Source organism: Pelobates fuscus, chromosome 9 (assembly GCF_036172605.1).
Source record: "Pelobates fuscus isolate aPelFus1 chromosome 9, aPelFus1.pri, whole genome shotgun sequence".
Classification (NCBI taxonomy): Eukaryota; Metazoa; Chordata; class Amphibia; order Anura; family Pelobatidae; genus Pelobates; species Pelobates fuscus.
This window is the reverse complement of record NC_086325.1, coordinates 150,366,215-150,438,303: the sequence shown is the minus strand read 5'-3', so window position 1 is coordinate 150,438,303 and position 72,089 is coordinate 150,366,215. Positions and strand designations below refer to the sequence as shown.

Sequence of the window (72,089 nt, the reverse complement as noted above, 5' to 3'; positions counted from 1 at the left end):
CCATATACAGCGTTTCTCTGATACTGGCATTAAAGAGATTATATTGACTGACTTATTTAAGATAATATTTTTTACTCCCTTCATAGTAAATAAGAATTAGTGGTGGTAGGGAGAGGAGATGGAGTATGCTCATTAAGTGTAATTTATTTTGCCAGATGAAGGGGTGACCATTGATCTGAAGAATTTCCGTAAGCCAGGCGAGAAAACTTATACTCAGAGGAGTCGTCTGTTTGTTGGTAACCTTCCATCTGATGTGACCGAGGAGGAACTACGCAAAATGTTTGAGAAGTATGGCAAGGCTGGTGAGATCTACATACACAAGGACAAAGGATTTGGCTTCATCAGACTGGTGAGTTCCAAGTGTTGCCTGGTCTAACAGGTTCTTCTGCTATCTGCAGAAATGATTTCTCTATATTTACAAATAAAGGGTAGTGCAGTGCGCAGGTTGACAAAAGCTAGCTGATTATTGGTTAGTGAGGCCCTTGTTTGCAGTCTTTGAAAGGTTATGCCCTCCATTTATGTCAGAGTGGGATACTATTTGTGTAAAAAATGTGTCTGTAATGCAGACTCTAACTTTAACAAATGCATGCACAGAGGATGGTACTCACGGGTCTCTTTCAAAATAATCTCCACGTCTTTATTTCAAGTAAGACAAAAAAAATAAATGTATGGGTAAACGTTTCAGACCAACCTTATTGATATTGTATAAATCATTTTAAGTGTTCCCAGTTTCCCTTGGAATTGTCACTTTTCAAAAAGACTGGGAAATGCCGTTAGCCCCTGAATTGCTTGAGATGCATGAAGTCTCTTTTTAAAGGACCACCCCGTGCTGTGGTCCTGTAGGTTTAACCCTGCAATATAAAACATTTGCAGGGTTAAACAGAACATTAAACCTCGGTCATGTAAATGCAGTCCCCCTCTGAAAGCACTATGTGAAGTATTGGATCTGATATTGGAGTAGGCAATGCTCTTCCGTGATGACAAAGTGCTAGATAATTTTTTTTTTTAATAAAAAACGGCCACGACTGTCAAAATGTAACTAAAAAGGATGCTGTGACCTTCTATAAATGACATTAAATTGATATATTAGTGTGGCCAAGTTGCTAGCAAATCTTAATTTTTTTTAACATATAACCTAATGATAAAAGATCTAGTATCTCCCATTGCCCAATATATAAAGTACAGTAGCTGTAGTGGGTGTTTGTGTTTCTAATAATGGTATGTGCTTGACCATTTATTCATTGTTTTTGTTTTGCATTCAAGCACACTGGGATTTGTATACAAAGGAGTCTTCTGCATGTTTCAGTTTGCTGTAAATACTTTATCCTTTTGGTCACTGTTTAATTGTATCTCTCTTTTAGGGGTTCAGACCTAATTTAATTGTTACACTATTAGGATATCCACAGGAAAACTCCAAAAAGTCTGACATTTTTAAAGGGACAGATCTCAATAAAAAGTGTGTAGTTTTTTTTTTTTCTTAAATGTGGCCTGATTCTTCTGTGCAGTCCGTGCTGCTCCTTGAGAAGCATTGGGTACACCTGACGAATGCGCAGCAGCAGTCTACCAGTCCAGTGCTTCTCTATGAGAAGCATTGAATGCAGTGTCCAGTCCAAGAAATGTTAAAGGCTATAGATAATGCTCTTCCTTGTTTATACCTGTAATGAGCACTGTTCTATTACAAAAGGTCAGCTGACACGCTCAGCAAATTACTCCTGTCCATGGCTGTGCACACTAATGCTTCCTCATCCGCCTGAGCAGCACAGAGGGGACGGCATGCTGGGGCTCTTGTTTAGTCATATAAATGGTTTAGCACAGAACAGAAGAAGGGTGCCAGGGGACTCCAGACAATATAACTAATTCAATGACATGATGCCTATAGTGACCCTCAATCAGTCTGGAATTGATCGTGCCTCTTAATACAGCATTGAAAATATTGTTTTACTGCTTTTATATAGTGGTTGTGTGTTTATGATTATTTTGGGTTATTGTTCAGACATGACAGAACATGTATCTTATTCACAGGAAACCCGTACTCTAGCTGAAATTGCTAAGGCAGAGCTTGATAACTTACCACTGCGTGGGAAGCAGTTGCGTGTTCGTTTTGCCTGCCACAGTGCTGCTCTTTCTGTGAAAAACCTTCCTCAGTTTGTGTCCAATGAGCTTCTGGAGGAGGCCTTCTCCATTTTTGGCCAGGTAGAAAGGGCCGTGGTAATTGTGGATGATCGTGGAAGACCAACTGGCAAAGGCATTGTCGAGTTTGCATCAAAGCCATCTGCACGAAAAGCTCTTGACCGCTGTGCCGATGGCTCATATCTCCTAACAGCGTAAGTAGTTTGAATGAGGTGAAGATACGTTCTTGTTTTGAGGGAGATCAAGTGATGCCTTTCCCTTTTTTATAAGGTGGATTTTGGACAAGTCTACTTGTATAAGTGGTAGCTCAGAAAAGTGGTGTACACAATCCTCTTGTAATGTCATACAATCCAAATCCACCCATATAGCTGTATAACAGATTCTTTCTTGCCTGTATTTTACTGGCTAATTTAACTGCCTGCTGACTTTAGTAAGGATCTGTAACCTCTGGATTACTGGTTATTTATTTTTATTGTCACAGCACATTAAAGTGCCTCTAGTGTGGTTAATCATCTTTCCATCCTAGTTCATATAACGGTGGTTTGCATTGTATCCCTGGCTCTCCTGTCACAAAATGACTAATTTAAAAAAACAAAACAAATGGCTCTGTTTTAGTTGTATACCAGGTTTGTGTGAAATTAAAGGTGCTTATATGGTTGAGCTGCAATAAGAGCAGTTTGTGAGAGAACAAGATGTAGTAAAATGTTTGTTTGCAGGTTCCCCCGTCCCATTACTGTGGAGCCTATGGATCAACATGATGAAGAAGAAGGCCTTCCAGAGAAACTAATTAATAAGAATCAGATGTTCCACAAGTATGTTCCCTGTGATCTTTAGGAGTTATCACTGTAACGTTATGTGACTTTTCAGAGGGGTCCTTCAAATGTGAAACTTGACAGAAGTGAAAAGAATACTTGAAGTCATGAGTATAGGAATTGCCATTGCACAAACCATACCTAATGGGCAGGAAAACTGTGGGGATATATACAAAGCAACATAATCCAGTATGAAGAGGCATAGGTCTGCCTAGCAAGAAAAAAAAAAAAAAAAACTGCTTTTAATCTAATGCTGGGTTTAGCTAAATAAAAACAGTTGTCAAGTGTTTCTTCTTTTTACTGCCTGTCTTTACATTTGCATCAAAGCAATAACTAGATTCACAAGTTGAGTAATTGTAGTATATTGCAGAAGCATTTTTGCGGAGGTTAGTCTACATCATTAGCAAGTGGAAATCCATGTAGCAAGCAAAGTGTATGTATATTTTTCTGTACATATGTATAGATTTTTGTTACAACATGCTTTGTAATATATCTCATTCACTCTTATGGTTACAATAACACAGGCTTGTACGAGACCCAATTAAGCAAATTCTATGATTATTCAATTTCGAATTCCAACTGCATCCACAGTTCTCCATATTGGAAAATCTAGTATCTTATTGTATGTTCTGATGGTTCTAGGGAACGTGAGCAGCCTGCTCGGTTTGCCCAGCCTGGAAGCTTTGAGTATGAGTATGCCATGCGTTGGAAAGCTCTGATTGAAATGGAGAAGCAGCAGCAGGATCAAGTTGACCGCAACATCAAGGAAGCACAAGAAAAGATGGAGGTTGAGATGGAGGCAGCACGGCACGAGCACCAGGTCATGCTGATGCGTCAAGGTGAGCATGGAGTTTGATGTTGACATTAGAACACTTCAGTCTATTCAAAGCACTGTATAAAAACATTTTGGTAATTTCGAAAAAAATTATTTTTCTTTTGATCCTCATAGCTAAACTACACTTTGCAGAGGGTAGACAGCCGCTAGAGGTGGAGTTAATCATGCAATGTAACTATTCTAGTTAATCAAAAATTACAATTACATGGTAATTGGGCCTGGGACACTGCACCCAGAACACTTCAACGAGCTGAAGTCTTCTGGGTGCCTATAGTGTCCCTTTATGGTTTACAAACGCTTAAAGTATCTTCCTCACCTTCTGGGGTCTTGCAAATACTCCTGATGGTGACTTCATTGTTTGGAGTGCGATGGTAGGGGCAGTTATGGTGAATTGTATTTGGACGCCGCCATCTTTTGGCACTTCATCTACCAGGTGCCCATTTCAGTGCTGTACAGCACTAATGTCAAAGATCCCACAAGACCGTGGGAGCCTGGTAAAATATTTGATAAGCAAGATAATGCCTTATTCAGGTGAGTGAAAAAACATGATTGCTCTAGCTGCGCTTTTTACCATAATACAAAGTAGTATCTACTTTGTCTAAAAAGATTTTGACTGCAGTCTTGAGGTGCATTTTATGAAGGTTGTATTTTTATGAAATGCTTGTTTGCTTTTTGTGCCATAGCCCATTATTTTCCTGGTGATCGAGTGGCTTTAAATACATATTATAACACACTATTAATGTGGACTTTCTGCTTGTATCCTTTTGTTAGATCTAATGAGACGTCAGGAAGAGCTGAGGAGGATGGAAGAGTTGCATAATCAAGAGATGCAGAAACGCAAGCAGATGGAGCTAAGGTGTGCAGTTTTTTTAATTCTCCTTTTGGTCCCACATGCGTTGTAGTATTTTTGTTTTGTTTTTTAAAATTTTGTTATGTCCCTGCTTTCACAGACATGAAGAGGAGCGTCGAAGACGTGAGGAAGAAACAAGAAGGCAGCAAGAGGAGATGCTGAGGCGTCAGGAAAGCTACAAGGGCAACTACCCTGATTCAGTAAGTCTTTGGTGGTCAAAAATACTGCACATCGTGTGTGTGTGTGTGTGTCAGTCAGTGTGTGTGTGTGTCATTCTCCTGGAGTAATTGAATGCTGATAGTTTCAACCATTTTACCAAATGATTGAATCAAACAACTTTTTTCTATTGTGGATAACACCTCTAGCTCTAACACTTAAGCAGCACAGGTACTCAATGGAACCAATATAAGTGTCAAATAGTTAAGCAGGCTTTTTTAAAAAAAAAATTTTTATCATGGTGCTTAACCCCTTCAGAACGGATAGTACACGTTCTGATCAAAATAAAATGTAAACAAAAACTGGAATTTGCGCTATATGTCTGTTCAACCGTAATTCACCTCTTTCATAGTAAGTGAGCCCACACTTTTATATCATTTTGTTCAGGAGAAACAGTGCTTCAATTTCTCATGAACTATTAATATATGAAACATAACTTATGGGGGCGAGGCCGAACCGCAGAGCTGAAAAGCAGCAATCCTTGTCAGCTCCTGCGACCAGCGCCTAAAAATGTGTGAAAACACTACTGAAACTGCACCAGGCTAGGGCCACCAAGCGTGAGGGGAAATCGGGACACACAATATACCTTACAAGCGACGACCAACCTGACATACGCCCCATGAGCCGGTGAGGCCTACTGGCATGGCAGGCGCAGGAGAGGCAGCTGCCCTCTTGCTGCCGAGAACAAAGGGAACACCGACTCGGAGCCCCCGTTCACCCCCTCTGGACCGGCGGGGGATATCCCGGTCCTGCCACATGAGACTAATCGGCCACACAAGGCCCAACTGACAAAACCACGAAGTCCAGAGACGGCAGGCGGAGCCCACAAAATGGCAGGCAGCCAGTGCTACAATGCTGTGCTCACGATCCAAAGGGAAACAGAGCTCAGGTACGACCGCATATTCCAGGCAATCTGGGAGAAGCTAGAGGCTCTACTGATGCCCCTACAAGCGGGATCTTCACCCGGCGGTGTGCTGCAAGGTCGGAAGCGTAAGAGCAAGGCGACAAGCGGGACAAACCCCACTATTACTATGGACACTCACAAGAAAGGGTGCAACCCAACAACGCCCAAACGTTGCAATGCTGCCACTGGACACAGCCTGCACAAAGCTCAAAAACCCAAGAGGATCCCTGTGGCGCAGCGCCGCAGGCAGCCCCGCCGTTGAGCAGCAACCCAACGCAGACTCAAGCAGGGTAAAGCTCAGCCAGACAGAAGGAGAAGATGGCGGACTGCTGAGCCTGAACTGGCAGATGCCACTTTCCCACTACAGGACAGTACCACAGACGCTCTATACCTGCACTTAATCGTCCGCACGTGCCTCCCGTATGCTGCATCCTCGGGTGCAACTACCAACACTGGGGGCATCCATCCAGCCCCAACAAGGCATCGGCTGACCCCAACGGGACTTGGACTCAATGTCAGGCAGAATGCCAATTGTCACTCAGTTTCCTATGCCCCAACTGAACTTCCGCGTATGTCGGCTGGCATCCATATTCTAGGTTTGACTTTGTTTTTTGGACTGCTCGCACGGGGGATCACAGGGGGGTATTATCCGCAGTCCATCAATTAAACGCGGAGTATACCCATGCTTAGACTAGCCCAGTTTCAAGCGAGTATTATACTTTTTTTATTTTCTTTACTTTAGTGCAATCTTAACAATATGCTGTTTAGCAGTTCGGTTTCATGAGTTATATTTAATCTTTTCCCCCACTGCTAGAGCACTATAAGACCTGCTATATTAATGCCATGCACTTTGAAACCCTTATTTTCTCTCACGTCTGACCATACTTAATATTTATCTAAATATAGAACTGCGCACATATACACATAGCGCACCCAGTAACCACAGTGCATGGGAGTCTCCCCTGCTGTCAGCTACACGGGTAACTCGGGTGTCTGGCTAATCTCTAAAGTGTTATCTTTGTTTAACCTTAAAATTGTGCAATGCAGCCTGTTTATAATTTTTATGTTTATGTTGCCTTCATCGTTAACAAATTGGTCCGCTGCTTTGTCATGTCGACAGATTACCGAGATGATGCCGTATCTACTTAAGCTGCAGTGACATGAACCGTTGTCTTGAACCAGTTAGGCAGTGTTTATTAGTTTTTTATCATTAGTACACACGTTAGAACCATTGTAAGTGTACTGTAATACGCTTAAAGACCCCATTGTCACCCCCCACGGTAGACATGCTAGCTAGCCTGCACTAAGCTTATTCAATGTTTGATGATTGACTTGTTGCATATTCTAATTATTGCGCAAAAAATGTGCTATGTCTTTCGATGCCATACCAACGTTATAATACTATGTTTACGTATTTGCTTGCACTAGCTGTTGTGGCAGTGCAAACATGTTTGTTCTCACTATGCACAAATAAAATAAAGAATAAAAAAAAAAAACATAACTTATGACTAAAATTTAAAAAACGGCGTGAAATTAAGATTTAAAAAAAATATATATTGTAGTTCCGTCTGACAATTTAGCTGTAAATGTCATGATAATGTTTGCTTTTACTGCAATAAAATGCACAAATTTGTATTTAGCAAAGTCTCTCTAGTACAACAGTACCCCCATTAACACATTTTACTGTGTTTTTGAAAGTTACAGGGTCAAATATTCCACACATTCCATTTTTTGTTATTTTTTCACATTGAAATTTGCCAGATTAGCAATGTTACCTTTTGAGACAGTGTGGTAGCCGCGTGGTAGCAGCTTGGGCTTGGTATTCACAAACACTGGCCAAAGTTGGCCGTAATATTTGTTATTGTGTGAAAAAAGCAAAAAACAAATATTTTAATTAATTTTAATTAAATCACATAATTATGATATATATATATATATTTTTTTTTTTTTTCACGTGTCCCGCACTCACTGCTCATGGTCTTGGAGTGCAAACTCCAACTATAAGTATACATAGGTTCTTGTTGAAGTGCACTCACAGGACTCAATAATATTTCTAATCGTGCTGTTTATTCAAGCATCAAGTAATACAAAGGTGTCGCAAAGAGATGTATAACTATATATATCGCTCTCAAAATACAGTTAGAATGAAATTGCGTATAATTTAAAAAATATATATTTTTATTTATTGTCATTTTTGTGTGTGTATAAATAATTGCATGTTGAAGTGTGAAATCCTTGTAAAAGAAAAGTACTTTTTATTTTTTTTATGCTATAGAGTAAATTATTCTTATTTTTCAGAGGGAAGCTGACTTGAGGATGGCGCAGATGGCTATGCCAGGTACAGAATTTTTGCTCTTATAATAATCTTTTCATGTTAATCCTCTATGAACTGTGGATGGTCTTATATCTGGAACAATTTTATTCCTTAAACAGGTTCATTAGGTATTAATAACCGCCCTCCCCTCAACGCTACTAATGTTCCTGCCGGCACCACAGCTTCTGCTGGAGCTGGTGCAATGATGCCCGAAGGAGCTGCAATTGGATTGGTAAGAGGAATAAGCTTGCCTTTTAGTAAACATCCAACACGTAAATGAATCAATGGTCTAATAATGTACTTGTCTTTCTAGGCAACCCCACCAACTGAGCGTTTTGGACAAGCTCCCAACATTGAAAGCCTTGGTGGAAACAACCAAACTGCATTTCCCCGTGGAACCCCTGGTGGAGGGGATTTTGGCCCTAACAAACGTCGGCGATATTGATTGTATTAAGCAGGGTGGCCTGTTCCACAGGCTTGTGAGACTGGTTTTGTATTGGTAGTGTTCATGTCATATAGGGCATTCTCCAGAGCAAGTGGAGACTGATCCTAGATTTTTATCAACAATTTTTGTTGGGGGGTGTTAAAACCTACGTATGGGCAGGTAAATTTATATAATGTGAAAAGCGCCGAGGAGTAGATAACCCATTTCACACTGGTCTCCAAAAGAGCACAGGTTAATTTCAGTCCAGTGCCATGGTGCCTCCCTTTCCTACCACCTTAGACCATCATGCAGTTTAAATTTTTGTTGTACATTAGTAAGTCTCTTGCTGCCCTAACCTCCAGCTGAAAAGCTGTTTTTTATATTTTATTTTCCACTTTGGACCATGAATTTATTTTGTAGACTATTTTGTGTGGTTGTTGCCTGCTGGCTTAGGTTATCTAATTCAGCACGTCTATTACGATCCCTTGGCCCCAATTCCTGTATTCTGTTTGTTACATTTTCCTCATCTTCTGCCTGATGTATGTTTTCTCCATAAAGCTTGTTAGGAGGAACTTACTGGTTATAAAGAAGTGTGACATGTGATAACCATTCATTAATAAATGGGATTTTAAGTCTTTTTTTTTTCCAAAATGTGTTTGCTTCCCCCCCCCCCCCCCCCTGCAATGCCACATTTTTCTGAATCGTGAATATGCCCACAGATCTCATGAATCGGCAGCATGTAAACATGGACCAAGAATCTTTGCCGTGCAGTTAGCCTATTCCTTCATGGGTACAGAACAGTCCCAGCTGATAACATTAGTATATCTTAAATATGATCATGAAACTGACTGACTCTTGGCATCCTAATCTTATTGAGATAATAAACAAACTGCAGTACTTACATTTCCAGTTTAGCTTTCCTTTCAAAGTACTGGTTAAGACACTCCATCAAACTTCAAAATGATGTCCATCCCTCAAGGTTTCCCTCCTTTCTAGCTGTACAAGGTCATCAGCCCAAATATTCCTATTCTTTCCTATATCTAACACAGACTGCAGAGAACACACAAGTTGCGATTCATGGTTCCTCGCTGTATGTCTGAGCTCAGGTTGGTGTGTGCCCGAATTGTTGGTATTCTGCTTTAATTCACTTTCAGAAGACTGGATACACACCAGGGTGGTTTATTCCATCCTGAGGCTGGAAGCCTGCCTTGTGCACCTGAAAGCTGGCAATGCCAAAGGGACTCCAGCTACTATAACGAATTCAGTTCTTTTCAGATGTAAAGAAAACAAACGAGTATACTGTGTATAAGGCACTTAACAATAATGTAGGTCAATTTACAAAAGAGGCTACCACACTAGTGAGTTTCTCCCTCACTAAAACACATTTGCAAATAAAAAGAGGAAGTTATGAGAATAAACACAAATCTATCACTAACTTTTAAAAGCAAAATATTAAATAATAGAAACATAGAATGTGACGGCAGATAAGAACCATTCGGCCCATCTAGTCTGCCATATTTTCTAAATACTTTCATTAGTCCCTGGCCTTATCTTATAGTTAGGATAGCCTTATGACTATCCCACGCATGCTTAAACTCCTTTACTGTGTTAACCTCTACCACTTCAGCTGGAAGGCTATGCCATGCATCCACTACCCTCTCAGTAAAGTAATACTTCCTGATATTATTTTTAAACCTTTGTCCCTCTAATTTAAGACTGTCCTCTTGTGGTGGTGTTTTTTTTTCTTCTTTTAAATATAGTCCCCTCCTTTACTGTGTTGATTCCCTTTTATGTATTTAAATGTTTTTATCATATTCCCCCCTGTCTCGTCCTTCCTCCAAGCTATACATGTTAAGATCCTTTAACCTTTCCTGGTAAGTTTTATCCTGCAACCCATGAATCAGTTTAGTAGCCCTTCTCTGAACTCTCTAAGGTATCCATATCCTTCTGAAGATACGGTCTTCAGTACTGCGTACAATACTCAAAGTGAGGTCTCACCAATGTTCTGTACAATGGCATGAGCACTTCTCTCTTTCTGCTGCTAATACCTCTCCCTATACAACCAAGCATTCTGCTAGCATTTCCTGCTGCTCTATTACATTGTCTGCCTACCTTTAAGTCATCTGAAATAATTATCCCTAAATCCCTTTCCTCAGATGTTGAGGTTAAGACTCAAATATTTTGTACTCTGCCCTTGGGTTTTTACATCTAAGATGCATTATCTTGCTCTTATCCACATTAAATGTCAGTTGCCAGAACTCTGACCATTTTTCTAGTTTACCTAAATCATTAGCCATTTGGCTTATCCCTCCTAGAACATCAACCCTGTTACATATCTTAGTATCATCAGCAAAAAGACATACCTTACCATCAAGACCTTCTGCAATATCACTAATAAAAAATATTAAAGAGAATGGGTCCAAGTACAGATCCCTGAGGTACCCCACTGGTGACAAGCCCAAGCTTCGAATATACTCAATTGACTACAACCCTCTGTTGCTTGTCACTCAACCACTGCCATACCCTTTCAACAATATTGGAATCCAAACTTAAAGATTGCAGTTTATTGATAAGCCTTCTATGTGCAACAGTGTCAAAAGCCTTACTGAAATCTAGGTAAGCAATGTCTACTGCACCACCCTGATCTATCATTTTGGGTCTCCCAATCAAAAAAATCCATAAGATTAGTTTGGCATGATCTCCCTGAAGTAAACCCATGTTGTCTCTGATCTTGAAATCCATGTGTTTCTAGATGTTCAACAATCCTATCCTTTAACATGTTTCCATCACTTTCCCCACTACTGAAGTAAGGCTTACTGGCCTATAGTTGCCCGACTCCTCCCTATTACCTTTCTTGTGAATGGGCACAACATTCGCCAACTTCCAATCTTCTGGGACTACTCCTGTTATCAATGATTGGTTAAATAAATCTGTTAATGGTTTTGCTAGTACACCACTAAGCTCTTTTAATAGCTTTGAGTGTATTCCATCAGGTCCCATTGACTTATTTGTCTTTACTTTTGACAGTTGAAATAGAACCTCTTCCTCTGTAAACTCACGTGTAATAAATTAGTCATTTATCCTTTTTCTTAACTGAGGTCCCTTTCCTTCATTTTCATCTGTAATAAAAATAGGTGTATACACTCTCCCCCAAATTTAATATGTATTAAGATTATGAATAAACAAACCATAAAGCGTAACTCTGTTAACGAATATGGTATCTATTTACATGGATAAGAACCTCATAGCGGGACAAGCTCAAGTCAACACAGCAGTAGTGTTGTATGATGATACTTAACATATTCATGTCCAAGAATCTTATACTCCAGGAAAAAGAGAAATCGAAAGGAAGCAAAAGCTTCTGGTATAATACGTCTACACTTTTAAATTTATATAATTTGGTGCAATAAGCTGCACACCTTATACAGAGCCACTGCGACCTCGCTCTGGTAATGTTCACTTGATTGCTTGTAAAGGGGGCTACCATATTTTAGAAGCAGGTAGAAGATAAAGCAAAATAGGACTTAAAATGTTACCTTTACAATAAAAAAACAAATCTGTCAAGTATTTGTAAAAATGTGTCCTAGATGGCTTCTCAAATCAAACGTATTTCACCCAGTCTAGTGGGCTTTCTCAATCATCATCATGTCCACTGCTTCGTCAAGGTCTTTCAAGTCTCCTGGTCTCTACTCATATTGGTCTGTTTCGCGGTTCTCTCTGCCAGTCATGAATGAGTAGGTAAGGGGAGGTCTGCTATTCCACCTGTTGTAGATTATTTCATTGGGTGGCAGTGATGTGACGTCAAAATCACGTCACTTTGGATTCGCAATCCTTCTTATAAGGCAGAAAGTTCCTTGTACCTATTAGGAAGTGACGCGACGGAACACTCAGTCGCATCACTTCCTCCCGAATTCGTATTGTACTCAAGGATAAAAATAGAAAAATAAATCTAAAGAAAGGAGAATATATATTAGTACATTGAACAATACCTTTGTACAATATATTTAGTGAACAATTGACAATGTCTCTAAACTAATAAGTAAATGGAAAATTTAAAAAAAGTGAAAATAAATTAAAATTAAAAAGTATATTGGTAAAAAATAATAATTGAGTATTGTCTTTGTGAGTTAGTGTTAAAACTAAATCTACAAATTAGTGTTGTGTCTCTCTAAGAGAGGGGTGACACCTACTGTCTCCTCCCCAGCCCCCACGCGTGAGTGGGTGCCCTAAAATGACAAAAAGGGGGGACACGGACTTACTCACACTCCTTGGCCCCCACCCATTGATGGTGGGTGAGGGCCCTAAGTTACAAGGGGGATCTATTGTCCCATTGGCAATGGGTGGGGGCTAAATGTAAAAATTACCCAACCCAGGTAACTATGGATCCTTGAGCCCCTAGTCACCTCCCCTTCCAAATGTCTAGGGGTCCCTAAGCCCCTAGTCACCCACCCCCAATACAATAAAATGATTAAAATCCTACCTTCCCCCTTACAATAAAAATCGTGAAGGTGAGAGTTATAATCTCAAAATCTGTAAATAAAAAAAACATACTTACCATTCGACATCTTTCTTTTCAGAGACAAGGCAGTGTTTACATTGCCCCTAGGGACACCTCCAAGTGGCCATTCCTTAGTAAGCAGCCCTGCCGTTCAGCGTTCCCACGCTCTGCATGGAGATGCTGAATTTTCCTCATAGAGATGCATTAATTCAATGCATCTCTATGAGGAGGTCCTGATTGGCCAAAACGGCACTTGGCCCCGGGCCTGTGCTGATTTTTAGCCAATCCAATGCTTTCCCAGGGGTTAGGGAATTCCCAAATTTCGTGCTGAACCGAATTATAACCGAATCTGCCCATGCACATCCCTAATATCCATTGTCATATTTCAGGTGCACTAATCGCAGTGTATTTTGCATTTTAAAGTTGTGTGCAGTATATTAACAAGTCCCAACAGAGTATATAGAAACATTGTGTAGAAAATGATAAATGGCTGGAGCTAAAATATGCCTCAATAGTAAATTACCTAAAATTAATCATTTGGGAGGAGGGGCTCTACTTTTTGGAACAAGCAGGATATTAACAGGAGACTAAGTATCCTTTTTTTTTTTTTTTTTTTCTTCTTAACGTATTACAAGCTGAGCACGTTCCATGAACTAATCATGAACTCCAGCCACGTTATACACAAGCTGGAGCGCAGGGTCCATGCTTACTAAGTCACGTGACCAAGCGCGCAGCCTGCCCCCGCGTTCTTCCCCCTGCTCGCCAGTCGCGTTTTGATGATGTCACTGGAACATGTGCCTGAAGAGACGCCAGCAGGGAGGTGTTTGCAAATGGCGGTCAGTGGGACTTGTAAACAGAAAAGGTGCAACCTGCTGGCAGCATGGACAATAACCAGGTATAATCGTGTCCTAACCGTGAGAAAGCGACTGCTATAGAGCTACTTCATCATTTCACAACTTCATTGGGACAAAAAGCACATTATAGAAAAAGCTAGACTTCCAGCATTTTATTCTCACCCAGTTTTTAAATGAATCAAGGCTTATGTAATCCAAATAATGTTTATTAAAATAAATACATAGAGTATAGAATAATGTAAAAACCAATATATGAGTTATAATGCAATGCTGGCTATTGGTTGGCTTTACATATAGTGCTATGGATTCAGGTGTGTGTTTCCCACGTGTTAATGCTATCCAGGTGAGAGAGATTTAGTTATCAAGCATTGTTGTCAACCCAATTTAGGGATGGCTGGTTTTACTACCCCCAGGTAATGCTCAGCTGACTGACTCTTTCTTGACAGATAAGTAATGTTTACAGACTTTGGAGAGTGGGGGCATATAATATTTGCCATCCCAAGGTAATCTCTTGCAAAACAAATACTGTAAATAATTACTGACTTCATATTACTTACCGTATGTTTATTTTGGGAACTTTTACTGAGGCATATTCAGTGCCATTCCAATATTAATCCTTTAATTTGAGATACTTTAAAAAAAAAAAAAAAAATCCCACAGGTCTGCAGTTTATTTTTTTTATTTTTTTTATGCAAATGACTAATAAGCCCATGAAGGATGATAAATACTATTCTTGTGAGGGGTTGTATAAGCAATTTGAAATATAGTTCACATTCTGAGGTCTTGTTGGAAAGGTAAATGGTTGGACTCTCCTGCAGACGTTTTTATATTGGTGATTTATGAACCTAAAGAAAAGGTATATCTTCTAATCGTGTGTGTTGATTGTTACTGAGTATTTTTTTCCTTCAGCTATAATGCTATTGGATTATAAGGATGGTATTCTCCTGCAGAGGTAGCTCCTGATACAGTTACGTGACCAGTTAGGGAAGAAAATTTAGATTTAAAGGGACACTATAGTCACCTGAACAATAGTGCTGTCCCGAACAGTTCGCCATCGAACACGCGCGATGTTCGGTCCGCCCCCTATTCGTCATGGAGGTGGGAGGGTCTACTGCTGATTGGCTGGAATGCTGACTGACTGTGAGGTACAGGGTCAAAGTTTACTCAATGATGATGAATAGGGGGCGGACCGAACATCGTGCGTGTTCGCAACTGCGAACACGCTATGTTCGCTGGCGAACTGTTCGGGACATCACTACTGAACAACTTTAGCTTAATGAAGCAGTTTTGGTATATAGAAAATGCCCCTGCAGCCTCACTGCTCAACCCTCTGCCATTTAGGAGTTAAATCCCTATGTTTAAGAACCCTAGTCACACCTCCCGGCATGTGACTTGCACAGCCTTCCATAAACACATCCTGTAAAGAGATCCCTATTTAGGCTTTCTTTATTGCAAGTTCTGTTTAATTGAGATTTTCTTATCCCCTGCTATGTTAATGGCTTGCTAGACCCTGCAAGAGCCTCCTGTATGTGATTAAAGTTCAATTTAGAGATTGAGATACAATTATTTAAGGTAAATTATATCTGCTTGAAAGTGAAACCAGTTTGTTTTTTCATGCAGGCTCTGTCAATCATAGCCAGGGGAGGTGTGGCTAGGGCTGCATAAACAGAAACAAAGTGATTTATCTCCTAAATGACAGTGAATTGAGCAGTGAAATTGCAGGGGAATGATCTATACACTAAAATTGCTTTATTTAGCTAAAGTAATTTAGGCGACTATAGTGTTCCTTTAAATATTGTGTGAACAGTTTGAAAAAGTTTAAAGGCAGTGCTTTTTTTTTTTTTTTAAATACATATATTAATACTACCAATTTGTAAACCCTAATTAGTTTTCTATGTATAGCAAATGAAAGGTCCTCAAAATGACTGAGGGAGCTAGCTGAAAAGAGCACAGGGTGGCGCTATAACTGACTTTCAACCTGTTATATCAGGTGGGCACTATGGCTCCATGGGCTCGTGAGGAGATCTCAGGCCCGGTCTGCACACCCTTTCTCCCATTCTAATTAGGTAACACGGGGTCTGCTCCTCTGGTCCACTGTAGATCACAGTCAACCCTCCCTTATGGTCCTGGCATCTCTATAAATTTCAGCGTGCTGGAACTGGGTTAATCATCCAGTGCTCATTCAGGAGCACTAGTTCCGATAGGAGCGATGACTGTGATCTACATTTGCTGGAGGTACAATCCATATTCTCCACCCACCCTTCTCTGTCCAGAGGTAAGCAAAAACACTCTAGTGACTAGGATGTGCCCTAGCCTGATTCCCCGGTAATGGTGCGAATTGTTTAGCCCCTTACCTGGACTCAGTCTCCCTGGTTTTCCAGTGACGCACTTCCAGCTACTTCCGGAGATCCGGAAACCGTGTGTGTTGCTACCAGCCAATGACTGACATTTTGTTCAATGGCCGTTGCACAGAATTAACATTAGCAAGCTTGCAGCTCTAGTTCAGGGCTGACTGATGACACCTCTATGATGCTTCCAGAGGTATAACTTCATCTGCTGCAGCTAAGGGGTTAAAATTCTGTATATGCTGCGTTTCAAAATGAAATGGTCTACGTACAGACTCCGGGCACCATGACCACTTCAAATGACTGAAGTGGTCACACGGTGCTTGGAGTAACCCTTTAACAGTGACATTTGTGGGGAGGCTGAATGCACCCCACACACTGTACACACCTACTCTCCTAGTACAAAACATACACCACTTCCCACACAACATTGAAAACATGCAGACTGGTTGTAAAAAACACAAAAAACAAACAAACTTCTTATCCCATAAACTGCCTTACAGCAACTTAGAATGAATGGAACTGTTCTGTAAACTGATAGCAGCCATATGGCAACTGCTATCACTTTACCAGTACACTGTTTAGCGAATCAGACTGTTGCTTAGAATGAACCTCTTAAACTTTTTTTACATGCATAAATATTTGTTTGGTTTTAATTGTGTCACATCTTGATAAAGACCCTCATGGTTGAAATGTGTTTTTTGTGGCTGTATCTCACTTGATAGAATAAATATTGGTTTTCTGGAAACTTCAGTTAATTACCTCTGTTATAGTATTATATTGATACGTGTGTCTACTGCTTTGATCTCATCATGCCTGCCACTGCATACACCACTGATATCTGGACCTTCTCCAGAGAAAACAAACCTAAAAATTAAATGAATAGATAAAACTGACTTGTCTGTCTGTCTGTACCATGCTTCCTTATAGTATAACTAGCCACACAGTGACCTAGAAAATGCACCCCTAGCTCCTTAATTTTTTTTTATACAGGTGAGATTTCCTTTTGTAGTCACAGTAAATAATCCTATTCTCTCATTACCAGTTGTCGCGAAATTTACCTCCTGGAGCCGTTAGTTGGTCAGATTGTAGTTAATTATGAAACTAGAGTTCTACACATATACAAAAAAATCCCAGATATGTGCACATGTAAAGCTATAACAAAAAAGGAGTTTTCGTAAAATTATAAAAATGATGATAAAGTTAAGAAATCAACAGGAAATGAAGAACAATATAGTAATTTCCTAAACCATGAAACAGACTGCAAAATACGATCTATATATAGTGCATGTTTGGACCGGGTATGTTGGGGTATATGAATATAGCTGGCACATGTTACAGAGCAGAAACTGGGTTTTGTGTGTGCTGCATTGCTTGTATTTAGTAGTGTTTTACCTTTTTTATTTTTACACTGCTATATAACATATCTACATCCACTTAATATTGTTTCACACATATCAACCTGTTATTACTTTTATTAATATATGAATTAAAAGGGGGGCGGAGCCTAACTGCCAAGCAAGCCAGACGTGCTGTGAATCAGCTCCTGCACAAAGCGACAATATTGGGGATAAATACCCCGAAAACAGACACGATTCTGAGCCGGTGGGCACACGACGAGTCAGGGGACCCAAGGGGCATCGAATGAATCCACAAGCGAGATTTACACTGCTTGGGAACCCCACCAAAGCACATGGGGCCTATGTGCGACCGAGCCAGGGAGGGGCGGCCGCTCTCCTGGATGGTAAAGCCTAGTATGGACCCCTCTGCACATTCGCCTCCTCCCCCCCCCCCTTTGGACCGGTGGGGGTCATCCCAGTCCTCACTCGACTCACATAGCAAACAGTACAAGCCTGACCCTGAACTGCAGGGCTGCAGACCCTTACAGAGAGCACCTAAAATGGCGGCCGGCAACGCAACACACATGGCGAACATGCAATTGACAAAAACGCCAAGGAAAGCACACCTACAGAGTTTAGAGGCGATACTGAACCGCTTCTGGGACACACTCATAAAGTGGCAGCAAGCAGCCCGAACCATGACACCTGCACCAACGACACTGGGAGAGCGGACCTGCAGATGGCGGGAAGTGGAGGGAATACCCTCGGGCACAACGTCTCCTCAACTACTCACCCACACGCAACCTAGCCCACCCGGGCGGCAGGCCAAAGGGCAGAGAGCCCGCAAGCATCGACCACACTAGCAGGGGAACAAGCCACACAAGCGACAGGAAAAGACCAGCTCCCCCATCACTCCCACACGTGGAGGAAACCCGGACCCTAGCGGTAGCCGAGTTTGTGGCAAGAAGATGCAGGCCACTAAGCCAGCCTGGGGCTGGAGGGACACCCCCACGGACACCCGCACAGCAGCGGGAAGCAGAAATCCAGCGCTGGACACACACCGCTTAAACAAAAAGGGCGTCGGGTGAAGGAGACCCTGCTGGGGGCCTAGTGAACTCACCACAATGGGACACAGTCCTAATGCTAGCCCCTACATGCCATAACAAAGAGACCGCGGGACTCATTGAGCGACTGGACAAACCAGTGGACACTGAGCTAAACACTATGCATGCCTAATATCCTGCACTGCAAGTACCATGTTTCTTAGTGTAATGAGTCATACTGAAACACCTCTGATGTTTCTAGATATATGTTTATAATTTTGTTTGTGCAAGCTTATCTGGTAACCTGAATGCACAGCGTATCCACGCGCCGCGCTGTATAAATGCGACCTTATAACAAAACATACCGTGCCTCAGACACTATAGGGCAGATTATACAAGCCGTAATACTGAGACAGAAAGCTTATCACCAGATTGCTCAAACCGTAAAGAATTTACTGCATTTTGGCCATAAAACCATTACTAGCACTAGACATATTACTGGTAGGCCTGCTTGAGTTGATTAGGTCCGGTCTTCACATACCAGCCTTGGCCTGTAATGCTTCACCGGCAAGTCCCTACATAATCACATATACTGGAAGGGTCGCACACGCCATACAGCTCCCTCACTTAACCTGTTACGACAAGTTTATGTTAAGCGACTTATATTGCATATTGCCTACAACTGTTCACGAAAAGCATCGTTAATTCATAAAAAAACAAAAAAGAGACACAAATGTTATGGCAATGATTGCTACCATTGTTATTGCACCCTATACTGTAATTTGAATGCACATTTCCCTCTCTCTATTCTGTATCCCACTTATTGTGCCTCAATAAAATACAGATTGACAAAAAATATATGAATTAAAAATGGTGAAAAACCCCCAAAACAAAACAGTTACTTACACCGGCTACTAAAAGGGAAGAAGATAAAAAGAATTTGCAGGTTTGTTGTTATTTATTGAAGAGTCTAAACACCCTCTTTTTTTATTGAGATTATTTTTTTTTATTTGTTCTAAGTACTTTTCATCCAGCTTTTTGTGTACCTTTTTTTTAATTTTTTTTTTTATTATTTTTTTATTCTTTGTTTGGTTGACAGGATATGTATACATACACGACAAGTCTAATGCCCATCTCGTTTAGTAGCTAGTATTCCATTTATAATGTTTTTTTTTGTTTGTTTTTTTAATTAGTGCCTTCTACACGTATCTTGTCTTGTAAACAACACACCAAGTATTTTGCGAATATATACTGTTCTTACAATAACACATTGAGATGGCTTACCTCACGCTGTCGTGAATGGACTACGTGCAATGAGCCTCCAGACCAGAGCCGTAATTCCCACAATCCACAGCAAAAGATTAAGTAAAAGTCTGGGCACTCAGAGGATGTCCAGTGGCAGGTTTCAGTAATCAAACCAAGCAATTCTTGTGAATATTTTTCTGTACTATCATTAAAAAAGCCACTTAGAGGAACTTTATAAACAAAAGTGGTTTGCAAGTTTTGGTATTTTTTGTCAACACTGAGCAGTCCAGGATATTTTACTACATAATCTGAGTGCTGAGCCAGTGTTTACAGTGGTATTAACATCAAACCAGCCAAAAAAAAAAAAAAAACACATTTCAAAAATTTTGATGGAAAAAAAAAAAAGGTTTGCAAGGACACATCTGCCTTGACTGAGTTTGACTGGCTCTACCTGTCTGTAAGGTGTGGCTATCCTCTTTTAGGGAAAGCCTAACATTCACTTTCTCAGTTTCTTTCTATTCCACCAAGAAGACGGCATCTCCAGCAAAGAACCCAAGGACAGGTAGTAGATAAAACTCTCTTTTTATGTGCGTAGGCATTCGTTTAGCAAACACTACAGGGTTGGGACTTGGTATTTTTTGTTCATCTGTTGCCAGCCCTACAGATCTGTGATAAATGAAAGCCAGTGAAAATTAATGTAAATGGAATTATCGTTGCAAAAAGCAAGTATTCCAGTGAGCTATTTATCTCAAGGGGACTGATCATTATATTTTACTCACTAGCCTTTTTGATATAGGTATTGTAAAAAAAAATATAAACATTTACTGGCACTTAAAACACAAATAATTTATGTATTCCTTTTTCTTTCAATAACTAAAAATAGTCAAGGCGGTTTAGATTAAATAAATAAAATGAGACCCGTATATTTGTGAGTAAGGAATTGTCACCCGCTTAATTTTTTTGTGTGTGTGGCTTTTTAAATGTCTTAAGAAGTCAGTGGAACAGTTCAGAAAAGCTTACAATCTTCCTGGCTCACTCTCACAGTCTCTCTATTTACTAGCAGAACAGATAGCACAATGTATAGCTGAAATTTCATGCCCTTTAAAAAAGAGATCATGCAGTTTTGGCATTACAATTGCACTTTTAAAGTTTCAACCTTGTACATTGTTGGCATTTTCCAAGGCTACACAAACTACCATACCTCCATTAGCTGTCCTTTACAATTGCTTGTTTCAATCTGATCACATTTTGTTGAATATGAATGCTTTTTTGTTACAGAAAATATTGTACCGCGTTTAAAGTTTGTTGAAACAATATTAATTTTTTTTTCCTTTTCAATGTCAACATTGTAACGACTGCTAAATTATCCTTGATGCCACCTTTTTGTGATGTGATTTTTTTTTTTTTTTTTTTAATTCAGGTTGATATGTCACCAGACAGGACAACCTCTTCTCACCTTATTCAGACTGCAATTAACATGACATCAGGAGCCATGGGTGAGTTATTATTATTTTTTTTATTGCATTCTTTGTGTGTTTGTTTACCAGCAAACACAGGTGTATGCTTCTGACCAGTGACAACATATGACCAGCTATGAGTATTGCCTCCAAATCCACAGTTGTTTTGTGCAAGGCCACCTTTATCAAGGAATGGTTAGTACATATGGCCTCCTGTCCCAAATTCATTCATAAAGGAAAAGTTGGTTAAAGATGAATATCTTTATTGCACTGAACAAGGCAATTAAAATGTGCATTTATTAGTTTTTCAATATTATTTTCCCAAGCATCTTAAATCCTAACTCTTCTGCAAGTTATTTGGCTAAGCTGATTCCCCCCCCCCCCCCCCCTTTTTTTTTTTTTTTTTACAAACACCAATTTCATTGTTCTTGCTGGGTAGTTTTTTTAAATCAAATGCTTCTAATAGAGAACTTTTGTAGACACAGAGCACATTTAAAGTTATACGTAAAATGTATATGTAAAACATGAAAATAGAGCGGTATTATAAAATTGCCTATCATTAAGTACTGGATCTTTTACAATGTCTATAACTAGTAAATACATCTACATATCACATGGAATCAATGGTTGTGCTGTCAATTTGTCTTCTACAAGAAAATCCCTAACCAGATCCTAGTGACTAATTTTGGTAATTTTTATACCTTATATTGGCAACTGACAGTTCAATATGTATGGCCCATTCTTTTGCTATTTATTTGCATGTATGTTTTATTGAAATCTTTTCTAAAATGTGTGTGTGTGTGTGTGTGTGTGTGTGTGTGTGTATATATATATAATGTTTTTTTTTTTTATTCACACATTGTAGAAACTTTCTCACCATGTTTACACTGTTGGTATTTGCGTGTCTTCAAAACATGTTTCCCCATGTGTACAGGTGGCGTTGCATGTGTATTTAGTGGACAGCCCTTTGACACTGCGAAGGTGAAAATGCAGACCTTCCCATCAATGTATCGGGGATTTTTTGATTGTGCAATTCGTACATATAAAGTGGACGGGTTTCGTGGCTTATATCATGGTACAATCCCTGCTCTGGTGGCAAACGTGGGCGAAAACGCCGTCCTCTTTGCGTGTTATGGCTTCTGTCAGGATATTGTTGCCTATAGCATGGGAATTCAACATGCCTCACAACTCAGTAATTTTCAGAAGGCCACCGCAGGGTCCCTGGCCGCAATATTCTCCTCCCTGGTGCTTTGTCCCACAGAACTGGTGAAGTGCCGTATACAGACTCAACATGAAATGCGCTTGTTGGGCAACAAAGACATACCAAGGAGAAGGTCAGTATTCTTATTAAATTTTCTTTTGGTCAATGAATAGAAACGCGTATGCATGGAACATGACGGTGTGGTTTTATGTGTGATAGAATCCCATCTTGAGTAAAGTCATTCAGAAGGGGCATTATTTACAATGAGGATTCTTTTCTGGTTTGGTAGGAAGAGCTGACTTTTTTTATAAGTTGTTGATACAGGGTAGTCCTATCGCCCTAATCAATGTGCACAGCCAGCTTTGATCCTTGGTTTGTTTAGTCTACATGTTTTAAAGTATATATTTGATTAAGATAACATTTTACTGTTGGTATTTTAAACAAGTTAACTTAATTTTCTAGGCCAACCCTTAAAACGTTCATAGATTTCCTCTAAGTATATAAGAACAAAGAGGGAACATATTGGTAAAATGAGTTAAATTAGAGTACCTTAATTGTCGTGTTTGGTAAGGTCATTGACCATCTTTTATTTACCATCAGTAATGTTTCTTGTGAATAATTCATAAGCATATAATATCTATTTTCTCTTGCAAACAATTTGCTGGGCTCATCTTTTCATTGGTGCTAGGCCACTGACCTCTAGTGGACTAAATGAATATATAGCACAAAAACCAAAAAGAGCTACCTGCACTCTAACTTTGACTTCGTTTTTTTTTTTGTTTTTTTTCTTCCAAGCCATATTTTTTTCTTACCACAAGGAGGCACTGTTTCCAAATGGATACATAATAACTAACTGATTCTGTTTTTGAGTACAAATAATAGTGCTCTGAGTTTGCAAATGCTTCATACCGTTGACTGAGGTAATCAGCTTATTTTTGCATAAATTAAAATGTGATAAAACAAAGAAATGTATAAACAAATCTGAAAGTGCCCATATTTCATATGAGAGGCATTGCTAACTACCTATTTGATTCACTTTAACTGACAATCTGTTGCTTTATGTAATGTCTTCTTTTGTTACAATGGGCTCTTCTGATAAACTTTTATTAAAGTCTCTCTCGAGGGTAGATTTCAGCACCGTTTTTTGATGATGTATTAAATAGAGAAATATTTATTCAAATAGATACCTCGACTACTTTGTCTCTTGCAATGAGCACTAAACTTCCATAGGGGGCGACCAGGGGTGTTTCTATTTCTAGGTTGGAGGCTGAGCCAGGCAGGAGCCCTGAGTGGGGACGTGAAGAGTCTTGGGTCTGTGTTTGTTACCCTTTCTTGTCCGCTACAAGCCTAGTGTGATATGGAGGGAAAATAACGCCTTCAGTTACATGTGCCAGTGCCTCTTTAATAAACATGTGATATTAATTATAAGCTGGAGTGTGGGAGCGTTGCTTTGGGTGCAGGGTTTTTAGGCAGTGCGTGCGGGTTTAATTAGAATGATTTATATTGAACATATTCTGCAGCTCTGTACAATGTGTAAACAAGACAAACATTTCATTCTAACTAAAAATGTATGGCATACTGGGTGAAGATGAAGAGAGCTCTGCCCTAACAAGCTTACAATCTAATGATGTTGGTCTGTGTTGGACGCAGCAAGGGCAAATTAAAAGGGACACTGTAGGCACCCAGACCATTTCAGCTCATTGAAGTGGTCTGGGTGCTGTGTTCCTTTTGCACCTAGTGCTGCGATGTAAAACATTGCAGTTCCAGAGAACTGCTGTGATTACATTGCAGCACTAAGTCTGCCCTCAGTGGCTGTCTACCAGACAGCCACTGGGGTCGCTTCTGGAATTGTAACGGACTTTTGCTCCGTTATCTGACGCTGGACGTCCTCAAGCTCTGATTCAATGCTTTTCTATGGGGAAGTCTAATGCGCTCGCAGCATTTGCCGTGCATGCGCATTAGACGCTGCTCGCCGGGGGACAGAGGAGGGGGCGGAGCTTCGACCCAGCGCCGAAGGGACGTCAGCACTAGGATAAGGGAAGTAAATTGATTTTTAACCCTTTATTTACGAGGGAGGGGGGAGGCAGAGGGATCGGTGCTCCCAGGAATACAACTTTGTATTCCTGGCACTACAGTATCCCTTTAATATAGCTAGGGGTGTGAGTCAATGCAGTATTGTGTCTGACAACTATAGGTTTATGTAATACAATGAATTAGTTCAAACATCTGGTGTCATAATATTCATAGAACATATCGGTTTGGAACACTGGGTGGGATTTTGTAAATTACTCTTGAGCTAAGGTCCTTGGCCTTTTTGCTGCCTAGTATTACCCCTGGTAATGTCCCTACAAACTGCAATGTGATGACGATATCTGATCTTCCACCTAAATCCATAGGAGAAGCATTACACACACTTATATGATGAATTGAAGCTGTACTGAACCGTCCAAGGAGACCCCGGTTTATTCCTATAGAGACACTGCGCATATCCAGTAGTAAGTGTGTAGATGTAAACACACATCCGTTTTAGTGGAAGAAATGAATTAAGTGAGTGAGAGGCCTAGCAGAAAGCCCCAGTGTTTGATGGTCTTTTATCAAACAGAAATAATGTCCGAGTGGTGGGGGACAAGAAAGGATTAGAGAAATGTTTTTTCTGTGCCAGGGGAAATGAATGGAGCATTGTGACTGGAACCAGCTCAGCCTTTCACATGACATGTTAAGCAGTGATGTAGAGGAGCTCTTTGGTACATTGATTTGTCACTGGTTTGCATTGTGTGGCTTTTGATTTTTTTGTGTGTGCTTAAGTTTGTATTTTTCTTTATTATTGCTTCCTATCTCTGTGGCTATTGTGTGGCTTTTTGTTAAATGGCGTCTCCAGGCACCCTGACCACTTGAAATCACTGAAGTGGTCATGCTACTTAGAGTCTGTGCGGCATAACATACGGCGTTTAACCCGTTTGCTGTTGGAGATGTAACTCAATACAGTTAGACACAACTAGTCCAAAAGAAGAATTCCAGGCTGGCTAATGTCCATCTGTAAATATTCTGCGCATCAACGCTTATTCATTGGCGGCGAGCAATCCGTTACCGCTCTCAGCCAATGAATGAGCATCCGGATCAGCCAGATGTCTTAAATCTGTTGGAGAAGAGACCAGGCGCCCGATAGGAACCCAAGAAGGAGGGCAAACTGTTGCCAGGGTACTCCTGCCACCGTAACTGCTACAGAGGACTGTGGTAGTTACAATGTTTTGAATAACTCCCTAAGTATTAAAAACTTTAAACTACAACCACCAGGAACACTTCAGTGATTTAAAGTAGTGGTCTTGGTGGTAGGAGGTGCTCTGTGTTTGCAGTGGGGATGGTTGCATTTCCAGCACACATGACTTTGGCAACCCAGAACTCTGTTCCTGCCTTTTAAATGTCAATTCTTTGCATAAAATATGTCCGGCAGCGCGCAAAGCACGCTCCCAACGGATGTGTTGCGCTTCTCACAGTCCAATTAGTGCGGTTATTTTTTAATATTTCCATCCTCCTTCCCTCTCTGCCTCCCTCCTTCAGCTTGTTGTGCCCAGAGACAGTTGGGTATCATTCACAGGCTTCTATAAGAGAAGCCTGTGTTTAAATCTTGTGCGGCTGACATCACGAGGGGACATAGAATGCCGCAACCAGGAGCCTTAGCATTGGATTTCAGGTAAGAAAACGTAACTTTAAAGTATTTTCTAGCGATCAGGAAGGGGGGGAATCTAAAGAATAATGCCCAATAGGACGTTATTAATTAGGATCTAAAAAGGCATTTAAAAAAGTTGGTGTAACCCGGTGAACCTGTTTTACTGGAATATTTAGAAAACCCCTCTGAATTCACTCACATTTTTAGTGGCATTGTGTTTGAAGTAGGGACACATTGTGCCAAGTAATAATTAAAGGGACACTATAGTCACCAAAACAACTTTAGCATACTGTAGCAGTTTTGGTGTATAGATCATGCCCCTGCAGTCTCTCTGCTCAATTCTTTTGCCATCTAGGCGTTGAATTACTTTTGTTTTTGTTTATGCAGCCCTAGCCACACCTTCCATGTCATTCACACATCCAACTGGGAAAAATGGTTTCATTTTCATTCAGATGTAAACCTGCTTTACATGTTTTTGTTCTCCTGCTCTGTAAATTGAACTTTAATTATATACAGGAGGATCCTAGCAGAGAAGGAGATAAGGAACTGTAGACTGAACATACTGTGCAATAAAGGAACTCAAAAGCTATAGGTCCCTCTTCAGGAATTCTTTAGGATGCAGGAAGGTGTGACTAGGGCTACATAAACAAAGTGATTTAACTCGTAAATGGTGGAGAATTGAGCGGTGAAACTGCAATGGCTATTGAAATTAGTGGGTTGGTGGGTCAGTCAGTGAAAGGCGGAGAGTGTCTGCTCACTGAATGCCCATTGTGAGCAATACTATATACTATAAGGGATTAAAAAAGGAACCGAGGAGGTACGGTTATCAGGCACCTGGGCCAAAGAAAGGAAAAGAGAAGACAGAGTTACCAGCTTATAGGGGGATCAATGTTGGAGTTAAACCGTTCAAAAACAGACTGACCCCAAAAGTGAGATGGTGCCCAGTCACTCCTGCCCCCGAAAAAAACGTCACGGAGATGAAGTGATTAATCTCCACTGTTTCAAGTTTTTTAAGTGACTCCTTTTAAACTATCTATTAGTTAATCTATTTTATATTTTCCGCTCTTGATATGAATTTTAAACCATGTCTAAGCAATTTATAAATGATTGCGTTAACTGCCACACTTTTGAAACAGATTTGTAGAAACTGCCTGGATGCACACAAGCTGAGTGTTTATCAAGAGGCTTGATATTAATAGAAATTAAACGGTTTGTGATGTCGGGTCCTTGACTTACGCTATTTGCACACTTTCACTCTCTCAGCACACCATGGTCCGTTGTCCACTCTATCATAAACACGGAGGGCGTGCCTGGCCTCTTTCGCGGTCTCAGCAGCACGTGGTTACGAGAGATTCCAGGATATTTCTTCTTTTTTGGTGGTTACGAGTTGAGTAATACTATCCTTAACAGAAACAGCAAAGAGCCTCCGGGTGAGTGCGATGGATTACTCGAATGTTAAAGTACATACTGCCCCTCCAACTTGTGAGTAAAAATCTTTATGCATTTTATTTTTCAGGTGCGCTGATGGTCACAGTAAGCGGCGGTGTAGGAGGAGCCTGTTTCTGGCTTGCCGTATATCCAGTAGATTCTGTAAAATCAAGAATTCAAGTTCTATCTACAGGAAAACACTCAGCGGGTTTCATCCTGTCTTTGCTGCATATTTTCAGGACTGAAGGTTAGAATCCACCAGTAATTAATTGGGAAAATTTCACTTCTTAATTCTCTGCCATTAGGAGTGAAATCACTTTGTGCAGCCCTAGCCACACCTCCTTTGGCCGTCACTCACACAGCTTCTCTTCATACTTCCTCAAAATTAGTCTAAATGTCATACTTGTAGAACAGATGAAGCAAAAATGTTTCAAGGTGGATGGTGACTAAACAGTGCTTTACTCTGTGGAACAGTGTTTGTTGCGCTAATGGTACTTCAAGCAATTAAACATCCACTTCTCAAGGGGGTCCCAACCGTGAATTTCCCCCAATAAATAAACTAAAGAATGAAGATATTGTGTCCCATTATCAAAAAGATACTGGTGCCTATAAATTAAAAAATGCATTTCCTTTATTGCAAACAAATTTAAAAACTATTAATCGCATAAGCAATAGTAATGGCTTAAAGACTTCCAAAGATGGAGTAGAGGTACACAGATTCTTATATAAAATATTTACTTATCGAGTTGGTCTCTGCACTTTTACAGCTTCCGAGTTTTTAAAGGGACACTGTAGTCACCAGAACCACTACTACTTAATGTAGTGGTTCTGGTGTCTATACCCTGTCCATGTAGGCTGAGCAGAGAAAAGGCAATGTTTAAATTTCTGCCTAGTAACACCTCTAGTGGCAGTCACTCAGGCTGCCGCTAGAGATGCTTCCTGTGTCAGTGCTGCACTGTGTTGAGCACGAACGTTCAGTGTCTCCATGCTCTGCATGCAGACGCTGAACGCTCTTTATAGAATGCGTTGATTCCATGCAGCTCTATAAGGAGAAGATGATTGGCACAATGCAACGTTTTTGCCCCGCATACGCAATAGCCTCCAGGAAAGCATTGGTTTGGCAGAGATAGTCAAGATTGGTGATATCTGCCATGAAGCCGGAGCCAGCCACAGAGAGACCAGCGAGGCATTGGAGGAGGGTTAGTAAAAGCTACTTTTTTTAACTCCAATCTGAGGGGGACCAGGGTCCTAAACATGTAGTCCAACACTATAGGGTTTTTTCCAACTTTTTTTATTTTTTTTTTTTTAAAAAGATTTGTATTGATTAAAATAAAGCCCTTTTGGCATTATTAGTTAGGTCCCCTAAAAGAAAGAGCACATTTTAAAACGGTTATGACTTATCTTTATCCAGCTACGGGGAAAGCTCCAATCAAAGATTCTCAAAGAGAGAAAAAAATATTGGTGAATTGGATAGGGAGGAGGCAGGGCTGCGTTCATTATGGCAGGAAGAGGAGACAGGAGCTTCTCTTTGCAGGATGCGAGAAGCTGGAGAGAAGCACCTACGACAGATGTACAATATGCACAGAATTTACATTAGGCAATTGGGAACAGAGTTCTGGGTTATCTAAGACACATGTGCTGGGGTGCCACTGGCCCCGGGACACAATTGCCAATAACTTTGGATGTGCAATATTTCAAGCTGAAATATTGCATGTGCAGAAACCTACCACCATGACCACTTCAAAAAGCAGAATAGGCCATGGTGGTTGGAGTAACCCTTTTAAGCCATTACTGTTTGTTTTATGTGATTGTTTTTAATGCATTTGTAACAAGGAAATATATATTATTTACTAGATTAAATGATAAACTTCCCTCACAGTACGCTATGTTAAATGTTATTGTTCTGTTAATAGCTTACAGGAGTCTGCAGCAGTCTTATGTGTGTGTAGTTAATGTTCAATTACCGGTGCAGGAGATAAGAATATCCCAAGAAAACACACTGTGCTATAAGATCTGATTGAAAATTAAACCCATACTTGATAGAGGATTTGTAAGTCACAGCCAGATGAGGTATGACTTTAGGAGGGGGTTCCTGCTCTCCTCTGTCACTCAGTTGTTGATAGAGACCTAATCTGTTTTGTCTTAAAATCGATTTTTTATAGTCTTACATTAGAGCACAATGCCATTTAAGTGGTTATGGTGTTCAGAGTCCCCAAGCGCCTTCTTACTTTCTGTGTTAGACCTTGAAAACCTAACCTTAAAGGAATACTGGAGAGATACACACAGCACTGCAGCTTGCGTCTGGCTGTCATTATTTCAACAGTTTATAAAAATGAGGATTTCAATAGAAATTTTCATTAACTGTGTATTGAAACACCTCTCAATCTGGCGCTCAGAGAGCCGGGGAAGGTTTTTTTTCTCCTCCTCCTTTGGCTTCACAGAACTAACAGAAGTGGGAGGTACACTGGGCTAGTGTGTGGGTGCATACCCCCCCTCCCCCCCCACCCTCCTTATCAGTGAGCTGTACTACAGCTCATTGAAAAGCATTGGAATGCTGCAAATATGTGTCCGCTCATTGCTCCGGCTCAGAGGCTTCTCAATGAGCAGCCTTTAACTGGCACAGACTAAAAATCTGTGCTGTGGTTAGAGGGGAGGGCTTGCAAAGGCAGCAGGCAACAGGTGTGAAACTTTTGCAACAGTTTGTTCAAATATACTCATGTTTGCTCTGGGGTATATCTACTAATTAGATGGGGGGGAGGGAAAAAATCAGTTGAATGTTCCTTTAAAATAATCATTTTATATATAAAGTTGGTGCAGCTAAAATTTCTTGTCAGGCTCAGACAACTGCGGGATGAGGTGGATTGGAGTTATATTCCTCATATAGCAAGTGTTTACCTCAATATGCCTTATTTTTATTTTGAAAGATCACTATAGTCAAAATATAAAAGCAAGAGAGACCGGTTCCCTAACCTTTCTTGCTTTTATAGTCCTTTCCCCTTTAACAAAAAAAATAAGTAAAAAATGTAAATCCTTTTTATAATACAAATTTACCGCCGTTCCAGCAACGAGCTTCTCCACAGGCCATGCCCCTATTTTCTATGACGAAAATAGCAGGGCTCAATTAGATGCTTCTCTTAGAGAAGTGTCATAGCTGTCTGGTGCGCATGCGCTGCTTCACGCTGCACTAATCTGGTTCTTCATAGAGCGGCATTGACTGCCGCTCTATGAACTGAGCGCTCTACCGCTCTTATGCATGGTATGCGCATTCGTGAGATGAGTTGATTGACAGCTCAGCTCACTATCTAGGCCCGCCCCCCTCTTACCACAACCCTCCTAAGCCAAAAGTTTGTATACAAACATTATATATAGAGATATCTCCATATATAGTATTTGGATAAAACACACAAATTGTAAATAAATATTGTAAACATACACACACACACACTATCTATTTCTCTATATATCTATCTGTATTCTATCTATATCTATCTGTACCTATCTATTTCCATCTATCTATATCGATTATCTATAGATAGATAGCATGTTTGATGTCTGAAGATGTCAAACGTGAGTCCTGTGCATCAGACAGGACTTAACTCAGAAGTCCCTCTGGTGGCCGTCTGAGTGACTGCCACTGGAGATGGTCCTAGCTTCTAAGGTAAACACTGTATTTTCTCTGAAAAAAGTGTTTACATGAAAAAGTCTGCAGGGAGCCATTATACTCACCTGAACAACCCCATTAAGCTGACGTTGTTCAGGTGACTCTGGTGTCCCTCTAACTTCACCATCCTCAGCCAGAATCTCACGGAGCATTATAGGAGTGATACTCCAATAGGAACAGAGAACGTTTTCCATGGTCCATACTCTTATCTGTTCTGCCACTGTAAGGACTGCTGACTATGTGACAGAAGCTGTGAAACCTTGCCACAGCATTTGGTGTTGGCATACACAGACACGCACACACAGCTGATATTGGCAGACAGAGAGCACACTGCTACCTGATTGTCGGCTCAGGGAGGTGGCCACACACAGGACATTTTTTTTTGTTTTTTTTGTTTTTATAAAATAAAAAGTGCAGGGACTTTGCACCATAACCGTTTCAGTAATTGGAAGTGCTCCATAAATGGTTCCAGTGTTTTTAAGGTTTGCTTATGTGTATACAGGGTATGCATTTTAACCCTCAGATTTCCTCTGTGTCCGCAGGGTTTTTCACTCTATACGCTGGGCTGATGCCCACCGTGGTCCGAGCTTTCCCGTCCAATGCTGCCTTGTTCCTTGCCTATGAGATTACGAAGAGGAACCTGACATCTTACTCACATAGCTGTAGCTGAGATCCTTGGGACTGTTCCTGTACCCCCTCGTCTAATTCCAGATTCCCTTTGACCTGTTTTATTGTGCCTCGGGAATCCCTGTGCACAATCTCAGCCTTACAGTTTTAGGCTAGTTTTTCAAGTCTCCCTTCGTCTTTAGTTCTCCACGTTCTTTCCATATTTTCATGTGAAGCTCTTTGCTTCCTCCGTCATCCTACATTCTCTCAGCTCATCCTCCCCCTTCTCAGCTTATTTGCTTCTACCTTACTTCTGATTTCTCTCAGATTAACATGCTTTTCCCTATTCAGCTGACTCGTGGTTTTAATAGAATAAAATATTTTTGGATCCGCTTGCTGCATCTATTTGGAGAGTGGGGCTGGGCTGGAGTGCCAAAGGATCCGTCTCGGTGTTTCGAGGGCTCTCTAGAATCATCCTGATTTTTGTTCACTTTTACCATTTTCTTCCCCTGCTTTGCTGTTCTTCTTCCCCTTCTCTGGAATTCCTCTCATTTTACGATCTATTTCTTCAAACCGTTTCATTTGCTTTGTGTTTATTTTGTAGCCTACATTCTGAGCAGTGCCTGTCATTATAGCAATCTCTCTCGTGACTGTTATGTCCCATTCCGTTTTATATTTCTCCATTCTCGTTGTTTTCTTCTAACATTCTGTATTTCTGTTTTTCTTTTCTGATTTTTTTTTTTCTTTTCCCCAGTGATCTTGCCTTCTTTCCTCTTGTCGGTCACAGCTGCTGACATTCTTCTTTCCATCTTTGGTGCTGGGCAGACACCCCTGACTCTAAAGATAGCCACATGCAAGGCCTTGCACGCTGCTGTTCTATCAGTCTCATGTGCTCCATCGCTCTGTACTCCAGTGCTCCATAACTTCATACGGTATCAGTGTACATCTTGTCTTATTTATCCCTGCTTCTTCTCTCATTTTGTTAAACTGTTTACTCCACATTCTGCTCGTCTGTACTTACCGCTGGTTCCATTCTCCCTTTCCTTATAATGTCTGCTTTCTCCATTGCTGCATTTTATGTCTGAAATAGTTTGTACTGTATTACTGTAGCATTGATTGACCCACTTTTGGTTTTTATACTGAAAAATAGTGATGTGCTTCTCCTCTTTCACTTCTAATTCATTTGTATTTTGTATAATGTTGTTTGAACCCATCTGACCTTAGACTTGATAAAGATCCCCGTGTGATTGGGTCTTACGAGCCTGAATAAATTCTAAGTGATACCCTATGTTTTTTGCAGAGTGATTACTTGTAAGAATATTTTTTTTTTGTCCATGTTTCTTCTTCTCTTTCTACCTTGCCTTGCTTGTGATTGTCCTATTTATACTATCTAACAAGCATATTCCCCGTCTGTGGAGGTTAAAGTGACACTGTTCTATGTGGAAGGTGGTGATTTGTTCTGTTCATAGTGATATCTTGGGGGTAAGAGGGTATATGTGTATAAAAATCTTTTTATTCAGTACTGCAATGTATTTCTTTCTGTAGCTGTATGCCAACAGTAGCCAGATACTTATGTACTCTTGCACATGTCAGAGTACAAAATAGAGGCCTGTGGGGATCCCGTGAGACTGCGATCCCCCCACAGCTCTTCTCTCATATGTACAGTAAGTTACTATAATTGCCAATTGGAAAATCCGATTTGTATTGCTAAGGTATGTCAGATGGAACCGTCATCAAAGCTTCGGTATTTTACGTACGGCAAAGTTTGTTTTTTTTTTTTTTGTTTTTTTTTTCTTTTTTAAATGTATATATTTTTTTTGTCTTCTGGATGTTTTTAAATTATTTTGGGATTTTGATACTTTTATTGTTACTAGAAGTATAGTAGGCTATAGGCTCACCTTGCACTTAATTTAGCACTTAATTTAGCTTAAACACAGTGTAGTAATTAAAGATTTATTTCCTTTATATACAGTATATAATTCAATTGGAATTGTATCCTCTGCCCTGCTTACTGCTTACACTGCAACTCATATTATGCCAATGTATGTTTCCTTTCCAATTTTCTCTCCAAGTAACACGCTCTTGGTATTGCATACTTACTTCAAGCAAATTATCGTGGTTTAAAGATTTTTTTTTATTTTTTTTTATTTCTTTCATTTAGTTGCTTATCATGAGTTCCCAGGCCATTGGGTTAAATGACACTCAGAGTCCGTCTGATGCGGCTGTGATGTGTTATAACAAAGGATGCGGGCAGACATTCCTTCTCAAAGACCACAGTGCAGGTAAAAAGCAATCTAATACTACCTCTAGTTAAATGATCTTTAGCTTAATGAAGCAGTGTATAGATCATAGCTGTGCAGTCTCATGGTTCAATTCTCTGCCATTTAGGAGTTAAATCACTTTGTTTATACTGCTGTTGTCATACCTTCCTGCATGGGACTTGCACATCCTTTCTTAACCCCTTAAAACCGGAGGGCGTACTATTACGACCTAGTCTAAGCGGCTCTAAACGCCGCAGGGCGTAATAGTACGCCCTCCGTTATTTTTTTTTACTTACCCGGTCGCCGGCGATTGCGGTTGGGGGGACTCCCAGGGAGCCCCCCGCGGCACATCCGTCCTCCTGCAGCCCCCCCCCCCCCAGCCATGTGAGAGGACCTCACAATCACATGGCCGGGTTAGCCGCCTGCTGCATTGTAGGTAATGACAGGTAGTCCCCCTGCTGGCTGGAAATCAAATAAATTAAAGTTAAATAAGTGTAAAAAAATAAATATATATATATATATATATATATATATATATATATATATATAATCCGTGTGTGTATATATATATATATATGATCCGTGTGTGTATATATATATATATATGATCCGTGTGTGTATATATATATATATATATGATCCGTGTGTGTATATATATATATATGATCCGTGTGTGTATATATATATATATATGATCCGTGTGTGTATATATATATATATGATCCGTGTGTGTATATATATATATATATGATCCGTGTGTGTGTATATATATATCTTGATAAAGACCCTGAAGGGTCGAAACGTTGATGCTGAGTTGTGATTAAACGGTTAATACACATTTGAAAAATCCAAGCGAGTGCTCCTGTTTCTTACCTTTGTTTCTTACATATATATATATATATATATCTCAGATTACACGTAGACTGATTCTGATTAAATATATATATATAATTATTGTTATATGTAAATACGTGAAAAAATAACATTTAAAAAATAATTAAAAATAAATTAAATATATAGATGTGTGTTATTTCGTTCTAACTGTATTGTGATATTAATATATATATATTTATATCAAAATACACGCAGAACGAAATATATATCTATATACATAAATATATACGTGTGTGTGTGTATGTATATATATATATATATATATATATATATATATATATATACACACACCAATATATAAATAAAAAAAATATATATATATATATGTGTGTGTGTGTGTAATATTTTTACATAATTGGGTATCTTAATTAATTACAATTAGCGGGACCTGGCTGACAACTCATGCCGAAAGTATAGGGAATTTAATTTGCTAGCACTATATTTAACCCTATAACTTTCCAAGACACCATAAAACCTGTACATGGGGGGCACTGTTTTACTCGGGAGACTTTGCTGAACACAAATATTAGTGTTTCAAAACAGTAAAATGTATTACAACGATGATATCACCAGTAAAAGTGACGTTTTGCATTTTTCACGCACAAACAGCACTTACACGGACGATATTATTGCTGTGATATTTTTTTCTGTTTTGAAACACAAATATTTGTGTTCAGCGAAGTCTCCCGAGTATAACAGTACCCCTCATGTACAGGTTTTATGGTGTTTTTAAAAGTTACAGCGGCAAATATAAGGCTTGGGTTTCATTTTTTTTCACATTAAAATTTGCCAGATTGGTTACGTTGCCTTTGAGACCCTATGGTAGCCCAAGAATTAAAATTACCCCTATGATGGCATACCATTTGCAATAGTAGACAACCCAAGGTATTGCAAATGGGGTGTGGCGGAACCAACCTCGCCACTGTGCACTGGAGAAGCCTGGTTGCTCGCCTGCTCCCTTTAGACTATGGCCCGGCAGTTAAAACCTTTTATTTTCCCTGCTAAAAGGCTTATTCGTGCCTTTCTGCCGGGGTGTTCGGTAGATTCAATCTACCGAACAAAGTACCGATTGATGGACCACCTGGGACCTGGAGTGTGCCGTCAATTGACCGCCCAGAAGCTGCGGTTAACCGCAGCTTAATTGATGAACGCTGGGTGGCCTTTGTTCGTTTGCCGAACATGTGGCAGCGGCCATTTTACCTCCCGAACGGCCAGCGGTGTTCAGCGCCCAAACTATGGAACTGAAAACGAACACTTATTTGCGCGAACACCGCTGAGCCGCAAGCCTCCTTACCTCTGCATTTGGTAGTGGAACCGACTGACTGTTCATTCGGTAGTTTAACCGTATGAACCGCATCACCCCAGAAAGCCATGCCATGTGTAACGAAAGACTATGGGAAAGACTTTGGCTCCATGGCAATTGAACAGTATGTATGTGATCTGAGCGCCATTCGGTAATAATGTGCGCTCAGATCTAAGCTATCTGGAGATATGTAGAATGTGTGTGTTTTATATAATAAATGTAACTGTATGTAATTTTATGTCTTTTTACTAACGTGTGTAATGGAGTTTTGCCTCTGTCCTTGGAGATAATTGGATTACTTCCCAATTATCTCCAGGCCAGAGAGGAGGGATTGTGATGCATTGTGGGATTGTTGAAATTTGTAGGTCTGTGATTGGTCAATGTCCAATATGTTTCCCAGTCTTCCATCTAGGGGAGTGTCCTCCAGGTGGGAGACCTGCATAAAAGCTGGGCAGTTAGCCCCAGTAAACCAGATTCTGCATGACCCTCAAAACGAAGTGTCGTCTCATTATTGGGGGATTTGGATTGTATGCTGATTGCCAGGAGTGTAAGCTGATTGTATGCTTTTCCTGTTTGGCTGTGTCCCGGGTTCGTGTGTTTCCTGTTCGGGAGTTGGAGGATTCGTGTAGTTTGCAGTTCGGGAGATTAGTGCTTACAGCAGCTGGCTGTGCATCTGGAAAGGGGAATATCGCCTAAACGGCTTTTAACCTCTTGTGTGCAAAACGGTCCGTTACATGGGGTATGTCCAGTCTTTTTTAGTAGCCACAAACACTGGCCAAAATTGGCGTGTTTTTTGCATTTTCCATACACAAATACTAACGCTAACTTTGGCCAGTGTTTGCAACCAAATGGCTACTAAAAAAGACTGGACATACCCCATTTGCAATACCTTGGGTTGTCTTCTATTGCAAATAGTATGCCATTAATGGTGTAAATTTAATTCCTGGGCTACTATACAGTCTCAAAGGCAACGTAACCAATCTGGCAAATTTCAATTTCAAATGTAACGTGCTATATTTGACCCTGTAACTTCCCAAAACACCATAAAACCGGTACATAGGGGGTACTGTCTTACACGTGAGACTTTGCTGAATACAGATATGTGTATTTTATTGCAGTAAAAGCAAACAGTATTATGACATTGGCAGTTAAAATGTCATGTAGAACTTAAAAAAAAAAATAAAAAAATCTTATTTTCTCCCATTTTTGTAATATTAAATTGTTTCATAGCTAAATATTTGATATTAAATGAAAGCCCTGTTTCCCCTGAATAAAATTATATATAATAAGGGTGGGTGCATTTAATATGAAAGAGGTGAATTACGGTTGGACAGACATAGCGCAAATGCCAGGTTTTGTTTACGTTTTGTTTTGTTCACAACGTGTGCATTTGGCTCAGTCCTTAAGGGGTTAAAGGGACATTATAGTCACCCAGACCACTTCAGCTCATTGAAGTGGTCTGAGTGTAGTTTCCCATGTCCCTTAGCCGTGCAAATGTAATTGTAATTTTTTTAATAAACTGCAGTAATTATCTACAAGACAGCCACTAGAGGGACCTCCGAGTAGTTAGGCGACTTTTGGTTGATTAACTGATGCTGGACATCCTCATGCTATGCATGAGGACATCCAGCGTCATGTAGAACCCAATATGCATGCTTTCCTATGATGGAACTACTAATGCGAGTGCGGCCATCGCCGCTTATGCGCGTTAGGTCTCCCCGCGAGAGACTTAATGCTAAACGTCCTATATTGCGCTTTCTGTTTGAGAATTTATCTCCTGCTCAGTTAATAGCCATATAGAGCCTGCAAGAAGCTCCTGTATTTGATCAAACTTACAAAGAAGGGGATAAAAACTTCTAAAGCAAGTTAATATCTTGAAACGAAACCATTTTTTTTTTTTCATTCAGACTGTGAGTCACAGCCAGCAGAGCTGTGGCTAGGGCTGCATAAATGGAAACAAAGCTGAATTAACTCTTAAATGACAGAGAATATAGCAGTGAGAATACGGGGGGCATGATCTATGCACCAAAACCACTTAATTAAGCTAAAGTTGTTTTAATGCCTCTAGTATCCCTTTAAATGATCTATTGGTGCATTTAGTTACATAATCACTAAAAGAAAATATATTGTGTACTATATATAAGAGAAGTCTTGCATTGTTTACTACTTTTTAATATTGGACCAGAAGTACTTTATAGAGTTGTTTTTTTGACCGGCAGCATTAGAGCAAATAAAATTTGTCTTTGAATGAAAAACATGCTTTTGATTTGATATGTCTTTTCCAAAATCGTATAGCATAGGTAATGTGCGTGTGTGTTCACGTGTGCGTGTATATGTTTGAACATATAGGAAGTGAAAATATCATGGGGTTTCAGTAGGTAAGAATGTTGACATTTTTTTCAGGTTACTCACGTGTTGCGGTTTAGATTATTATTATTATTTTTCTAATGGATCACACCAAGCATCATAACCACTGTAACCCACTGATAAGGGGGCATATACAACAGTTTATACACCAAAACATGAAGATATACCTGTAAATGAATAAATCCCGTAAAACAGCGATCAAATAAATATAAATACAAACGTAAAAGTAAAGATGTATTCCTTTACTGGTATATCTTTGTTTTGGTCTATATTTTAGTTTGGGTTTTGGGGAAAGCACGTGTGTGTATACCAGTTTGACACATTTGTTATCACGGTTTAATTTGGAGCGCCTGTTACACTTTCATTTTGTTTATATACAGCAATTTGTTTGGATCCTGACTGTTGCCAAGCTGCACTGAATGGAGGCAGAATGACATTCAGCTTTTTTACATGCCTTTAACATACATTTTGCTTATTTTTGTTTAAACCCACAGATGCTTGCCTCTTTCACCCTGGGTACCCCATATTTCATGATGCCCTGAAGGTCAGTGTGTGTCTGTTTTTGTTTCTTGTCACATCCACCTTCTATTTTGTTTATTTGAGAATTTACTTATTCTTGTTTCCTCTAGGGCTGGTCCTGCTGTAAAAAACGCACAACGGACTTCTCTGAATTTCTAGCGATCCAGGTAAATTTTATGTTGCTATTTTATACTTTCTTCCTAACAGCCTTGTGCCAGCATGGTGTAGGTGGTATGATCTGTGTGATCAGTCCACATCAGTTATCATCCCAGTTGGCAGTGTACCATACTTGGCCATTTGCTCTTTTAAGTGTGAATAAAACAATCTTTCGGAGACATGCAATGCACACAGTCTACTAGTATGCAAAATGTGGACATTCTTGGAATAAAAAAATCCAAGTTTGTTGTGCACGCTAGCAAATTTTAAAAACAGGAACAGAAAAAAAGAAGTCTCCTTTATTTTGTCAGAGCTTGAAATGAACATAAAGATGTGTACTCGTCCCATATGCAGTGCTTGCTTTCATACTTCGCCTCTTGCAGAATTGTGCACCATCACTCCCATAGTTTTAATGAATGCTATAGGGGGTTTATGGCACATTCACAAGTGGCTCTGGTAAATATTAATAAGAGAAGCATGAGCACGCTAACACAGAGGTTGTTCTAGTACCTAATCAGTGCGTTTCCCATTAGTTTCAGTGGAAGCTCCCCATTGGAATTGCTCACATTTTCTCTTATCGTAGGGCTGTACCAAAGGTCCTCACAGTAATGAGAAACCATTGGAACCTCTTAGACCTGAAGTATCTGGAAACAAAAGCAAATCAGAGTCTGGATCAAACTCCTGTACAGAGATAATTGTGCAAGGCCCAAAATCTGCTGAAAAGATGCAGAAAGAGAGACCCAGGTAAGGTGACGGATTGTTTGCTTTCTATATGCATGATGCGTACTTAGTGTTTAGTGCACACAGAATCTCATTGGTAATACATAAAGATGTAATACACTGAGTGAGCACAAGTTATTATCACTATTATTATCATTATTACTCATTCAGTACGTAGAGTACAGTGAGCTCTGCATTATTACTCACTCTGTGTAGAGGACAGTGAGCTCTGCATTATTACTCACTCTGTGTAGAGGACAGTGAGCTCTGCATTATTACTCAGTGTGTAGAGGACAGTGAGCTCTGCATTATTACTCAGTACGTAGAGTACAGTGAGCTCTGCATTATTACTCTCTCTGTCTGTAGAGTACAGTGAGCTCTGCATTATTACTCTCTCTGTCTGTAGAGGACTGTGAGCTCTGCATTATTACTCTCTCTGTCTGTAGAGTACAGTGAGCTCTGCATTATTACTCTCTCTGTCTGTAGAGTACAGTGAGCTCTGCATTATTACTCTCTCTGTCTGTAGAGGACTGTGAGCACTGCATTATTACTCTCTCTGTCTGTAGAGGACTGTGAGCTCTGCATTATTTCTCACTCTGTCTGTAGAGGACAGTGAGCTCTGCATTATTACTCACTCTGTCTGTAGAGGACAGTGAGCTCTGCATTATTACTCACTCTGTGTAGAGGACAGTGAGCTTTGCATTATTACTCACTCTGTGTAGAGGACAGTGAGCTCTGCATTATTACTCACTCTGTGTAGAGGACAGCGAGCTCTGCATTATTACTCACTCTGTCTGTAGAGGACTGTGAGCTCTGCATTATTACTCTCTCTGTCTGTAGAGTACAGTGAGCTCTGCATTATTACTCTCTCTGTCTGTAGAGTACAGTGAGCTCTGCATTATTACTCTCTCTGTCTGTAGAGGACTGTGAGCACTGCATTATTACTCTCTCTGTCTGTAGAGGACTGTGAGCTCTGCATTATTTCTCACTCTGTCTGTAGAGGACAGTGAGCTCTGCATTATTACTCACTCTGTCTGTAGAGGACAGTGAGCTCTGCATTATTACTCACTCTGTGTAGAGGACAGTGAGCTTTGCATTATTACTCACTCTGTGTAGAGGACAGTGAGCTCTGCATTATTACTCACTCTGTGTAGAGGACAGCGAGCTCTGCATTATTACTCACTCTGTCTGTAGAGGACAGCGAGCTCTGCATTATTACTCACTCTGTCTGTAGAGGACAGCGAGCTCTGCATTATTACTCACTCTGTCTGTAGAGGACAGTGAGCTCTGCATTATTACTCACTCTGTCTGTAGAGGACAGTGAGCTCTGCATTATTACTCACTCTGTCTGTAGAGGACAGTGAGCTCTGCATTATTACTCACTCTGTCTGTAGAGGACAGTGAGCTCTGCATTATTACTCACTCTGTCTGTAGAGGACAGCGAGCTCTGCATTATTACTCACTCTGTCTGTAGAGGACAGCGAGCTCTGCATTATTACTCACTCTGTCTGTAGAGGACAGCGAGCTCTGCATTATTACTCACTCTGTCTGTAGAGGACAGTGAGCTCTATGCCCTCTGCATTATTACTAAATATTTATGGTTTACATAACTTTAGTATACTCCTGCTTTGAGAAGACATTCTACCTCCTAATTCCCTCATTGTTTCCTACATTCGTCTTTGTTCGTTCTTTATGTTTGTGCCCTAAGTTTTCACTATAGAGAACATTTATTAGGGAGAAGTACCAGCAGCAAGTTTTTTTTCTAAAGTTCCACTTCAAGTGGCATACTAGGCCGTTTGCACTAATTCATTCAATAAGTCTTATCGTATTGTTTAATGGGATCATCTCTCCCCAGTAACTACCCCTATATTTAAAACCGTGTTCGACGTCGATGTGGAAATCCATGACCCTGTATATACCACTGTCTTGAAGCTGAACACCTCCATCTTGGATCCACAATCAATTATTGCCAAAAGTTCTGCATTGTTGCCCCTATCACTCCGCATAGAGGGAGGAGGGGGAAAAAAAACATTTGTTTCTTCTCCTGTAGTGACGTGTGCCTTGGCTGCGCCAGGACTAAACTGGATTGTGATGTTATTTGCCAAGTCTTAATATACATTTTAAACAGAAATGGATCATCACGTATACGAAGGTTAACACAAGTTATATGTGATTTATCAATGTTTAATTCAGTAGGGTAATTTGCTTCAAATGACTAACGCAGACCTGAATGTTGTAAATTCTGCCTGTGTTGATTTTCAGTGCACAGGAACAGATGCGCCCTCTTACGTTCAAAGTATCTCGCTCACTTGAAGAGGTGCTGGAGAAGCTTCGCTTGGAGACCAAAGAGGTGTCTGTGCAAAAAGGTGAGTGCGTAGACAAATGGCAGTAGGGTGATCGCCATTGGTTATTCGATTCGATAATGTATATTCTTTTTTGCAGCCGAGACTGATGTTGCAGTTGTTGGAACAAGGTGTAAACATTCAGGCTGTAAAGAGGTGAGCTCCGTTCATGTTTATGATTTTACACTTGTATGTTTTTTTAATACGTATCCACATGCATTGTTCAGCTCACACTACTGGCGCTGTTGTTTTCTGCAGGTTTATCAGGGGCCAGAAAGTGATGCAGGAACATGTGTTTACCACCCCGGAGTTCCAGTCTTCCATGAGGGGTAAGAAATAGGGACACCCGCTATACGTGACAATAGCTACAATCACTTACTGGATAGGTGTCCCACTACCTATCCTCAAACCTAATAATATAAAAATATCAAGTGGTGCAGATGGTTAAATCCCATAGCTGTCTAGAGAATCCACACTCTTTATATATTCAAAGTTAAAACAAGCAATTTACATCACCTCAAATACCTTATAAATAGGTCACAAATATGCCTACTTATTTTGTGTCTTTACCGCTCTATTTCAGTGGTTCTTAACATCTTGTTTAGAAACTAAAGCTTGGGTCTCCATTCTATTTCATTGTGTCTATGTTGGTGGGAGTAGGTGTATCATATTCACCAGTCCCCCAAGAGCCGGTCACTGATCACTGTACTTCCTTCCCCGGTGCAATGGAGACCCCACTGTTATTTTGGGAGGAGTCTGTTGAAGGTGTTTTGCAGAATTATTCTTTTTTTTTTTTTTAATATATATAAATTATATTAAGATTGTAAAATGCGTTGCTGAATGAATTAGAACACAAATGGGAAACTGTCCTCAAAGCTCTATGCCCATCTTGTGGCTGCTTATTATCGCAAGTTGTAAACCGCTATCAGAGCCAGATTTACTATTAAGAGGCATAGGCACCTGCTTACTGGTGTATTTCTAATAGAGTTGTCTGCTCTGCCAATTCTAATGTACAGGCTGGCGTCAGTGAGGGAGCTGCGATTGCTCTGAATACTGATTTCAAAACCTTTTTAAAGCTCTCACTTGTACCCCTTGTGGTGGTGATGTAGTGATGCCAGGATGTGATATCCCTGTCCTGGCATCATTGCAGAGAGACAGAAGGAGCTTTTCAGCTCTCTGTGTGATGTGCGCACAGAGATATCTCGGAACACCAGGGAATTAGGATATGATTCACTCAAAGTCTCCCCCAGCAAAGGGAGGAAAAGGGAGGCTGGGTGGACCTCATTATGGTAAAAACATGAATACAAATCCTGTATGTGTATTTGTAAGGATGTGTGTCTATATGAATTCACTATGGCATTCTACGTTTCAGCCGCACAGACTGTTCTAGTTGCAGCAATGTTAACCCTTTCTTACAAAGTGCCACTAATTGTATCCCGTGTTCTTTCTGTTTTGATATCTTCGTGTTCCAACTTAGTGACTAGCCGGGTTAAGTGAGAATTTAAAGGGAATTTCAAGTTTAAGGTCAAAATAGATGAACTGGAAAAAAATATCAAGTCAGCAATGCCTTCGGCTCGACTACTCTGGCCTTGAATTTTAAATTCACTTTTATTTCTCACTTTAGTAAATAACCCTGACTATTGCCAATTTGTGGAGAATTGCAAGATAAATTTAGACTAAAGTAGACAATTTGGAGACTTTTTACAGCATTTTACATATTTTTTTTTTTTTGGACTTCACTTTGCAACTCCCTGGTCAATTTTCCACATTTCCGACTTTAGTGACAATCCATGCAGGGGTGTATTTTGGATTTGTGCTGCCCTAGGCACAACTAAATTTGGGAACCCCCTAAATCGTAATTTGCCTCCCCCCCCATTTGTTTCAAGGCCACTTTTTTGACTGACAGACACAGGCCGTCATTGATACATGCACTGACATACACTCAATTGCAGATACAGTCATTGGCACACACACTGTTTAACCAACACACACTTTCACTGACAGACACACACTCTCAGATACACATACAATGACAGACACACACACTCACAGACATACCCATCCTCACTGATTTCACACACTCTGACAGACACACACTGACAGCTACACTCACTCACAGACACACACTGACAGCTTCACTCACTCACAGACACACACTGACAGCTTCACTCACAGACACACAGACAGCTTCACTCACTCACAGACACACACTGACGGCTTCACTCGCTCACAGACACACACTGACAGCTACACTCGCTCACAGACACACACTGACAGCTACACTCGCTCACAGACACACACTGACAGCTTCACTCGCTCACAGACACACACTGACAGCTTCACTCGCTCACAGACACACACTGACAGCTTCACTCGCTCACAGACACACACTGACAGCTACACTCGCTCACAGACACACACTGACAGCTTCACTCGCTCACAGACACACACTGACAGCTTCACTCGCTCACAGACACACACTGACAGCTTCACTCACAGACACACACTGACAGCTACACTCGCTCACAGACACACACTGACAGCTACACTCGCTCACAGACACACACTGACAGCTACACTCGCTCACAGACACACACTGACAGCTACACTCACTCACAGAGCGTGAGAGAGCAAGAAGAGTGGAGGACAGCGCTTCCTTGCCGCCTGGCTAGAATATTAATAGTTTAACACCTCGGGGGTGGATGGGGGCCCTAAGAAAGACAGCCCCAGGACATGAGGCAAACAAGGCATTTGTTTGGGAGCTTGGGGTGGCGTTTTTTGGCGCCCCCCTGATAGTGCCGCCCTAGGCAAATGCCTTGTTTGCCTTGTGGTAAATACATCCCTGAATCCATGTGTGCCTTTTCGCACCATGCCAGTGTCTGTTACAGTGCTCATAATATCCATTTATTTTCAGCATGAAGTACTGGTCCTGTTGTGCCATTAAAACCAGTGACTTCAATGAATTTCTGGAGCAAAGAGGGTGCAGCTCAGGGAAGCATCTGTGGGTTCAGATAGCAGGAAAAAAGGTGAGAAGAAAACAGTGCGAGGTGTGATGAGCCGAAACGTCTGTGTAATAATTCTGGCCAAAATATGAGTTTATTGGGACAACAGGAACTGTTTATCGAGAGTAAGAAATGTTACCAGAGATTTTAAAGGGTTAATTTCTTAAATCTTTCTGTGTATACATTTTCCTTAAAAGAAAACAGGTGTTTGGTATAAAGAATTCTGGTTTCCACGGTGACTGCTTCACTTCTAGAACATTGCGCCGGAATTGTTTTTTACGCATAACGTGCAGTGTTTAAAATATTGTTGCATGGAACTCAGTGGGTTCTGAGCTCACTTATTTAGCACTCCATATGGCCATATGGCCGTCGTGGTCTCTTTGTAGTCTTCTATCGCCTTACAGAATATCAGGAAATCCTCAGAGCTTTATATGTCCTGTATACTCATGGTTATACTGCAATATTTATTATTGATCCTACAGATTTAATAACACATTTATCAGTCTGTCACTTGCGCTCTCCGTATAGTATTCAGTGCGTATTGTCTATCGATTCACTACTAAAGAGACTAAGGTATTAAAAGGCCTGTAAACCACCTGTATATGTTAACCGAGCCTTATGTTCTGCCAGTCTCATTGAGGAATATAGACCGATATTTCCTTTTCCTTTTTATTCCAGGAAGTCTCATGTCGTTATGACTGGCACCAGACGGGTAGTCTTGTTGTCCTCACTATTTATGCTAAAGCAGCCCTTCCCGAGCTCAGCAGTGTTCATGCTAATCGCACAACGGTAAGAACGGGGACTTGCAGTTTATTAGTAGGCCTTATTATGTGTATGGATGTGTGGCATGGAAGGCACGTCTGGGATCGGTCTACATTCGCATTGTTTGGGTTATGGTTATGTGGAATGGTGATAGATGGGAGCAAAGCTCTGATGAGGACCTGGCATGGAATTCTTTTTAGAACAATTTTACTTCTCACTTGGTGTTTGCTCCTTGCCTCCATTTGAGCCTACTGGAGAGCCAGAAGCTCTGTCTGAGCTAGCCCTGCACTGCCGGGCTTATCTCAGGCGAGCTAATAGACGCTATCATGGTAGCTGAGAGTTGACATGGAGCCATGCCTTGCGTACCCCAGGCATGAAGTCAGACCTTTCTAAATTGGTTTGACTACTTACATTGGGGGATGCCAAGACTCTCCTGGTGTGCTGTAGTGGTTATGGTATTTAGAATGTATTCATAAACCTTCTTGCATAATTTAACATGCATCAATGGCATTTCTTCGGTTTTGGAGAACAAGTTCGGTGAGGGTGACCAAAAGGTAGATGATGTTGATTCTTACTTCCCCCTCCACTACTGTTTTGAGGAAGGTCATAATATAGAATTAAACACAAAAGAATCAAAACAATTTGACAGACCGCCTGAAATATCTTACCCCAGCACTAAAGGTTAGTGTAACAAACTCCTGCTTTATAGATTGTAAAAAAAAAAATCACTTTCCAAGATGGCTTCAGTCGCATATCCTCATCATAACAGTGTTTTCTAGAATCTCACGTGTAGCTCTCTGACTTCCATTGTTTATCCAGTCACCTGGTGTCCTGACCCACTGCAGGGTCTTCTGGTTCTTTGAGGGGGGGAGGGTTTATGGTAGTAATCTGTAGTCTCTGGACATGGATCTTCACCTCCCAGCTACAATGTTAATGTTCATGTAATGGTATCCAGAGGCTTGAGTTTCTGGAAATTAATAATTAGAAAGAATGGTGAATGAATGCCAATGTTGTAATAATGACCCTTATCTTTTCTTAGATTGACATCCAGATTTCCTTCCAAGAGAAGAGCGAGTTCAAGCGTCAGCTGGAATTATGGGGTGTAAGTATTATCAGTAACGTATATAAGGACTCTATAAAGTGGCAAACTGCGATGTAAGTTCCATCTTTCCTCATACTGCACAGCCGAGAGGGATGGAAGCTAGGAGGCAGGAGCACCAAAGCCCTAACTCAGTGGTTAAGCTGTTATCAAATGGTTTAACCCCTGATGGTAAGAAACCGGCCCCATAATGTAAATAAGCTTCCATCGTAATGGATGGGCGTGTTCCTTTAAGCATTAGTCAGAAACCTATCTAGTGACATGGTTAAAATGTGTCCAGCTCCCTATGTAAATCCTTCACTCATTCTAAAGAAGGTTTTTAGAAGCTTGCTGGAAATACCCAGTGCAGTACAGCTTCTACAGTCTCATTAAACACTGCACTCGTGAAAATAGAGAACCTTTATTGTGTAAATATGTGACACGGATTTATTAAAACCTCATAGAAGCTTCACATTTAAAATGAACTTCATATGTGCAGGAACAAATAAACCCCAAGATAAAATGCAGCAAAAAGTCCCCTCCGTCGGTAATGCTAAGCAATATTGGAACTTTAAAATGTCACGCTATGCTTGAAGCTCTACTGCACTGTCAGGTTTCATTAACTAAAGTGTGAATTCAAAGTGAATGTACAGTTTACACTCAGAGTAGCGAAACTGAAAGGATAAACGATTACGATTATTTTACGGTTTGGCTATTTTTTTTAAATTCTTTATTTTTGTTGTGCATAAAGGTAAAACAACGCGTATGTGGTACCCCAACGGCATTCCACATACTTTTCAAGGACAGTTATAACAGTGGGGTACATGGTAGTACTTGCACAATTTTATATTAACATGAGTGTTCCGGTCCATAACTAATTGCTTATATCTGGATATATTACGTTAGACAATAGATGTAGTTAAGGTCATGTATAGTGTTTATAGAATTATAGAATTACCAGCGCTTGTTTATTAATTAAGGAGCTCACGCTTTGACATAACGATAGGCGTTTAAGTGTTGTATGATTCTAGCGCAGATTAGATGAACTAGCAATATCCTGACATCACAGTACAATGCAGACTTTTTGAGCCCCCAGCATAGACACAGGTTGAATTAACTTGTCTAGGGTGTGTGTAAAGGATTGTCACCGCTTAGGTAGCTAGACCCAATGTTAAGCATACACAAGTATTTTTGCACTGTCTGAATACATGAACATTTGCACTGAGAGCCTAAATATAACTCACTAACTCCCTAAACAAAAAAGCTAAGTCAACGCTTATGGTAAACAAATAGCAGTAATAGATTACGTTGTGAGCTTGGTTTGTTTCAGGTACACTGTCCCCTTCGGCTGCCCCAGTCTCTCCGATGGCAGGAGTTGAGAGTTATGTAGGGATCTGCTCGGTAGGGTTGCTTGAGGAGGCAGGGGGTTAATTCGGTGCGGTACGTGTGCAGCTCAATAAGCGTGCTTCATGTACTCCGCTGTCTGCTTGCCGAGGTGTGGGCGGTGTCCGTTCTGTTCCCAGGTATATTTGCAGGTGTACTGTGGGTGTAATGTGGGTCCCTCACGGGTATGAGTGCAGGCTCTTCCCAGCTCTCACGGCTAGCTGCTGCATTCCCACACGCTTGAGTGCAGCTTGATGTACTGTGTGGTAGACGCTGTTGGGCGCCGTCGCGTGTGCCCCTGCCTGCAGGAGAGAGCGTCTTCTCCTCCGCCATATTTTGGCGCGTTTGGCCTGACTGGGTGTGCGTTCTGGGCGGGAGAGGTATGGTGGCGTCTCAGGTGGGTCTGAAGCTCGAGCTTCACTTGTGCTCAGTCGGTCTGCTATTTTTCAAAACGCTTGAAATGTGGCGTCCAGCCGTGCTAGTATATCGGTCTCTTCTATTGGGTCCGCTGGCTCGAGTGTAATCTCCGCCATATTGATTATAGCTAGTTTCTGCGATGTGTGCAGTCCGCTCTGCGTACTTCTGCCATGGATAAGCAGCTTGTGAGGGCTCCGGTCTCAACACCATCTCGCAAGGCCTCCGCCATTTTGGTGGCACTGCCTGGGGCGTGGGTCTGAGCGGTCCTGCTGCTTCGTTGTTTGCGCTTGTCGACGAGCAGGTCTCGAGAGTGTAGACCGGGATCACCCCACCGGTCCAGAGGGGGGGGAACGGGGCCGGTATACCCGCGGGTCCGACTCTAAGCCCCGAACGGTAAGCGGCAGGGCAGCGGCCGTCCGCCCCACTCGCCTCCGGAGTAGGCCTTGGGAACGTCGGATAGGATTCCTCCTCCAGGGGACTGTAGCCTCTTGGGCCAGCCTCACCCCAGATCCAGGGCTCTCTGCCCGGCGAGGACCACCGCTGCTGGCAGGTTTTGAGCTAAAATTTGTGCAAATATAGTTGTTTCTGGCTTCAGGCTGCAGGAGCTGGTCTCGCATGCGACCAGCCAGCTCGGCGGTCCGGCCCCGCCCCCCACGGTTTGGCTATTTTGAATTTTAAATTTTAAATTCACATTGAAGTTTTCAGTATGGGCTCCTTACACCATGGAGGGTATGAACAGAAGACTATATTTCAGGGTTAATCACTTAAGTGAAGATTCAAGGAGAATTTCAAATTTAGGTTTAAATTTGCCAAATTAAAAACATTTTCTTAGTCTGCCATGCTTTCCATGCAGCTACTCTGGTTTAGAACTTGAAATTCAGTTTTCCTTCCTATTTTAGTAAATAATCCTGTTGGTCTTTAGTTGTTCGTATTGCCAGTGTTGTTTAAGTGTTTTGTTTTTCTTTTAATAACTTTTTTTAATGTAATTGCCAATATTTATGTTCGTTTTTTGAGGGGATAGTCTACATTTACAAATGTTCTAATGGTTCCTCAGGTTATCGATGTGGACAAAAGTTTTGTGAACTTGCTACCCACAAAACTGGAGATCACGCTAAGGAAATCATACCCTGTGACATGGGGGCGCCTAGAACTGTCGGCAATCTCCACACAACCTTCTCCCGAGTGCGAACCACAGCCAACATGTGAGCCTCTCCAGGATAAAGGTGAAGAATCAGATGACTGCCTGAGTTGGTCGGAAGATGAAGAATTTAGCGACTGAAAACCACTACCTTGTGCAGCAACCTCAGAGCCTCTCGCAAACCATTTCCCCTGTTGCATGGTTCCCCTCGGAAAATCCCTCTGCCACTTGGAAATTACACCATTGTTTTGTTTTGTTTTCACATAAAAATCAAACTTTTTCTTCATTCTCTATCCCACCTAACTTGAATGCCACTATTTTTGAAGAGATAAACAGGATGGGACAAACCTTGACTCGGACCGTAACAACCATTGGAGAAAATAACAAAAACACTTCAGATTTGTTAATTCATGGAGTTTAAGTATTAAACGGTTACCTGTATTGGAGTCTTTCACTGTTGGAGGACAAATTTTGTTTGTGGTGGGGAAGCTTGGTCCACATTACATAATTATTTTTTGTTTTGTTTTTTATATATATATATACATTTTTATTTTTTTTACCCCATTGTAATTGCAAGTTGGCATATTGAGGGCCACAGGAGCCAATCCCCACCCTCCCGCTGATTTCTGTAGTGTTTTAAAGATGTTAAAATGTTTGTTTTACCGCTAACGATGGCTGCTGTGTGTGTGTGTGTGTGTGTGTGTGTGTGTGTGTGTGTGTGTGTACTTTTAAAGTGTTCCCGTCTCCTGCAAAAATTGTCAATCCGCGTCCAATTTTACAGATCAATTCTGTATATCGTACTGATGACACCAGTAAATGTATTAATTAAAAAAATTAGACCAATAAAGTAATAGTTAAAAGTATTAAACTGTAAACCATGTATTTGCTAGCAATTTGACAAGCACGTTGTATATGCACGGCGTGTTACTTTTTATAAGGGGATCCATTTTTTGCATTACAGGACACTTTATCACAACACACACCACCTCACTTTATTACTCTTAATTTGATCCTGTTGGATGCATGGTAGGCAATATTTTATGTATAAATAATCTTGGACCACACAGCAAACAGACGGTTTATTTATTTTTCAATGTACTAGGCTGTGGAGCCTATTCAAAGCTTCAGGGGTTTACAATCATAACAATAAAAATATAACAAACTTAAACTTTTAAAACTTAAACTTTAACCACCAAACTGCCAGTCTTGGATGACCTGACCGCTTTTATTTAAAACCATCTACTAACATTCTTTTTCTTTGGACTGGGTTCCAATCACATTGTCAATGTGTTTACAGACGTATCATTTTTACAAGGTGGTATCCTGGCATCATTCTGTGGTTCAGGTGACTGCCTTTCCCATATTGCTAACCTAGCAAAGACTAGCTGAGCATCATGGGCAATACAGTAACTATCACTATTAAATCATTGCCCTATAGGTCTTCGGGTACTACCTCTCCTGTAATGCTTAAATGGCCTTTAGGGCGGCGGAGTATCCAGGAAGTATAGTTCATTTAGTAGCTCCAGGGTTAAGATTGGCCATCCCTTGCCCTATATCTGATTAGATACTACATGTCTTATTGGTACAAGGTCTGCCACAGAAGGGGTATGTAGTTCCAAACCTTTTAGGAGAAAGTAATATTAAAAGACCCTGTATTAGCTGCTCTGGTGGTCTAGTGGGATACTTGTGAAATCATGAATTAACACCAAAAATGTGAAACTGCTCTGGTCCAAAAGTTAAGGGGAATAAACCTTACAGCTTGGACTCAGTTTATTGTATGTCCTTCATTAATGTTAGCATTACCATCACGCAGACATAGCCAAAGGACCAAACTTCTGGAATAAAAGGGAATCATGACATGTCACACATGCCATGTGTCCTTAAGGGGTTAAATACACCTGATGAGTTCTATCCAGTAACACAATGGATCTACACCAGGACCCTCCCAGATGTTGCTGAACTACAATTCTTATGATTGTCTTGCCAGATGTTGCACCCAAAGAATTCTGGGAGTTGTAGGCCATAAATGTCTGGGGCAGGGCAGAGTTTGAGATCTCTGATCTACTTCAATTCTAGGTTGGAACCCAAGGAAGGGTGTCTGTGCGATTTTAATGTGTCACCAATAGTGGGAATAGGCTTGTCATTTTAACCAGGCAATTACTGACACCCCAGTGCAGTCGAGACACATGGAAGAGTGAGAAGAGTTTAGAGACTGTTTTGCAGAGGTTTTTTTTTAATAATTGTTCTATATTGTAATTGAAGAAGTCGTAAAAGAGATCATTGTAAAAGTATAGAATAGGTCACCAAACTAATTTCATGTATGTCTTTTTGGTCACTGTAAAAAAAAAAAAAAAAAAAGTTCAATATGCACTGCTCTTTGAACTTGGGGATAAGATCATCCCATTATCTTTGTCCTTTCTGAAATACATCACAAAACATGATAATAAGCAGAGAACAGAGAACTTCTCAAAGGGAAAGGGTGCACTTCAGAGTATAATACTTGAAATAGTGAAAATAGTATTTAAAAAAATAAATACAATTTCAGATACAAGTGAGTTTATACTGTACGTACTTTGGATACCCATATTATTATTATTATTATTGGTATTTATATAGCTTAGATTCTGCAAAGCTTCTACAATATTATATGGGGGGGGGGGGGGGGAAATAAACAATTAATCGGACCATTACAAAATGATACAGGAACAATCGGTAAATGATAACCCTCCAATTTTGTCCTCATTTTTTAACATTAAAAAAATGCAAATTTAAAGACCCCAAACTTTCAGTAGGAACTTTTCGTAGATGTTTCCTAAACGGATTGACATATAGCACCTTATAAATAATGATTAACACTGACTTCAAGGCAGACCCCAAACCTTTGCCGAGAGAGAGAGCACACTTTTACATGTTAAGTAAATTTATTTAGTTGCAAAGTAATTCCAGCAGTTGTCATCTCTCACATCTGTGCCGAATTCTTGTGTACTCCGAGCTCATTACACAAACTCATAAACTCAAGTAATCCGTCAGTATCTACCCATCAGTCTAGGAGGAACAAGTCGAAAGTTCATCTTGAGGTGTAAGAGGGAGATGAGTTCACCTGAGAGAGAATTTCTGTGTAAAGTGCTTGTCGTGGGCGATCTTGGTGTTGGCAAGACATCGATCATACAGCGGTATGTCCACAACATCTTCTCCCAGTGTTACCGAGCAACCATTGGAGTCGATTTTGCCCTGAAAATCGTGAACTGGAACGAGGACACGGTGGTCCGATTACAGCTTTGGGATATTGCAGGTGAGTGGACTTGGGTAAAGATTTAGAGTACAAACAATGCAGCCAAGATACATGGCAACTAACCCCCATTACTATTGCACTCATTGTTTATTTCAGCTCCATTTAAAAGGCAGGTTGGATGTGACCCAATTTATGTATTTATAGATATAATGCATTTTTTTAAATTCTTTATTTTATTGTGTAAGGAGTAACATACATGCATGCAGTGCCCCGACAGCATTAGCAGGCTTAATAGAACAGTGTTATACATGTGTGACATTTGAGATAGCTGCACATTTTATAAATTTTATGGGTCAAGAGTAATACAGATATATTCAATGGTAGCTACCTAAACAGGCTAGTACTAATCAGTGATGGTGTCGGTGCCGATTGACAGTTACAATACAAGTTTAGTAAAGAGTAATAGGTTTAAGTAATGTGAGTCTATGCTTGTACTGACACTTGTGGTGCTGGAATAGAACGTTGGTTATATGTGTCATATGATTATTACAGTATGGTTTTAAGCAGCTGGAAACAGTAGATATTCATCTCAAGCTAGGTATATGTTACGTAAGCTTAATCCAAACCAATAATTCTGCTATGCTAACCACATTTTACAAGGGTTCAATAGGCATAGATAGTGCTGAGCATGAAATCAAAACATAAAAATGATTATTGCAAGTTGGGCTAGGATAGTCACTGGGTCAGTCCTGTGGATGAGATCAGATAAAGTCCCGAGTGGAACATATTCGAGTTGGGCTGTGCATTAGGGGACCAGTGTGGGTTTGTGTGGTCCATACCCTGTGCTGGCCGGCAGTTTTTTTGCGCCTCTGAAGGGAATCCAGGATGGAGGTGCAGCCATTGCAGTCGTTCCCAGGGCGTTTAAGGTGGGCCCAGTGGTATGCTGATGCCCTCCACAGGTATAAGGGTTTTCTTTTTTCAGCCTAATATATGTGATGTAGGCATCCCTTTGGTCTGCTCAATGTGGTCAGCCGGTACTTCTCTGGGGCAGGTTTCTGTAGAAGTCGGATGGCGTTGGATGGCTGCCTCTGCAGCAGGCTCCATCTTACTGGCAGGTTGCACATGTGGCAGGCGTGCGGCAGCCATCTTGGGGGATGCCGCCGGAGAGTGTGCCGTTGCAGAATGCTAGCTTGCGGCCCTGCTTGGAGTGATGGTAGTTGCTTGGGCAGACCGGGATAACCCCCCCGGTCCAGAGGGGGGGGGGACGCCAGACGCCGGCCAGAGACCCGGGAGAGCGACCGTCTCATCCCGGCTCAAGCTTTTACGCACCTTGGGCCTTCGTCGGGCCACTGTAGGTGCCGGGCTGATTCCTAAAAGGTATCCCCTCGTAGCTCTGGATCAGGGGATCGTTGTGATCTGCTTTGCGGGTGGATGGGGGGTGTGAGCCCCCAGTTAGCCCCGATTTTCCGGCCCCAAAGCGGGAGCTCAGACGGAACATGTCTGATCCCGTCGGCGGTCCGGCCCCGCCCCCTTTTTAAATAAATTTTAAACCATCAAGATAAAGTTTTGCTAGTTGAATAAGACTCCAGAGTTAAATCCCAGATGGATCGATTTTGTTTGGGTGCAGATTAAAAGGAATTTGATTAATTTGTAGCAGCTGAAACTAATTTGTGCTCAAGTCTATTATACATAATTACATGGAAATCTAGGTTGAAAAGGGACTCCAGTCCATGGAGTTCAACCTATAAAAAAAAAAATATGAAAACAATCGTTCGGGGTTGCGATATCGCTCGTGTAGGCATTTCGGTTCTGGACTGCACTTATGGGCAGGATCAGTCTGACATGCGTATGGTATAGGTTCTCTTTGAAATGCACAAGAGAGCAAAAACCTTTTTTGATACCTAAACGGGGTCTCACCGAAGGGCAAGTTATTGAGGTCTCTCTGAGATTTTGCCTGTTCTCATATTATTTACTAAACGGAGAATTGTGAGTAAATTCAATGTGAATTTGAAATGTAAGCCAGACTTGCTGAATTGGAAGCATACCTGACTTGGAGAATGTTTCGGCTACTTTGAACTTTAATTTGAAATTTAGTTCAAATTCTCACTTATGTGAATAAACCTGATAGACTGATTTTGTGGCAATAATTACATCTGATTTGAAGAAGAAAAAAAAAAAGACTCAAGCCCACCGATGCAGCCCCAGTCACCCCACCCCTGGCTGTGACATTGGATGACAATTAGAAACTTTTGTATCTCGGTAGAAATAATAGCAGTAATTAAAAAAAAAAACACACAACTTGCAGTAGCTGATGACTTCCGTGTAATATTTACTTACATCTAAAATGTTTTATATTAGGCATGGGCGTACAGGGTTTGCATTGACCTAAAAATCAGTTCTTCCAGGTCAACAAAAGCTTCACCTAGGGGTCTAGCTTACCCATGCCAGACCAGATGAATTCCCTAGCATCGTTGTACACATTGTAGAATTGTACAATTCACAATGCATTCTTAAAGGAATACTCCAAGCACCATAACCAGTGTACTGTAGTGGTTATGGTGTCCAGAATGACATTTTGACTTTTTCCTGGGTTGCTGAGCATGATCAACTAACGTTCTTAGCCAATGAGATCAGGATCATTAATGGAATGCCTGGTACCTGGTAGACCCCAAGTAAGTAGTCAAACCATTAGGATACAGTTTGGATACTTACATTGCAGGAGCAAGGACACTTCTGAACCATAACCACTCGCTGTGGTGGTTATGGTCCTTCGAGTGTTTCCTTACATTCTTTGTTCAAATGTTACTCCTTAACATCTCATATTGCTCATCTCTAGGTCAGGAGCGGTTTGGCCATATGACACGTTTGTATTACCGTGAAGCTGTAGGAGCTCTCGTGGTGTGTGACGTGGGACGTGAAGCCACGGTGCAATCAGTCCAGCGTTGGAAAGAAGATCTGGACTCCAAAGTGTCTTTACAGAGTGGAAAACCAATCCCATTAATACTGCTAGGGAACAAGTGCGACCAACTCCCTCCAGGCTGCAGCACCCGAAATCTAGAGGAGATGAGTAAAGAGATGGGGTTCAGTGGCTGTCATCTGACCTCTGCAAAGGTAGGACATGTTCCTTAATTATGATCATCTGACCTCTGAAAAGGTAGGACATGTTCCTTAAAGGGACACTATAGTCACCTGAACAACTTTATCTTAATGAAGCCGTTTTGGTGTATAGAACATGCCCCTGCAGCCTTACTGCTCAATCCTCTGTCATTTAGGAGTTAAATCCCTTTGTTTATGAACCCTAGTCACACCTCCCTGCATGTGACTTACACAGCCTTCCATAAACACTTCCTGTAAAGAGAGCCCTATTTAGGCTTTCTTTATTGTAAGTTCTGTTTAATTAAGATGTTCTCATCCCCTGCGATGTTAATAGCTTGCTAGACCCTGCAAGAGCCTCCTGTATGTGGTTTAAAGTTCAATTTAGAGATTGAGATACAATTATTTAAGGTAAATTACATCTGTTTGAAAGTGAAACCAGTTTTTTTTTTCATGCAGGCTCTGTCAATCATAGCCAGGGGAGGTGTGGCTAGGGCTGCATAAACAGAAACAAAGTGATTTAACTCCTAAATGACAGTGAATTGAGCAGTGAAATTGCCGGGGAATGATCTATACACTAAAACTGATTTATTTAGCTAAAGTAATTTAGGTGACTATAGTGTTCCTTTAATTATGATCATCTGACCTCTGAAAAGGTAGGACATGTTCCTTAATTATGGTCATTTGACTTCTGAAAAGGTAGGACATGTTCATTAATTGTGATCATCTGACCTCTTCAAAAGTACGACATGTTCCTGAATTGTGATCATCTGACCTCTGCAAAGGTTGAACATGTTCCTTAATTGTGATCATCTGACCTCTGCAAAGGTAGGGCATGTTCCTTAATCAGGGTCATCTATTTGTAAAGTGGAAGCAAACGCCACAGTTCCACCTAATATTTATTTCAATATATACAGAAAATTATAATTATATATTACTGCTGGCCAATCCAAACATATGTACATCCCATTTGCTGAACATCTCCCCCTAAAATTGCAATGATAATGACTCTGGTAATGTAACAGGGCATGTATGACTGTGTATGTGTGTTTGTCGCTATAATTGTGTGTGTGAGTGCGTGTGACTGTATATGTACATGTATGTATCCCATATATGTCGCTGACTATGTATATTGCACATAATCATACACATAACACACAATATTCCATACACTGTGTATAATACTATGTATACTCCCCTTTCCTTGTTGGATCCTTGGTTTTTGTTTGTTGCCCCTCTGGTTTCCAGTGGAGAAGGGGTTATTCCGCAGCGTATAACTGTCCTTGGTATCTGGAGTCACTGTATCCAAACATGACATGTAAGAACAAAGTGTAGAGTCACGAGAAAACGATATTGTTTCGAAAGATACGGAGGCTCGCAGGTGTCCTGACATTTGGCAATAATATAGACCACGCGGGGTCTCTGATCAATTCGCTTTCTACTTGGCATATTAATATCGGGGATTCGAATAAGTAGTATGCGCCATAGGATCCCATGAGAACTGCTGAATAAATATCGTTACACCTTATAGTTACAACATTACTAAGAGAATGGGACATTCCAACCCCCTTGCCAATTTTTCACAGCTTCCTTGTTTAGTGAATAATCTTTTGTATGTTTACGTATTTTGTCTGATCCACCATGTCTTCATTGTAGGAAAACATGAACATCCATGAAGCAGTTTCCTGTTTAATTAAGGAAATGATTGCTAATGAGGAAGATTCTGAACGTGCGAATGACCCCAGTATAGTAAAGCCATCTCTTCGACCCCTATCGCTACCTATCTGCAAGAATTGCTCACTTTGCTCACGGTGATGGCCTCGTGCCTTTGTATTCGTGCGGATCTATGTCATTGTAGTTGTTTCTGTTTGAATTCGTACCTAATTTATACTGTGTAAAAACAGCAACTTTCTCTTTAATGTAGAACTTATTTTTATCTATATATTTTTTCTTTTTCTTGTTTGTTGTTTTTAAATACATATGTGTATTGTGCAAATAAGCATTTAGCCGCAAGGTGCCTGCATATTCGGTAACATGCATAAACTGATGTCCAGGGACACACACAGGTCTTTCCCCGAACGTTTTAGTGGAGCAATGGCAATTATTTTTGCTCATATCCTGAGTCTTTCTTAAGCTACTGGATGTGAGCTGAAACATTGTAATTGCTCCAATAACATTTTGGGAAATGACCTGTGTGTACATGGACATTTGTTTACGTGTGTAGTCCGTGACGCACCTTCGAATTCACCCCCTTACCTTTTTATTTTTTAAATGTGTGCAGTCCCTTATCTTGAATATGGCATCTTCAGTAACAGCATTAAATAAAAGCCAATTGTGATAATTTGATAAAGAATTTGATCATGAACGGCCTAATGTAGAATAGGTTAATAAATAATAATAATAATGTGGTTTGCGTGTCTTTGTTCACATTGTGCATTGAAAAAAGAAAAAAAAAAAAGAGCAGACATTAATGGATGAGATCCAATGTGCAAAATGAATGTGTTTCATAATCTAAAACAAGGTTCCAATCTTGGAAACATAACTGATCTCCACATAAGCAATAATAATTATGCCAGCCTCCATATGTAACTGTTACCAATCTTACAGACAATGTGGCAGCCATGGACATTTACTTTGTGGTACTCACCCTTCAAATCATGTAGGCGTTGCTAGCAATATGACCGGTGACCTCAACATAAATTTTATAGCCCATTCCACCCTATATTTGTTTGTTGTTCGATATTTTTATGTCAAATCACTACATTTTGGAACCATCTGAATTTCAATTGGTCAGTTAGGAATTTCATGACATCAGTAGAATGGATTATTAGAAACTCTGCAACTGAAGGTGTTATTTAGGTGTAATTTTTAGACTGAATGAAGAATTCTAGTTGCAAATTTTCAGGAAACGTAGTGCCAACAATGAAATAGTGCTAAAATCAGACTCGGAGATTTCTCAAAAGACCACTTGGGTCCCAGCCCAGGTCAGACCCTCCCTGGTCATGCCCCTGCACATTAAAATCACACTCAGGGATTTCTCAAAAGACCACTTGGGTCCCAGCCCAGGTCAGACCCTCCCTGGTCATGCCCCTGCACATTAAAATCACACTCAGGGATTTCTCAAAAGACCACTTGGGTCCCAGCCCAGGTCAGACCCTCCCTGGTAATGCCCCTATACATAGGCCCTCCCGCAATCGCAGGCTCACGAGTACTCCCCATTAACAACGAATAGATGTCTCTGCTTCACCCACACCTTTCGGTGGACACCCTTAATCAAGCTGATACACTTTACAAGTTGCCTTATTTTGCTTCAAGTAAACCATCAGCTGCTACTTGGTTGCATGCAATAGAGGCTTTGATTATACCGAATGACTTCATACCAGAACTTGCAATCAATTCTTAAACTTTGTTGGGAAGTGTTACTTCTCCTTTGTCAGCTCTGCTGTTTGCTGAACAAAATTGTTCCAATTAGTCTGAATATCACACATCTGACCTGCTGCTATTGTATAAACAGGCTTTTTCAACACCTGCCTTTATATGTGACGTCTTGTGCATATCATAAAATTAAACAAACAATAAGTAAATATATTGTGTATTATTGCCCAGTCCATTTTATTTACCCAAATTTATTCTCAGGGCAGATTATCGTTGGTTATTCCTCTGCAAAATCTCTCTCTATTTTTTAAAGATTTTTATTAACAATACATGTTTGCTATCCAGTCTCCAGAAGTCAGGATCGCTCACAATAAAGGCTAGAATCCGTTATATTTGAGAGAACAGTGTACTGCTCTTCTTATGGCTGATCTTTAAGTGGGATCCTATTAGTGCAGATGTTTAACATAAAAAGCAAAAGTGTATTTATCTGAAATTCTCTCGACTGCTCTCCCACTAAATATGTTGTGCGACACTGTGAAAATCCACATCAGTTTGTGAAGTCAACACCTCCCTGTCAACAATACACTAACTAAACACATTTTTTCCACATACCAGGTTATTTATTGAAGTGTGAATTTGAGCAAATTAAATCCAAATTGTAAAATTCACTGTAAAATAGCCGAGCTGTAACTAAACTGGAATTGGAATAGCAATCTTTCCTAAATTATTCAATTTAATTCACTACAGTTTTGTTAATAACCCGGTTATAGATTCTGGTCTATGCCTGTCCTATACCATCGTGTTGCATGGCCAAAGAGGGACACTTACATTTTAGGCTGGGGGTGTGATGAGGATTTGGGCTGTTCAGGGAGATTTTTATTTATTTTTAAATGCTCTTAAGGGAAAATGATAGATAATGGTAATAATCACACACGGTAGCTATGAATTAATGAATATACATCCGCGTGCAATACTAAGGAAATATCAATGCGATCTAGGATAACTTAAGCTGAAACAAAATGCATATCAGTGATTTAGTAAAGGTAAAAATAATATCATTTGGGCTAATTGAAGAAAGCTGAATTAAGGAGCGGTGGATCACGCCATTATCCCACGTACGTTTACATGAAAAACTGCATCAGATTTGTGTATTCTACAATATATATATATATATATATTTTTTTGCCTAGATTAGGTGTTTTTGAAAAAAACTTTTAAAAACTAATAAAATCTGTCAACATTGAAGTTGTTGTTTAGTAGATAGGAGAGTGCACTGGATCTTGTGTATTGTTTATTGTATAAAATGGCCCCCAGCAGCACCCCATTTAAGCATGTTCAGGTGAGTGCAACCATCCCCCATGTTTCATATATATATATATATATATATATATAACAGAGCTAGAAAACCAGCTAAGTGCATTACAGTCTTGGATAATGAGGATGTTCATAGTACACTCATTGAACGCATAGACACTTTAGCCACTATCTCCTCACAATACACACACACACTTTCTCACTCTCTCTCTCTCCCCCTCACAATGCATATCCTGCCACTCCCCCCACACACGCAAACAGCCCCCGAAACACTCAAACATATACTACACCACAGAGGGCCTCCTCTATGAGCTCACACACATTCAGCACCACAAATGGACACCTCTATGAGCTCTCACACACACACATATACTACACCACAGAGGGCCTCCTCTATGAGCTCACACACATTCAGCACCACAAATGGACACCTCTATGAGCTCTCACACACACACATATACTACACCACATATGGCCACCTCTATAAACTCACACACATATACTACACCAAAAATGGACACCTCTATGAGCTCACACACACATATATTACACCACAAATGGACACCTCTATGAGCTCTCACACACACACATATACTACACCACATATGGCCACCTCTATAAACTCACACACATATACTACACCAAAAATGGACACCTCTATGAGCTCACACACACATATATTACACCACAAATGGCCACCTCTATGAGCTCCTACACACATATACTACTGTATATGTGTGTAGGAGCTCATTGAGGTGGCCATTTATGGTGTAGCATTACACCACACCACACCACACCACAAATGGACACCTCTATGTGCGCCCACACACGTATACTACACCACAAATTGACACCTCTAGTATCATGCATACATACACATGCACATTACAAACAGCCTCTCCACACCCAGCCCTGTCTCGCTGTTGTCTCTTTTTGGGCCTTTTCTCATTGCAAAAGTATGTTAGCATGGCTCTGCGCATAGGCTGCCCTGGAGGGGCATCGAGGAAACACGCCCGCTTTGGGGAAGAGTGCTTACCATTGATGGTGACACAATATGCACCCTCCTAATGTACTGATCTTACTTTAAAGCCCAGCTCATTTTTGTCTCAGTCCAGCCCAGGTCATGTCTAAGTCCACAAATTGTAAGAGGCATCCTTCGTTTCTTAACGAATTTAACCTTGATGCATCCTAAACACACTCTGACCACTATCCTCACTTACATTTGGACATCTTTATAAAACACTCTGACCATCACGCAATCATACAGCATCATACATACATTCATTGTCATACATTTAAACAGCTCTCTCAGACATGCAGATAAGTATGTAGACATTCATGTATTTGAATATTCAGTCTGCATGCATTTATACACGGTGACCCGCACACATTAAGACACAATGTTTGGGTACCTCTAATCTCACCGAATGCAACTCACCTTGCTATCCACTAACAGGAGAGCCCAATTATAAATACCCAGATGTTGTAGAACTACAACTACCATGATGCTTTGCATAACTTTAGAACAACTTTAGAATGACAAAGCATCATGGAAGCTGTAGTTTGAAAACATCTGGGGGTCTACCTTTTGGGCACCCCTGTACTATATTAACAGAGGCAATGACTGGCACCTAACACTATATATTATTGGAATTGATATGGATTGCTTATTGAGGACTTAAATTAATACTTAGGCTTCCTCTGGTCTGTCATATTAAGCATTAAAAAATAAAAAGTGAAAAATAATCTGATAAAACGTTTTCAAATAATTTTTGAGACTCATAATACACTGGGTTCTATTTAATTTGTTATATTTGTTAATAGAGAATCTATTACATATTAATATACCTACCCAGACTGACGTCATATCCAATGAAGATTACTTAAGAGAAATCTTCATAATGTAAACAGTACAATTTAATAGGATTCCACTTGATTGTACATTGCTACTTTTATTACATGGGAACGGTTTCATTTAAATTATTCTTAAACCATATCTCTACTCCTAGATATTTATAATGATTTGGCACTAGAGGGCGACAGAGTACTCCTTTTTGAAGGAAACTCCCTATTGGCAATAAAGTAAATGACTAACTGTGAACTCGTTTTGTATGACGTTCGGTCCATTCCAGTTTTGTGATTAAATTTCCTTTGAAAAAAACAGAATAAGCTGCTACCAGTGTTCTGGTGAAGGGCCCAGATGGCAAAAAGCCCAGACACGGCTGGATTTACAGCAAATGCGTCATTAGGTGCAGGATGTCAGGAGCGCATCATTCTCAGATACAGCTACTTATAAAGATACCAGAATTAAAGAGGACTGCCATTTCTATTATCAGTTTTAGTGTTATGTTTAAATATGCCCTATAAACATAATTAAAACAACACTATAGTGTTAGAAATACAAAGCTGTAAACCTGCACCCTACAATGGCCCTGTCCCTCGTTAGATACAGGTGCCCCCTGCCTTTTTCAAATAAAATCAATAAAATAAAGGGGTTACTTAACTTTTTTCCAGCGCAGAGACTCCCGTAGAGCTGATCACCTCTCCTCCTCCCGTGACGTCATTGGGGAGGCATGGCTTCCTCCAGCGAAGATCCAAATCTATGCTCCTTATTGAACAGCACTGGGGACCCGATGCGCATGCACAGGTACACATCCCAGCTTCCCCATAGCAAAGTATTGTATTCAATGCTTTCCGATGAGCTTCCGTGTCATGTGACTGCGCTTTACTCAGTTACTGCAGTGGATGGGCCTCTGGTGGCTGTCAGTGGTGGAATTACTGCTACGTCTTACTTCGCACGGCTAAAAGGACCGGGAGATTGAGATAAAATGGCCTTGCTGATTTTAAAAGCAGAAATCTACACCTTGTTAGCCGATATCTGGGCGCCGCCATCTTAACTCCCTGCCAATCATTGTTATAAGCTCTGCCCTTTGCACCTAGCAGTCAACACAGAGAGAGCATACAGAGGAGAGGAGAAATTAAATGTTTGCATAGTGTGCCCTGGCTGTGCCTGGTTTGAGCTGGTTTGCACTGTAATGCAATTTGCTAAATCATTGATATAAATGTAAAAGCTTACGTCTGATGGCCATTGGAGTTAATAAATAACTTCCATCTATTTAAATATGCATAGGGGTTTAGGCTAGTGCGCAGATAACTCTTTTTTTTCTTTGGTTTTTATTCAATGTATTGGGGCTGATGTGTGCTATAGTCGTTGCTGCCGCCCAGGAGTAGTGGGAGTTTAACCCCTTAAGGACCAAACTTCTGGAATAAAAGGGAATCATGACATGTCACACATGTCATGTGTCCTTAAGGGGTTAAGCGCAGTACTTATTTTTGTGCAATTTATAAAAGTGTTGACTTCTCTTGAAGTGTAACAGGTATGCTCTTAAAATGCCTTCAATGTCTACCAGCATCTTAACAGTTCTGAAGTTACCAAATACTAAAATCTATTACAGGTAGCCAACTCTCGGCACTCCTAATATTAACTAAATCTGCGCTGATGCTTTGCCAGGATTTTGGCTGTAGGAGCATTAAGAGAGATGTAGTCCACAACATTTGGAGAGCCAAAGGTTGCCTACCCCTGATCCAAGACATAATTCCTTCTACACGGTCTACTTAGAGGAACGTTCTATGCTCCAGAACCTGTTCGTGTTTATACGTCTAACTTCAAGGTATTAATTTACTGAACAATGAATTGCAAAGAACTGAAAAATCAAAAAAATGATTTTTTAAAGTATCTATTTTATCCTGTACTTTTACAATGTGTGTTTTTTTTTTTTTTTTAATTCATTGTTTTGATACAGCTGCATGGAACAAATAGCAGAATTGGATTTTAAATAGCAATCCCTCTGCTACCCAAGTAAATCTACATGAAAGATAAAAACTATTCACAAACCAGACCTTTTAAGGATATTGCTTGTCTTCCTATTTTAATCAAGTCTAGATCAAGTAATTTTAATAACGACAGATCCCCAGGGTACAGTCTATTAAGAGACAACATAGCTAAATTGTAATTAAAAATACAATTTAAAAAAAATCTGTGTTTTCATACACGGTATGCAGAGTCTTATAAGCACGACAACCAACGCTGAGCAAAGAATCAGAAAACGGCCTTGTGGGATTGTTTCTATACTGCGTTTTGTGAATATGCTATAAGGTTTGCCCTTCCACAGGCAAAGGAATGTGTAAAGGAACGAATATTTAAACACATTATAGAAGTTTATTTATTGGACAGTGCCTGTCTGATACAGCGCCCCCTGCAGGATGCCAGTTTTATAGTTAAACTATATGGTGCTAAAATGTTTGAGCCCAATTTTCTGCTAAAATTAACTGGGCAAAAAATACCCACATATGCTCTGTACCCCTTTACATTACAGATAGAAAGTAGAGTTCTCAAATGCGATTCTTCAAACTTCCATCTCCATCCGTTTAGGTGACTTGCCCCCATGTCTGCATTTAAAAAGGTGTTAAACTCCCCTTTTTGCCAGCACCGAGCGGTTCACGTCGCCGCTGGTCCCACACCACATAGCCTCCTCCCACACCGCACAGCCTCCTCCGAGACACAAACAACACCATTAGTTGCCACCCCACACACGCAACCCCACAGGCAACATCTTGGCAAACCTTGCATTAAAGCACCCAATCACATGCCCAAACCTTTGCATATATGTATGTATATATATTTGTGCTCGGAATTGATCTAATACGTAATGGAATGTAGAAGGAGAAGCAAAGTTGGTTGAGGTGTGCCGAAACCAACGTACGAGTAGGCCTGTAAAAGAGGGCCCACAACAATATAGATGGGTGTAGGTGGGTGGGGACAAACAGCTTGCACGACAAAGGTAAGTAGGGGGGGGGCAGGGTTTATATAGGATCATAACTCCTCCCACAAATTCAGGCCAAATGGCCTTCCAACTTGTGCTCGGAATTTATCTAATACGTAATGGAAACCTCCACTGGTCTATATGTCAGGTCCATCGTGGGGTGGCAATATGTTGGGTTCCTTTGCTTTCTGATTACAATAGCTACCTACTGTAATTGGCCACGGTGATGCAATTGAATCTGAATGAAGTCCCCTGCCCTGTGTAATTTGTGACTGGGTGATAAAGATGATGTTACAAAGATTATATGATATTTGAATATATAGGAAGGAAGATGTCACTGAGTAATATAATACCAATTACGGAAAATGAAAAAAGCCACTGATGTACGCACATTTGTAATTTGCAAGAAAATTGTGTTGCCTAACCTCTGGAAGAGGTAACAATGAAAACGACACCTGGTATTTTACACATGACATCGACAAGCCAAACCAGCAGCTACACAATCCTCCCAGCGGCCAACACACATTGCTAGCCTGCCTCACCGTCTATCTTACTACGTCTGTCTTTCATCTTAAAAGAAATATGTCGCAGCATTAACCTTTAATTATACAATGGGAAAATGTGTCCGAAAACTGTACACAGGGATTTTACTGCAAGAAAAGGTCATTTGTACGTGTGTGAATATGACTTGAAGATAAGATAGATGGAGAGTCTTCGTGAGAGGTTCTCGTGCAGGTGGAATTGTGATGTTTTCTGCATCATGTCTCCTGTCCTCTCAATGTTCCTGCAATGAAAGAATTTAAACAATCTACAGAGTATGCTCCAAGTCCATGGTATAGTACAGGGGTTTGGCAAAATTTGGCACTCCAGATGTTGGGGACTACATCTCCCTTGATATAGTCCACTCTACTGGATTGCCGAAGGTTGCCTACCTCTGGTGTAGTATGTCAATTTAATTTTAACCCCTTAAGGACCAAACTTCTGGAATAAAAGGGAATCATGACGTGTCACACACGTCATGTGTCCTTAAGGGGTTAAAGGGTCTCTCCAGTGCCAGGAAAACAAACCGTTTTCCTGGCACTGCAGGTCCCCTCTCCCTCCTACCCCCTATCCCAAGTTGCTTAAGGGGTTAAAACCCCTTCAGTGACTTACCTGTATCCAGCACCGAAGTCCCTCGGCGCTGGGTCAGGGTCCGCCCACGCTTCTCACCCGCCAATGTCATCTGGCGGGGGAGACCTATTGAGCATGCGCGGCTGGCGGCGGGGGAGACCTAATGCGCATGCACGGCAATGCCGCGCACACGTATTAGACCTCCCCATAGGAAAGCATTGAATAATGCTTTCAATACTTTCCTATGGGGATTTCAGCGACGCTGGAGGTCCTCACATAGCGTGAGGACATCCAGCGACGTTATAGCACACTTTTCGTGTTCTAGGAACACGGAAGTGGCTGTCTAGTAGACAGCCACTAGAGAAGGACTTAACCCTTCAAGGTAAATATTGCAGTTTATGAAAACTGCAATAATTACAGTTGCAGGGTTAAGGATAGTGGGAGTTGGCACCCAGACCACTCCAATGGGCAAAGGTTGCACACAAAGAACCGAAGCAAGCACCCTTACATGCAGACACACTGTGGTCACAGTCGCCATTATACACAAGCCTATGATAGCCATCTCCGAGTCTGTTTACATTCATCCATTTTTGTCCAAAATCTATCCACACAGATCCTCGGGGATAGTGTGCGGCCTAAATCAGGCAACTATATAGTGCAATCGTTTGTCAATTTAATGGATGGATAAATCTGCATGTTTCCTTACACTAATGTTAAAAAGTAATAATAAAACATACCCCGCCAGAGATACAGTCAGCACAATAATTTAGTTTTATTATTACATTTGCCCTAAGATGTCCTATCATTTCTGGGAATAATTCCCTAACCAGCAATTTGTCAGTATATATTGTTTTTTCTACAGCCTTTTGTGACAAAATTCTGTTTGGGAACATGGGGGAAGGCTGAAAAAAAGCATATGTTGGGAGTACTGTGATGAGTTTGGAAACGGGTTCATTATATATACCGTATATATATCTAGGTGCCAAAACTTTTGTAGAGAGACTAAACACGATAAAACTCCCTGTAGTTAAAACAGAAAAATCACTGTTATGTCTCTACTGCATATTATTATTATTATTTTATTATTTATATAGCACCAGCAAAATTCCATAGCGCTGTACAATCTCAAGTTGTACTTTGAGAAGCCCCCCCCCCCGTGCCCTCAACTGTCCCAGAGTTCCCAGCTTGATATGCAAATGAGCACAGACAGGCGTTGTGTTTCAGACTTCATACTAAACTTCCGCAGATACCCTTAGCAATGGACACTGTTTCAAACACAGCTTTTTATGTATAAATGTGTGTAGACTTCCAATGTCTGTATCAGAACGAACCACTAGATTGCGCTCTGCTTATTCCATCTAGCTAATGTATACAATAGACCGGAATGCCTGTTAACATAAGATGCCAGGGAGAAGGAGCATTGCTCACTAAGCCTGTAAGACAAATAGCAATGTCTCACAATGACCCAAAGAGAACTACATCAAAGTATATCAGTTTCTGAATCCTAAACTAATGCTCAACTTCAGTAAAAACCAGGAGACATTCCCTGGAGGCTCTCTCTGTCATGGACAGGCAGGATTAAATTTATTTATTTATATTTATTTATAAAATATTTTACCAGGAAAGATACATTGAGATTTCTCTCGTTTTCAAGTATGTCATGAAGATCCTTATTCACTTATTGAGAAATAACTATTCGGACTAGTCTTTGCTTGTGTACAATTCTATGATTCTATCTATGGTGGCCCATAGATCTATCTATGGTGGCTCAACCCAGCCATGGTCCTGATCTTGAGTTTAGTCATGCTCTATATTGAACACTATACACTACTTTCCCAGTATTCCTTCTCCTGTCTAAAGGCTCAATTTTAATACCTCTTTCTTCTTTCCTAAGTGTTAAGCCAACCACCCTAAGGTCTCTTAATACTCCTATCTATCCTTTCTCACTATGCTTTTATTAGGTTGCTGATCCGTATCTTGCTGAGGATCCTCAAATATCCTGACATTACTTAATAGAGAAAAGTTAAAGATAAGAAACAATGGTACGATGGTTTGGGACTTTTTTTGCATAGCGTGAAAGGATGAAAAATATGACTGAGAAAATATCACTAGAGGCATTTATTCATAAATCACAGTCAGGGCCGGACTGGGAATTAAAAGCAGCCCTGGAAAAAAATTATATACCAGCCCCATAATGCGTCGTGCCAGCATAGTGTGCAGATACAGAGTTAGAAAAGATAACTTAAAATTTAAATTATTACTCCAACGTGAAAAAAAGCACATATAGGCTTAAAAAAAAAGAGTGCAGATTTATTTTAAGCAGACGTGCCTTTGCATATAACCAATGTTTCAGTCCAACTACCATGACATATTAAGGAAAGCTTGGTAATGGGACTGAAGTGGTGAATGTATGTAGGGCACAACTGTAAAAAAATGACGTTATCTTGTTTATTTTGAGGTCCTGTGGGTGCACTCTTCACTTTAAATATGTTATTGTGCTGGATTATGCACCTAGCAACAAGACTGGGCCAATATCTGCTTATTACATATTGTACATATCAATGACATTTCTTAGTGTATTATGCATATATAAATGTACATTAATATATGTGTAAATATAATAGGCATAACCAGGAATCCCTGGTGGTCGCAGTGGTGAGAGTGAACTCTAGCCCGTAGCTCCAGGGCTAGAGTTTCCCTGTGGCACTCTCCCTCCCCCTCTGTCTCTCTCTATTCACCCCTCTTTCTCCCCTTGTGTCTCACTCTCCCCCCTCTGTCTCGTTCTCCCCCCTTTCCCTGTGGCTCTCTCCCTCCCCCTCTGTCTCTCTCTATTCGCCCCTCTTTCTCCCCTTGTGTCTCACTCTCCCCCTCTGTCTCTTTATCCCTCCTTTCCCTGTGGCACTCTCCCTCCCCCTCTGTCTCTCTCTATTCGCCCCTCTCTCCCCCCTCTCCCTGTGGCACTCTCCCCCCTCTGTCTCTCTCTCTATTCACCCCCCCGTCTCTCTCTCTATTCACCCCCCTCTGTCTCTCTCTCTCTATTCACCCCCTGTCTCTCTCTCTCTATTCACCCCCCCTGTCTCTCTCTCTCTATTCACCCCCCCTGTCTCTCTCTCTCTATTCACCCCCCCTCTGTCTCTCTATTCACCCCCCCCCCGTCTCTCTATTCACCCCCCTCTGTCTCTCTATTCACCCCCTCTGTCTCTCTCTCTCTCTATTCACCCCCCCTCTGTCTCTCTCTATTCACCCCCCCTCTGTCTCTCTCTCTAGTCAACCCCCCTCTGTCTCTCTCTCTCTATTCAACCCCCCTCTGTCTCTCTCTCTATTCAACCCCCCTCTGTCTCTCTCTCTCTATTCCCCCCCTCTGTCTCTCTCCCTCTATTCCCCCCCTGTCTCTCTCTCTCTTCAACCCCCTCTGTCTCTCTCTCTTCACCCCCCCTCTGTCTCTCTTCACCCCCCTCTGTCTCTCTCTTCACCCCCCGTCTCTCTCTCTCTCTCTTTTCACCCCCTCTGTCTCTCTCTCTCTCCACCCCCCATCTGTCTCTCTCTCTCTCTTCACCCCCCCTCTGTCTCTCTCTCTTCACCCCCCTCTGTCTCTCTCTCTCTCTTCACCCCCCCTCTGTCTCTCTCTCTTCACCCCCTCCTGTCTCTCTCTCTTCACCCCCCTCTGTCTCTCTCTCTCTTCACACCCCCCCTGTCTCTCTCTTCACCCCCTCTGTCTCTCTCTCTCTTCACACACCCCCCCTCTGTCTCTCTCTCTTTTAACCCCCCCTCTGTCTCTCTCTCTATATTCAACCCCCCTCTGTCTCTCTCTCTATTCAACCCCCCTCTGTCTCTCTCTCTCTATTCAACCCCCCTCTGTCTCTCTCTCTCTATTCCCCCCTGTCTCTCTCTCTCTTCACCCCCCCTCTGTCTCTCTCTCTCTTCACCCCCCCTCTGTCTCTCTCTCTCTTCACCCCCCCTCTGTCTCTCTCTCTTCACCCCCTCTGTCTCTCTTCACCCCCCTCTGTCTCTCTCTCTCTTCACACCCCCCCCTCTGTCTCTCTCTCTCCTCACCCCCCTCTGTCTCTCTCTCTCCTCACCCCCTCTGTCTCTCTCTCTCTTCACACACACCCCCTCTGTCTCTCTCTCTCTCTTCACCCCCCCCTCTGTCTCTCTCTCTCTTCACACACACCCCCTCTGTCTCTCTTCACCCCCCCCCCTCTGTCTCTCTCTCTCTTCACACACACCCTCTGTCTCTCTCTCTTCACCCCCCCCTCTGTCTCTCTCTCTTTTAAACCCCCCGTCTCTCTCTCTCTCTCTCTCTCTTTTCACCCTCCCCCCTCTGTCGTTCTCTCTAATAACCCCCCACTTCCATCCCCCCCACCCACCTGAGAGGAGTCAGGGGGCCGGCCGCATTGCACGCTGCAGCCTCGCCGGTCCGGCAGCACTGTTAATGCTGAGGGCTGAAGGGGGAGGGAGCATATCTCTACCATGCTCCCTCGCGGTTCCCACAATCCCCAGCAGCCGTGCTGGAGATTGTGGGAACCGCGAGGGAGCATGCTGGGGATTGTGGGAACCGCGAGGGAGCATGGTAGAGATATGCTCCCTCCCCCTTCAGCCCTCAGCATTAACAGTGCTGCCGGACCGGCGAGGCTGCAGCCTGCAATGCGGCCGCCTGCCGGCCGGCCCCCTCAAAGTATGTGCCACCGGACCGGCCACCCGGTGGCACATATATTACCAGAGCAGCCCCCAGGTACCGCGGCCCACCGGGAAATTTCCCGGTATCCCGGTGGGCCAGTCCGGCCCTGATCACAGTGCTATAAACCACATTGAATCATTCTGCTCCAGCAAGAAGTATACAATTATTATATATATATCATTTGGATATATACCATGTAAAACTGACAAGGAGCCATCTCCCTACATTTAACGATCATGTATAACAGTACTGAAAAAAAACATTTCTTTGATTGCAGTTATTGCCCCTGGCT

General features: G+C 41.1%; 4 protein-coding genes across 5 annotated transcripts in view; all 4 read left to right on the top strand.

Annotated features, from left to right (window-relative positions):
• Positions 1-9,122, top strand: part of NONO (non-POU domain containing octamer binding) — a 12,991-nt gene extending 3,869 nt beyond the window's left edge. For both annotated transcript variants that reach the window (XM_063432754.1, XM_063432753.1), the window contains exons 3-11: positions 156-349; positions 2,023-2,324; positions 2,847-2,942; positions 3,585-3,781; positions 4,549-4,633; positions 4,728-4,827; positions 8,046-8,085; positions 8,181-8,293; positions 8,375-9,122. In XM_063432754.1, coding sequence (XP_063288824.1) covers positions 156-349; positions 2,023-2,324; positions 2,847-2,942; positions 3,585-3,781; positions 4,549-4,633; positions 4,728-4,827; positions 8,046-8,085; positions 8,181-8,293; positions 8,375-8,506 — 1,259 coding nt within the window. In that variant the 3' untranslated portion in view covers positions 8,507-9,122. The remainder of the gene's footprint in view (positions 1-155; positions 350-2,022; positions 2,325-2,846; positions 2,943-3,584; positions 3,782-4,548; positions 4,634-4,727; positions 4,828-8,045; positions 8,086-8,180; positions 8,294-8,374) is intronic.
• A 4,679-nt stretch (positions 9,123-13,801) lies between these two features.
• On the top strand, positions 13,802-31,896 carry LOC134573190 (mitochondrial ornithine transporter 1-like). Its single transcript, XM_063432751.1, has 6 exons — positions 13,802-13,878; positions 21,231-21,306; positions 22,202-22,601; positions 27,399-27,565; positions 27,652-27,810; positions 31,767-31,896. The coding sequence occupies exons 1-6, from the start codon at positions 13,864-13,866 to the stop codon at positions 31,892-31,894; spliced, it is 945 nt and encodes a 314-aa protein (XP_063288821.1). The 5' UTR covers positions 13,802-13,863; the 3' UTR covers positions 31,895-31,896.
• A 693-nt stretch (positions 31,897-32,589) lies between these two features.
• Positions 32,590-51,047, top strand: ITGB1BP2 (integrin subunit beta 1 binding protein 2). The gene is made up of 13 exons (XM_063432750.1): positions 32,590-32,770; positions 33,992-34,112; positions 39,150-39,199; positions 39,285-39,341; positions 39,914-40,074; positions 42,313-42,416; positions 42,493-42,548; positions 42,651-42,721; positions 45,307-45,418; positions 46,073-46,183; positions 47,196-47,258; positions 50,089-50,874; positions 50,907-51,047. The coding sequence occupies exons 2-12, from the start codon at positions 34,001-34,003 to the stop codon at positions 50,311-50,313; spliced, it is 1,122 nt and encodes a 373-aa protein (XP_063288820.1). The 5' UTR covers positions 32,590-32,770; positions 33,992-34,000; the 3' UTR covers positions 50,314-50,874; positions 50,907-51,047.
• Positions 51,048-53,191: 2,144 nt separating this feature from the next.
• Positions 53,192-58,398, top strand: LOC134572511 (ras-related protein Rab-38-like). The gene is made up of 3 exons (XM_063431512.1): positions 53,192-53,464; positions 56,241-56,515; positions 58,154-58,398. The coding sequence occupies exons 1-3, from the start codon at positions 53,263-53,265 to the stop codon at positions 58,310-58,312; spliced, it is 636 nt and encodes a 211-aa protein (XP_063287582.1). The 5' UTR covers positions 53,192-53,262; the 3' UTR covers positions 58,313-58,398.
• The last annotated feature ends 13,691 nt before the right edge of the window (positions 58,399-72,089 follow it).

Bases quoted from the DNA above. Each gene is read 5' to 3' on its own strand.
- LOC134573190 (XM_063432751.1), top strand. The intron at 22,602-27,398 runs GTCAGTATTCTT...TCACTCTCTCAG, and splicing joins AAAGACATACCAAGGAGAAG to CACACCATGGTCCGTTGTCC. The intron at 27,566-27,651 runs GTGAGTGCGATG...TTTATTTTTCAG, and splicing joins AAACAGCAAAGAGCCTCCGG to GTGCGCTGATGGTCACAGTA.
- ITGB1BP2 (XM_063432750.1), top strand. From the start codon at position 34,001: ATGAGTTCCCAGGCCATTGGGTTAAATGACACTCAGAGTCCGTCTGAT. The intron at 40,075-42,312 runs GTAAGGTGACGG...GTTGATTTTCAG, and splicing joins ATGCAGAAAGAGAGACCCAG to TGCACAGGAACAGATGCGCC. The intron at 42,417-42,492 runs GTGAGTGCGTAG...TCTTTTTTGCAG, and splicing joins AGAGGTGTCTGTGCAAAAAG to CCGAGACTGATGTTGCAGTT.
- LOC134572511 (XM_063431512.1), top strand. From the start codon at position 53,263: ATGAGTTCACCTGAGAGAGAATTTCTGTGTAAAGTGCTTGTCGTGGGC. The intron at 53,465-56,240 runs GTGAGTGGACTT...GCTCATCTCTAG, and splicing joins ACAGCTTTGGGATATTGCAG to GTCAGGAGCGGTTTGGCCAT. The intron at 56,516-58,153 runs GTAGGACATGTT...TCTTCATTGTAG, and splicing joins GTCATCTGACCTCTGCAAAG to GAAAACATGAACATCCATGA.